The following is a 60,948-nucleotide window of genomic DNA, read 5'->3' on the forward strand; positions in this document are numbered from 1 at the left end:
AATCTCAAGCTCAATGCACACCAAACCCTTGCCTACGTTGTAGTTAGGCCGTGAAGGAGCTGTTCTGAGCAAGGATCGTGTAAGAGAAGGCCGGAAGATGATGCGCATGAATGGGTAACAATGGAGTTCAGATCTCTGCCACCAGGATCGTGGTTACATATGATCCGAGACCGACTCCATAATAAGCCGGCTTTACATTTACGAGTAACTCTTATACGAGTAGGCTACTCGGACTGACTCGGATAAGAAATCGTAAATGTAAACGATGACTCGTACGTACTCGTAGCTCGTATACGAATAGCAATCAAAGTAGAGAGGCTTCCGACTTGCATCCGAGTTAGACTGTTTCAAAAATGGCGGAGACTAAATACTGCAGGATGTCTCGTGAAAATCTGGAGGAGTTCATTAATTTATACTACAGAGCGGAGTGCCTGTGGAATGTTAAGTGTTCTCAATATCGGGACATCAATGCGAGAAATAAGGCCTATGAAGTTAAACATAACTACGGATCTAGTTAAAAAGAAAATCAACAACTTTTGGAATGAACAAGGAAAACGTTGAGGCTGATACACGCGTCAAGAATTCTAATGATTTGAAGCTATCTCCAGTAGCTAAAAATCTGAGTCACTGCCAGTTCAGCTAAGAATTGATACAACTTCTCATCTGAGTGTTTTCTTTGGGGATATGAGGGTCAACCTATAAAAAATTAATTACTAATAATATGCCAGTATTTAGCATATCGGTACCGGTATTATAAAAGTCATTTCGTCCACTTACCAAAAGGTACAACATTTCAAATGTACTAAAATCCATCCTTAAGAAGTCTCTATAACCATCTCCTCCCTCGTTTAATAAATCAGCTAATAAATGTTCCTGTATTCCAAAAACGGGTCTTTTCTTCAAGGATTCTTAAACCCAAAAGCTCCTGACTTTTTTCGCTTCATTCTGTTGTCTTGTTTTAAAACACAACAGCAAGATACCAGCCATTGTAAGACGTTTTCATCTGCTTGGAGCCATATTGGAAACTGTACTCTTATACGAGTAAGCACCATAAATGTAAACGCGTTTCCTACTCGTATACGAGCGCTCGTATACGAGTTACTCGTAAATGTAAAGCCGGCTATAGGGTTGGGCACATGTCCCTGTTTCGGCACACTGTGCCGGTGCACAGTTATGTTCCGCTGTTCCAGAACACCGAGTGTCAATTGTTCCGAAACATTCTCAAGCGAGCCGGAGACACTGACTCGCTGCCCCGTCAGAAGCGCCACTATGCACTGCCCTTCGCCTACTAGCTGAACTGTGCAGCGGGCGCACGGGACGCGGGACTGTAACTGCGCAGTGTAGAGAGAACTTCGAGAGGCAACATTACATGCTCCGCGCCAGTGCGAACTGGGAATGTGCCTGTACGGAACGTGCTGTGTGGTGTGTGCCTGTGTGTAGTTATGGCCATGGTCCAGCATAAAGCTGCAGGGAAAGTGAACGAACAGTCGGAACACTGAAATTCGCGCCCAATAATCACGTTTAAAAGCTGTTTTTAGGTTAAGATTTTTCCGGTCAATATAAAATACACATAACACGGTTACAATGGCAGTGCAGGTGTTTAAAAGTAACCAATTCAAGAATATTTTCACCAGTTGAATGTATTGGCCTGTATTGTGAGTAATAATACTAATTTCATGTGGCTATTTCTAGCCGGGTGCAGCCCATGTAAGGCAGACCCTCCGATAAGGGTGGGCGGGATCTGCCATGTGTAGGTAACTACGTGTTATTGTGGTGGATGATAGTGTTATGTGTGGTGTGTGAGTTGCAGGAATGTTGGGGACTGCACAAACACCCAGCCCCCGAGCACAAGACAGATCATACAACACACAAATAATAAATGATACGACCACGATTTTTAACCAAATAAAGTCTGTACATAAGTATGTAATTATTATTAATAATAATGCATAAAATCGATCTCGATGTTTCATTATTTATCCATGGGTTTAAGAGAATTGCTTCCAAGTTATACTAGTCCATTACACTTGCATCAGGATAACAAATATTTACAGATTCTTTCAAGTAGCAGTCTGAAGAGGTGAGCGTAAAATGTTATCTTCTTTTCCGGATTACGCTTGATAATAATAAAACTACTTACAAATGGTTGATGTCTCCTTCCACAATTTATGACAATGATGTGCTCGCTTGCTCGCTAACCTTGGAGGATAACCACACGCAAAGTGTGTTGTTGAGCTGGGTACGCCTAGTATTATTTTTTCGATCTTGCTGAGCGTTCTCTAAGCCTCAGCTCCCCACCCTCGTATGACCTTATCCAAAAGATGAGGAAACTTATAGCTGTTTCTCTTTTTTTTTCATTCTCCTGCTGAATCTTATTACTGGTGATGAAACTGGACAGAACACGTACTTCACAATGGCTGGTATACAGATCTTTCCCCTTCCAAACATGCAGAACATGACACTGCCCGTGCTTTTGGTGGTGTTGTCGGCCAACCTCAAAGGACTTCGAATTGAACTGGATCAAGGCACGTTTTTGAGTGAAGGTAAGAAAATTATTTGTTTACCTAGTTAAGAACCATGCCTATACTAGTGCTTGAACTGGAACGGGGTACAATTCCGTTACTTATGACTGAAATTTTGGTGCTTTCTCTCCAAAAGTCAGACAGTAAGAGGAAAAATCCTGTCACTTTTAATTACTAGAGTGAAAGTACCTGTCAGGGGCGGTTTTTGGGTGGAGGCATGGGAGGCCGGGCCTACTTTACATATACAGCGTGGACAAAAGATAACTGGCCCTAAAAATATTTACGATAGGATTGACCCTTGTTAAGGAGCATCACAGTAGATGCTAGAAATGGCCTCATCTGAAGAAATGAACAACTGAGGATCCAAAAGTCCTGACTCCACTTCACTCCGAAATTGCTGGCAGAACTCAACACGTGAAGGTTCGTCTGAACGCTTTAACGAATGCACAACAGTACATTTGTAATGATACAGATGCAGGTACTTAGTGGAAATACGCACAAAATGTCGTTCGGCGCAGCCAACCTGCTCGTACAGCAAGTAGTAGAGACTCGCTCAGCAGCGTGTAGAAGCACGAATACTATCTGTCGGCGCAGTAAATGACTTTTGTTTTCGGACGAGCGTGAGTGAGAGTGGACGAACGTTCACTTCGCTGGTTGCTACGAAAGAGTTTACGTCGGCTCTGGCGACTACGTTTATGGGACAAGACTTCATTTCGCTCCCAAGAGTTCAGCAGTTGTTACTCCCTCCACTACCTCCCTTCCCCTACTTTCCCCTCCAAACTCGTGGTTTTGAGCAGGTTTGTACCATCAGAGAGTAATCGCTACGGCTCGAATCGATATGCTCGATAAAATCTCCAGATATGCTCGAAACCCATGTGTTATATGCTCGATATATATGCTCGAAAAACCCATTATATGCTCGAAAAACATTATATGCTGTTAAATATGCAGAATATGCTCGAAAAGCACCGTTAAAAACTATAGAAAGGAAAGTGAAACTAAAAAAAATAGCATATCTTTATATACAAGCTTTATTTTCCAATTGTATGTATGATGCACTGCGATATACTCGCATTCAAGTTTCAAATATATATATATATATATATATATATATATATATGAGAAGTTTTCTTATAAAAGTTACAGTTTAAAAGTTAATTTACAAGATGTTCAGAATTAGGCGAGTCATTGAAGTAGATCTGCATTGCTCTGTACAACAAGAATACAGTATTTTCTATGTTTTCAGTTTTGAATGACTTTCTTAAATCAGTCAATAAAAGTTTCAATGATGAGAACGATCTTTCGACGTCAACTGACACGAGAGGTAAATACTTGAATGATGCTGCTTCTTGTGCAGAGTAGTTCGAAAAATCCTCTGACGGTGCAGATTCGCCACGCAGCATCCTCTCCAAGTCCAACGCTGCACTCCAACCGGGATTTTGAGCCAGCACGAACACCAATTTTTGTTTCACGGCTTTCCCAGTCTCTCCAGGCCACGAGTCGGCTTCTTGTGTGACTCCTTGTATTGTAGCGACCACTTCAACCAACTCCCTCCCTCACGATTCCAACTTTAGGATGGCCTCAGGAATGACGCTCATGTAGGCTTTTATGAAAGTCAAGGATGGCATCAAGCCCTTCATTTTAAAAGCAGCCTTAGCTTTCGCGATGTACTTGCCGTCCGCCTCATCAAACGTATTGATCACCTGGAAAAAATATAAATAAAAAACATTAGCCGAGGAGAATAACTGAGAAAATTACAAAATTAGGCACCGTATGATGGAGTAAAGATAAAAGATATGAAAAGAATGATAGAGAAAACCTCGAAAATGAGAAGATTTTAAACATTTCAACTAGTCTTACCTCTTCAAGTGCCCTATGATTTTCAGCGTAATACAAGGAAGCCAATATCCAAGTTCCCCATCCCGTCAATATGGGCTTGGGAGTTAAAGGGAGCTCTGGATGCATCGTCTTGAAGGCACGGACGCGAGAAGGAGCCTTGACGAACATTTTCTTCATTGAGGAAATGACGCTGTTCACGCTGGGCGATTTTTCGCGCAGCTCTGTGCATTGCATGGGCAAGACAAGTAACATGTAACATCTTCGGGTAGAGAAGTTTGAAGCTCTTCCCAGCCTTAATCATGTAGGGAGCAGCGTCAGTCACCAATGCGAGTACTTTGTTTACCTCCTCATCTGAAAAGGTTGGCCACAGCAAGCCTGAAACAGGAATGCATAACATGAAGGGTGAACCTTTCAGTTAATGGGATTCTGACATGTCGCACGACTGTAAGAGATATTTAACTATCAGAACTATCAGAGTCTTCACTGAGCATACGTAGAATGCACTGAAATTATAGCCAGACTGTACTTATTCTTCTTTGGCAAAACGCTCAAAAAGTAAATTAACAAAAATATACTTACGCAGAGCTGCTTGCGCTGTTCGCACAATGGTACCATGGTTTGTCACATCTAGCTCCCTGCACAGAATTAGGTGGCCCTTCCGCGGTTCACTGGGACTGAGTTTTCCAACAATAACGTTGGCCATGTATCTTCCACAACTGTCTGTGGTCTCGTCGATAGATAACCAAATTGGGTGGCTCCCGATATCGTCCCCGATTGCGTGTAGAACCTGGTGAAGAAAGTACCTGAATGAATATTTTTCGTGGAATGAAGGTATTATCAAGAGATTACCTTCATTACGACAGAGCCAGATCCATGTTAAAATTACTTCTAAATTGTTTATTGAATTCATACCTTTTCATACTCTGAAGAAACGTAATTTTTACGTAGGGTCGACTCATGGGGCAACTCTCTTCCTGCTAAGTCCTTGAAGAGAGCTCTAATCTCAGCATATTCGACCTTGCAGAGGTCACTTAAAAACGCCCTACAAACTCTGGAAGAGAACTCGTCCGAGTACTGTTGCTGATTGAACAAAGGTTGTATCAGCACTTGTTTCTTCGGTTTCCTTTTTTTAAATTCTTCAACTTTTGCTGAGTGCCCACTTGTGGTTTTATGTTGAGAAAATTGAAAACCCTTCGAAATCTTGATCTGAAAATAAATAGGGAGGTACGCATAAGTGAGAAAAAATACATTGAATGAACAAAAATAAAGCATTGTGGACTATGAAATTATTTTCAAATAGTGCAGTAGAAATACGAGCACCCTCTCAACGATCCCATGAAAAACCAGCAAATCCAAACGTCAATTTCCGTCTCGGAAATGTAAAATCTGAGGATCTAACGGGTCTACACTCGGAATTCTTAGACTTCTCTCTACTTACCTAGTAGGTAGGCACCGTATGCTGCACATACGACTTACTTGAAATTTCAACCGTTTGACCAGTAATATCTTTAAGAACGTAGATGTGAAAATGTCAATAAGAACTTACCTCTTTTCCGCACATTTTGCAGAAAGGAATTTTGCCGTCAGTAGAAAACGAGTCAGGGTCTTCCTTTGCACATCGTCGGAGTAAAACATTCAGAGATACCTTAACTTTAGGCATCGCGTACTTGGAAATCACAAGAACTCGATAGGTACGTACGGATACGATTACGAACTGAGAACTGAGAGTAGAATGCAGAAACTTCACTTGACCGGGTCGGATCTTCCACCACTTCATGGGAAAAGCCACCTAAACAATACTGGTTCCCAAAATAGGCACACCACTAAAATACCTCACATTTCAAAGTGAAATGATGCTTGGGGCTTCCAGAGCTTATCTGACGAGTCGCACTCTAATCCGGCAGAGGCCAATTAGGACGTGTGAATGACCTCACTAAAGGTTAAAAACCTGCGGTTCTATTATTAGCACCAGATAGGCTTTTCAATAATTATTTCTGTTTTAGAACCTTAAGGATGGTCAGGGCCCGAATTCGGGAGGGGGGGGGAATTCGAAGAAAAACAAACTATTTAGACGAAAACTATAAGAATATGCATTTATATGCTTCTATTCTGAAAACAACGTTTTTATGCATTTATATGCTCGATAAATTTAAATTATTTTGGTCCCAGAGAGATGAAAATACTACCGAAAGGCTTCTTTCAATGTGTACTATTCAGGAAAAAATATGCTAATATGCTCGAATCCGAGCCCTAGTAATCGCAATTCTAGCATATGCTGTGAGGAAGGGAAACAGGTTTTTTTTTTTTTTTTTTTTTTTTTTTTTTTTTTTTTTTTTTTTTTGCCAATGTCATAGACAATTTGATATGATTCACCCCCGACAATTTGGCAGTCTCGATCAATCAAGTTGTCTGTATAGTTCTATCTGGGTCTGTTTTTTTAGTGTGTAGGCAAATACTAAACAGCTTTTTTTAATAATCTGCTTAGCGTCGCACCAATACAAATATAGATCTTATGGCGACCGTCAATCAATCACTACTGATCTGCATTTAGAGCAGTCGTCCAGGTGGCAGATTCCCTATCTGTTGTTTTCCTAGCCTTTTCTTAAATGACTGCAAATAAATTGGAAATTAATTGAACATCTCCCTTGGTAAGTTATTCCTATCCCTAACTCCTCTTCCTATAAACGAATATTTGCCTCAATTTCTCCTCTTGAATTCCAACTTCATCTTCATATTGTGATATTTCGTACTTTTAAAAACACCACTCAAACTTATTCGTCAACTAATATCATTCCATGCCATCTCTCTACTGACAGTTCGGAACATACCACTTAGTCGAGCTGCTCGTCCCCTTTCTCCCAAGTCTTCCCAGCCCAAACTTTGCAACATTTTTCTAACGCTACTCTTTTGTCGGAAATCTCCCAGAACAAATCGAGCTGCTTTTCTTTGGATTTTTTCTAGTTCTTGAATCAAGTAATCTTGATGAGGGTCCCATACATTGGAACTATACTCTAGTTGGGGTCTTGCCAGAGAATGATATGCTCTCTCCTTTACATCCTTACAACAACCCCTAAATACCGTCATAACCATGTGTAGAGATCTGTACACTTTATTTACAATCCCATTTATATGATTAGCCCAATGGAGATATTTCCTTATATTGACACCTAGATACTTACAATGATTCCCAAAAGGAACTTTCATCCCACCAATGCAGTAATTAAAACTGAGAGGACTTTTCCTATTTGTGAAACTCACAACCTGACTTTTAACCCCGTTTATCATCAATCATCATACTATTGCCTACTGTCCATCTCACAACATTATCGAGATCATTTTGAAGTTGCTAACAAGCTTGTAACTTATTTATTACTCTGTACAGAACAACATCATCCACAAAAAGCCTTATCTCTGATCCCATTTCTTTACTCATATGATTTATATGTATAAGAAAACATACAGGTCCAATAATACTGCCTTGAGGAATTCCCCTCTTAATTATTACAGGGTCAGATAAAGCTTCGCCTACTCTAATTCTCTGATATCTATGAAATAAGAAATGGCTAGCAGGTGGACGGAAGCGACCGTGGCCTTAATTAAGGTATAGTCCCAGTATGTGACTGGTGTGAATGTGGAAATGGGAAACCACGGAAAACCATATTCAGGGCTGCCGACAGTGGGGTTCGAACCCACTATTTTCCGAATGCAAGCTGACAGCTACGTGTCCCAAATCGCACAGACACTTGCTGTACAATTTTATTGTGCAATTATGCCGTACGTCTATTTAACTGTAATACATGTCTAATTGATTGGGGTTTTTTTTTGTGAAAGTTTATTGTTTAATATTGAATCAAAATCTGAAAAGAAGAAAAAGCTATTATTACCACAGTTAATTTAGTAAACTGGAAACATTTACTTCTCTGTTGAAATTCGCTTAAGAGGGTATCAAAATCAAAATTTTGTAGCTTTTTTTTTTAAAAAAACATTTCGTTCTCTCCCCTCTCCCCCTCTACATGCCCCAGAACCCTGGTACTTTTTGCTGGTTATAAACGTTCCCAATCACCAATACTGTTTTGTTACACCGGTACATCTGTATCTTCTATAAAATGAATATACCCCCAGCGAGAGATGAAATATGTTCTTTTAATATAGAATAGTTACAAGTGTATTGTTTTTTTAAAAAAAAGATAAGTTAATACAATATTCTAGTGAGTTTCAAAAGGGTGGACTGTTCTCAATTTGACTTATTTAGCACCACCCGGGCCACACATGAGCAGGGCACTTTAAGGTTATACCTATGGATGTAAAGTAACCATGACCCCCTTTTATACACAGAGGAATGTCCATACCAGGGCCTCTCAGGGTGCACGCACTGTGCACGGTGCAAAAGACGACTTCGCTTGGTTGACCAGAGTGCAGACCCCCACTCCTTGATTTGGAGCAATAGTGCTGTCTCTCTCTTTCCCCACGCCTGTCTCACATGCTCCGTAGCGTTCCAAATCCGAGACGGGTTTAACCGAGCTTAGCCGAGTAGCCCAGAGACGAAGCGTTGGTCCGAGCCGAGCCGAGTGGAACCGATGCACTGTGCACAGGAACTCTGCGCCGCTGTTTGCACGCGTGAGATTTTGGGCGTTTGAGAGGCCCTGGTCTACACTATTGTACGTCAAAATAAAATAGGATTTTTCATCTATTTTCTCCAAAATTCTTTCGGGGGAACTTTTAAGGAAACATGCAGGTTTCTGTTCTGATTACTCTGTGTTAGATAATACTGATAACTGAAACTTGTGTGTGTTTCTGTTCTAGGAGACCGCTGCAATCTCGCAGACAATAGTTCAGGGATTTGCACAAGGATCCTCAACTGTCCTGAGGTGGCTAAGAGAATACTGTTAAATGAAGAGCCTGTCATATGTTCCTTCAACCAGTTTGTGCCCTTCGTGTGTTGCCCAAGGGAAAGAGGATCTTTCCAACAGGTCTTGGCCACGTCCACTGAGGCGTCACCCCTCACTCCTCCGACAGGTATAGGTCCTAAGGTGACAGGGCTGACCAAGAGTGAACAAGGTAAAACCATCACTTTCCTAAGGTACCGCAAATACAGTCACTGATGGCAAGAGTACAAGAAAAAGTAACTGGGCTCGATTACAGTTACTTGAGAAATATTTTACTAAATTACGATTACAAATTACTTTTATAAATTTTAATAACTAAAGTTACTATTCTTCTTATTTTCCTTCTTCTTAATCTGTTTACCGTGCAGGGTGGGTTTTTCTCTCGGACTGTGAGCGAGGGATCTCACCTCTACCGGTGTTATCCTGATTGCGAACAAGTGGGTACCTGAAGGGGATGATTTGGGTTTGGCACACATTAATGAGTCCAGATTGCGAACAAGTGGGTACCTGAAGGGGATGATTTGGGTTTGACACACATTAATGAGTCAAGATGAGTCGAGATAGCGGCCTGGCATAAAGTAGAGGCACTTAAGCGAGAGTATAATGATCAAGAAAATATCATTGTATATGCTTCGCATACTGAGGTGTCAGCACGACGAATCCTCTCGGCCATTATTCTTGGCTTTCAAGGCCGAGGCCGCTATCTCATCGTCAGATAACTCCTCAATTCTAATCACATAGGCTGAGTGGACCTCAAACCGGCCCGCAGGTCCAGGTAAAAATCCCTGACCTGGCCGGGAATCGAATCCGGGGCCTCCGGGTAAGAGGGAGGTCCGCTACCACTACACCACGGGAGGTAATCCACCTAATCAATGCAATGTAAAATTAGTATCAAATCAAATCAACTCAATCACTACTGATGTGCATTCCACTTTTTTTTTTTTTACACATATTGATATATACGAGAAAACATAAAGGTCCAATAATACTGCCTCGAGGAATTCCCATATTAACTATTACAGGGACAGATAAAGAATCGCCTATTCTAATTCTCTGAGTTCTATTTTCTAGAAACATAGCCACCCATTCAGTCACTTTTTAATAAAAAGTCCAATTGCACTTATTTTCGCCAGTAGTCTCCCATGATCTACCCTATCAAATGCTTTAGATAGGTCAATGACGATACAGTCCATTTGACCTCCTGAATCCAGGATATCTGCTATATCTTGCTGGAATCCTACAAGTTGAGGTTCGGTGGAATAACCTTTCCCAAACCCAAACTGTCTTCTACCAAACCAGCTATTAATTTTGCAAACATGTCCAAAACGCTTTCCCAAAGCTTACATGCAATGCATGTCAAACTGACTGGCCTGTAATTTTCAGCTTTATGTCTATCACCCTTTCCTTTATACACAGGGGCTACTATAGAAACTCTCCATTCATTTGGTATAGCTCATTCATGCTCTTTAGTATATCCCCCCGAAACCTTATCAATTCCAGCTGCTTTTCTAGTTTTCAACTTTTGAATCTTCGCTAGCGCATCCAACAAGTAGTTCAGTTTATTTTAGTCTTAGTACTAGTTTCGGTCTATCAATGGCCATTATCAGCCATAAGGTCTTAAAAATCTTTTAAAAAAAAATCAATTGGCCATGCATATAACAAAAATAGGTAGCATAATATTTGAAAACAGTTCTGATCTAATAATCAATATCCACTCAAATACGTCACTGTCGTGAGGATATAACACAACACTTGAGTATTGGTCATTACATTTAATGTTGAATAAATGAAAAGTAAAAAAAAATGATCTTGAAACATATTTTTCTCAACATATAAAAACACCAAATATAACAAAAAAATCATATATTCAAACTTTTCTACAGCATAATTATTTTGATGCTATTAATACTTTTCATGAAGACTTCAAGTATAAGTGTTCTTATACATTCTTCTATATAATTTACTAGCTGTAGTTGCCCGGTTATTTTTTTAATTTTTACCTTAAAGATTTGTGTTACCAGTTATGTGTGAAGTGAAATGTTGATTGATATTTTATGATCCATGATGTAGTTTTAGAGTTATTGAAATGTGTTTGATTTAAAGCTTTAGATTATTTCATTTTATCGTTATGGAAGCTCGAATTGACTTTAAAGTATTTCACCGTGTCAGAAATATAATAAGTGATAACTATATGTATTTACCCGTCGCACTATAGATACGATGTATACGATTTCAGCTGTCATTGGAACTACCACCAATCATCCTTACGACCCCAAAAGCAGTGGATTCAACACTAATCTCGGTTATTTTAGACTATTTACTTTTAAGCTCATCTCAGAACCCCGTTTCAATGGAGGCTGAACGTGGACTTTTAACGATATCCAGAGCGTAACAATAATTCATCTCAGAGACACATAAACAATGGATTCCACAGTAACATATGTTCTTCTACCAATTTTCCCACACCTGTGGGTTTGGGGAAACGAACTGCATCGTACTTGAGGATTTGGCCTTGTTTTATGACCGAATGCCCTTCGTGACACCAATTCTATATGGAGGAATATAATCACTATTGCGTGTTCCTGTCGTGGTTAGTAGTGTAGTATGTTGCCTGATTATGAAGAAGTATTGGGACAAACACAAACCCCTAGTCCCCGAGCCAGAATAATTAATTACAAGCGATTTACAGTACCGGTCAAAAGTTTAGGACCACATTAAAAAGTCATGAAGTTCCATCTAGGACCTACAATTTTGCTACTAGACCTCTGTATTTTTTCCTTGAGCTCTTGCATCTAATATGATATACGTCGCCTGATTTCAATGGTTTACGCCCAGTTTTGTAAAGTTATACAATTTAACTGTTGGAAGGTCACATCAGAAAGTCATCATTTTTGGAAATATTATATACTATATACTCTAATTGGTTTCAAGTATCACCACCAAGATTCTTGTAGAGACTTAGCAATAGTTAGGGGCCATTTTAGTATAAATATAAAAATTCAGAAAAAATGCGGCACCCATTTTTGTGCGTTTATTTTTTTCAAACCAGCGCTAAAATAGACAATTTTTCCTTGTACTTGTCATAGGTCTCAGTGTGAGCTATGATCATCAGAAATGTGTTCTTGGATGCCATCCGCTGAGTGAAAATGAAACTATCAGAGCAGATTAGTCTGACGCCGATAGCTCGTCCTGAGACCTTGGGCCATACATGACAAAGGCAAAGAAAAATCAACAATTTTGGCCCTGGTTCAAAAAAAGTAAAACACGCAAAAAACCAGTGCCGCATATTTTCGGAATTTTTATATTTATTCTAAAATGGCCCCTACCTATTCCTAAGTCTACAGAAAAATCTTGGTGGTAATACTTGCAACCAATTAGAGTTTTCAGTACATTATATTACCAAAATTTTCGATTTTTTGGTGTGACATTCCAAGAGTTAAAAATTCATAACTTCTACAGTATTCGGACGAACTCAATGAAATCAGGCAACATATATCCTATTAGATATGATAACTAAGAAAGAAAATTACAGAGGTCTAGTGGCACAATTTTAGGTTCTAAATGACATTTCGTGATTTCTTTATGTGGTCGTAAACTTTTGACCGGTACTGTAAATCCCCAACCCGGCCGGGGATCAAACACAGGACCCAATGAACTGAAGGCCGCTAGACTAACCATTCAGCCAAGGAGTCGGACGACATTAATATAGGTTATTATTCATTATTTTTATATGCCATCTCCTCACATTCCTCAACCTTAGCGGGGCTTGGGATGTTCCATCTGCACAGGTTTTTTCTCTCTTGATGGTCATATGTATACCAAGTTTCGCTGAGAGCTATACTGTAACACACTCACATACATCCATAATCTCGGCCATTTTTACAGTCTTTTCACCCCCTTCTCAACCTCCAATCTGATTGCGGCTGAAGTAGGACTTAACGAGTATCCAGAGTGTCGTACATCAACTCAGCGACATCGTAAAAATGGATTCGACATTAATATCATTCATTTTCGTTTATTTTTATATTTCCCCACCCCCACCCCCCACCCCCATTCCCTAGGAGTGTTGGGACTATTTCCCCCAACAGTATATTTTTCAGATAGTAAGTGTACGCACTTTCGTTGAGAGCTATTCTGGAACACACTCACGTACATCCATAAGATCGGTTATTTGTACATTAATTTTCACCCCTCCTCAACCTCCACTCTAATTGAGGCTGAAGTAGGACTTAACCAGCATCCAGAGTGTCACAGTTCTATAGTAATCGCCACGTAAGGTAATACCCCAGAAAGTAAATATCGCCGCCCGATGCTCTTCTTTTCTCTTTTTTGTAATGGCTGATCACTGCTGCCAACCTGCCTGGTTACATATTAAAATCACCAGACATAACCATAACAAACTAACCTCAATGTAAACACCGATAATGAATGTTTCCCTACCCTAGTAAATGATAAAAGTTAAGATAAAATAAATCAAGATATTCATAATTAAGTCGATTTCCACGCTCAATGAGCTCAATTAAGGAAATAAACACACTTGCACACTCAAATTAATGTCACATATATCTGTCTTTATTTTGATATACAGTAGGCGAACTTTAACCATATTCTTGAAAAGAGGGGCGTGTTAAACGATGTAATTTATTTAATAAGTCTTTGCAGTGTGATTTTCGAAAGTTCCAGACATCCAATGACTTACCTTTCTTTTGCGCGAACATTTCCTTCTCTCTTCAATACGGTACCGGTAACCAGTAAGGAGAGAGATTATTGGGCATATTTTCAGCCTGCAGGCTGGTTATATCTTCAAGCTTATCAGGAAACATATAGGCCTAGGTATACTAATGTGCCAAGCTCCGTAAACGGAAATTAGGTCAGCTTTCAAGTTCACTGCGGATTTGAAAATAATAATGTTATAAGTTCTACTGCCAAAATTTCGTCCCGCAAGAGTTACTCGTATTTCATGTACCGGTAGATCTAGACATGAGACTGGCGTATTTGAACACTTTCATCATTTCACACAAACTATGTTATTAAATGCATTATCCGAACATGCCACAATTTTACTTACCTGGTATTAGCCAAATAGATTTACAATCACACAGAAAAAGAAAATATGCTTTAAATATTCTCGCAAATGTATCACTAGTGACTTTAACGGCAATGCGGTGGCAACACGCAATTCACGCTAGAACAGTGATTGAACGTTGCCAACGTGCCAGATTAACGGTAAATGTAAGACGTCGTATCGGCAAGTAGGGTCCCTAAACTGTTTGGTTACCGACACTGAAAAAGACCCAACAGCAAGAAAAGTAACTATAAATCGATACCTTAATATTACAGGGGAGAAAGGGTAAGGTTGCACCCTTAGGGTACGTCCTTATACGGAGAGGACTAGTAATCGCCACGTAAGGTAATACCCCAGAAAGTAAATATCGCCGCTCGATGCTCTTCTTTTCTCTTTTTTGTAATGGCTGATCACTGCTGCCAACCTGCCTGGTTACATATTAAAATCACCAGACATAACCATAACAAACTAACCTCAATGTAAACACCGATAATGAATGTTTCCCTACCCTAGTAAATGATAAAAGTTAAGATAAAATAAATCAAGATATTCATAATTAAGTCGATTTCCACGCTCAATGAGCTCAATTAAGGAAATAAACACACTTGCACACTCAAATTAATGTCACATATATCTGTCTTTATTTTGATATACAGTAGGCGACTCAGCGACCTCGTAAACAATGGATTCAACTTCGGTATCATTCGTTTTCGTTTATTTTTATATTTCACCTCCTCCCCTAGGAGTGCTAGGGGTGTTTTTCTCCAACAGTATTTATTTCAGATAGTGAGTCATATCTGTACCAACACTGTATGAGGGCTATGCTGGAAGAATCATACTACATGCGTAATTTTCGTAAGTTTGGATATTTTCCTTCTCTCCCCTTCTCGAACATGGACTTCAGAGACATCCGGAGTATCATTATTTACCTCATGCACCCCGAAAACTATGGACTGCACATTAATATTTTTCGTTGTTTATTATTTTAATATTTCACCCCTATTTCGGTTTTTTATCATTCAACTCCGCCGCTAGTGGTGCTAACTGAATCGTACTTTTTTTTTTGGTTTACGTCGCACCGACACAGATATGTCTTATGGCGACGGTGGGATAGGAAAGGCCTAGGAAGTGGAAGGAAGCGGCCGTGGCCTTAATTAAGGTACAGCCCCGGCATTTGCCTGGTGTGAAAATGGGAAACCACGGAAAACCATCTTGAGGGCTGTCGACAGTGGGACTCGAGCCCACTATCTCCCGATTACTGGATACTGGCCGCACTTAAGCGACTGCAGCTATCGAGCTCGGTAACTGAATCGTACCCCTCTAGTAATTTCTTCCAGGTAATTCATATATGTACCATGTTTGGTTGAGAGGTATGCTACAACATAAACACTTACGTCCGTAAACTCGTTCATTTTGGACATTTTTTTTTCACCCGTTCTCACCCTCTCTGCCGATCGGGACTGAACTTGTCTTAAACGGCATCCAGAGTGTCCAAATTCATTTCAGCGACCCCCCACGGGGGCTGGGAGTATGTGTTGTCTTCATCATCATTTCATCCTCATCACGACGCGCAGGTCACCTACGGGTGTCAAATAGAAAGACCTGCACCTGGCGAGCCGAACCCTTCCTGGGATATCCCGGCACTAAAAGCCATACGACATTTCATTTCAGCGACCCCGAAAACTATGCATTCGACTCAAACATCGGTCGTTTTCGATTAGTTTTACATTTCACCTCTGCCCTAGGGGGCTAGAGGTCTTTTACCCCCACAGTATTTTTTTCCAGATAGTAAGTCATACTTGTATCAGTACTGACAAAGAGCTATGCTGGAATGTACACACATACGTTCATTATCTCGGTCATTTTGGAAATATTCTTTTTTTCACTTTTACTCACTCATGATGCCAAAGGGGGTTCAGCTGGGATTTTAAAACATCCGGAGTGTCACTATCATCTCAGCGAGCCCGACAACTATGGATTCGACACGATTTTCGATTACTCCTTTTTCTCACCCCTCACTGCCAACCAATAAGGGTGCCAGCGGTGTTTTATTCCCACGTGGTTAGTCTTCTGATAGTAAGTCATATGTGTGCAGCAAGTTTGGATTAAATCCGTCCAGTAGTCCTCAAAATTACGAATTCGGCACTAACATCGGTCGTTTTTAGCTGTATTTATATTTCAGCTCCTCCCTTGGAGGTTTCAGGGGTGTCTTGCCCCAACAACATTTTTTACAGATAGTAAGAAATATTTGTACCAAATTTAGTTGACAGCTATGATGGAAAATACACACATACATCCATACTCTCCAGCAATTGGCTCATTTTATATTTTCACTCCACACTATGCAAAAGGGGCTGGAAATTGTATATCTCACTTGGACTTGGACTTAAAAAATCCGGAGTGGTACTATTCTCCTCAGCGACCACAGAAGCTATGGATTCCAAACTATTTTCGACTATTTTTTAAATTTTTATATCTCACTCCCCCTCCCCCCCACAAAGGGGTCTGAAATTGGATTTTTTAAAATTTCGAAGTGTTACTATTCACCTCAGCGACCTCAAAAGCTATGGATTCAACACTATTTTCGATTATTTTTATATCTCACTGACCCTTGCCCCCCCCCCTCGCAAAGGGGCTGAACTTTGACTTTTTTTAAAATTCTGAGTGTTACTATTCATTAAACGTGAGGAACTTCATATTATTTGTCCGTATTGAACTGAGATTACAATTGAATTAAAAATCTAGCAGGTTCCACCTTTTTCAATACAAAATACAATGTTGTTGGATGGTTTTTACAACATATATTTTATTACAGAACTAGTTTCGGTGTTCATTTAGACACCATCATCAGCTGTATAGTAAGTGAGAAAAAACTTGGCGATATAAACAATGAACAACAACATATCGCTGTACTTAACTCCTTAATATCTATATTATGCTAGGTTTAAAAACTATAGTTTATAACAAGAAAATCCTGGTAAGTCATAAATATAAAATATCATCTCTTAGTGATGAGTTGTCTTCAAATTCCCTAATGGCTATTATTCTATACACTCGTAAATGTCGGGTTCGTATACGATCTTAAAATTGAGGAATTAAAGTTGAATGCAGTCCTTTATTGTTAAAATGTTCATTTCATATGAGGCGTTCAGAAGCCAAGCCGACTACCTCCATCAAATACAAATGTTCAGTACAAACAGTTGGAAGTTATTGGTCTGTAAAAAACTCAATTTATTTTTCAGCATATTTACAATACACTCATTTATATTCTTACAATTAAGGTTATGTATTTAGCACTTTATAAATATATAAAAACATTTCAATGTCTCTGTCCCCCCTAAAGGAGCCACTTTCTATGGAGTTAGTCACACTGCCAACTGAAAGTTTTGACACAGTATTCTGAGTGGTTTGTATACAACTAATTTTATTAAACAAATATGCACAAACAAAACCTTTTTACATGAACAATGCACTAATATTATTGTAAGTCATTTAGTAGTACTTAAAATACACATAAAATGTGTCTAAAATACAAATACGTTATTCTTTGTCTCTATTCTGCATACGTGATGCAGTCATCATCACTGACGGGTTCATCTCTTGCAGTCTTCAAGTTTTTATACTTCAAGAGGTCCATTACATCCTTCTTTTTTGCCATGGAGATTAGTCTGGATGTGCTATAAAGGAGATCTTGTGGAACATTTGCTAGGCTTTCTAAAGGACGTCCATTTCCATTTTTCTTCTGGATATTCGTTTTTCCAAAAGGCATTTCTGTGAAGATAGTAGTTTTAAATTTGATAGTGAATGGTTCAGCCTTCTCAATCCTGATCCATCTCATTGTCAGCCAATTAACTGGTTCACCTTTGACACTTTGTTTCCTGTTGGTTATACACTTTTCTAAGTTTTCCATTGAATACAAGTTTTCATGGTTCAGTTCTGTGAGGATATATTTGTTTGTTTTCCTGCAGCCAAGAATTATATCATACCAATCCCTTGGATAATAGATGTGGCTACTAGCTTTTGCTCTTTTCTCAATAAAAGAAAAAGCTGTGGAGTTAATCACTTTGGCCACTGAAACCACTGGTAAAATGTTCTGTTGCCAGAGCAGATAGCGCATTCTGGCGGCCAAACATTTAACTGTGGAGTGAGTTGTTTTGGCTACTGACAAATATTCAGTGATGCTACCCAATCATGTTATTACTTGCACTTGCCAAAATTTTGGATTTAGTCGGCTTGGCTTCTGAACGCCTCATATATACGTTGTTAGCCATTTGTTGGATAAAAACTCGTTGTATACAATAAAACTGTTAAACTGCGCCGTCTTCTTTACTTTGTTGGTGTGTAGAAACGTAGTTTTTATGCTGTATATATAATGGTTGGAACTGTGATCTGATTTACCCTAAAGTTGTTAGGCGGGCATTGACTCTCAGTTCAATGCAACCCTGTACCCTAATGATGAAAGCCCAACGTTAATAGAAAAGCAAGAAAAATGATTCAATTAGGTCTTCATCAATTTTATATCAATGTTATATATATACAGATAGATATATTTCTATCTCTCACTCTTCCCCCCCTCCTCGCCGCAAAGAGGGCTGATATTTTACTTTTATAAATCCGGAGTGTTACTGTTCATCTCAGCGACCCCGAAAACTATGGATTCAACACTATTTTCGATTATTTTAAAATCCCACTACAAAAGGGGCTGAACTTACATTTAAGAAACATTCGAAGTGTCACTATTTACCTCAGCGACCCCGAAAACTATGGATTGGACACTATTTTCGATTATTTTTATACCTGACCCCCGTAACCCCCCACCCCAAAGAGGGCTAGAAATGGCTTACCTCCACAGTGCTCGTCTCCGGGTAGCAAATAATAAGTGTTCAAAATTTGGTTGAAATTACTCCAGTGGTTTAGGAGGAGATGTGTCATTTACACACACACACACACACACACACACACACACACACACACACACACACACACACACACACACATCCATATGTATATAGATTTTGTTATGTGTGTTTTTACGTTACGTTATGTTACGTTACGTTACGACAAGTTACATACATTTTAAGATGGACTTTGAGTGTAATGTTTTTCTACAGTATTTCTATAAACTTTATATTTCTTTGTCAAGGCTGAAGAAGGCTCAGTAGGACCGAAACATGTATCCTGAATGTGTTTTTATTCAAGAGTATGGTTCTAACAGTGGCGTGCGGTGAACATATTCATTACACCTGCTGCAAAAATATTTAAATATAAACAATCGAAGCCCCACCACACTCTCTAAAGTCAACATTACTATTTTATAAGGCTGGGATTTTCGTGGAAAAGTCTACTTGAGAAAGATCTTTCAAGAATATGTTCAATCACACACTCGCACGTACTTCCAAATTGATATCCAGGGCAGTGACGGCATCATCATAACTTAATCAGATTTTAAACAAAGTACTTACAGTTTCATCCGGTGACGCTTCGTGATAGATAGTACAGTCATGGTTTTCACAAAAATACACTGGGACTAACTGTTTGTTTTTAACTTAAAAAGCCTAATCTAAACTAATCAGCAAAATTTGACTGGTATTAAAAATCGAATCAAAAAGTTATTTCAACTCCTAACCCAAAAGGGCTAGGCGGGCCATCAGCTGAACGAGCGGCTCTTAGGCCATAGAAGTAGAAAAGAAAAATTAGCGAATATATATTTTTTATGTGTGGGAGTATGCGTTGTGCATACCTGTAAGGAGAGGAAGGAATAATGTATAGTCCGCGCACCTTTTAGCGATATTTCTCTGTACGGGGGGTGGAGGAAGGAGGGAGCTCTCACGGTTCCGGTTATACTGCCAACTGAATGAAAATTAAATCTGAATTGAATCGATAATATGATCGATCGATATGAATTTTCTAAACCTTTATTATCTTAAGCCAACAACTGTGTCATACACACTTTATATAACATTATATAACATTTCTCGATGCGAATCTTGTTCCCAGCATGAATTCTATAGTTTGGCTTTGCTGTGTAAACAACAACAGTACTAGTACGTAAAGTGTACGCCAGATGTCACACAGCGATGCTTAAGCGATTCATAGTTTGTGTTTCAAAAGTTGCCATTACGAATCTCGAAGATACCCGAAGTCGACCTATTCAGCACTAGGGTGTCCATGTATCGCTAAAAGGTGCGCGTACGGTAAGCTGGCGCAAAGCCCACCGCGACCCCCAAGTGAACCCCCAGAGCGCGCCCGCATACTACCCGCCATAGTTTTCCCCTGAAAAGCACGCCGTTTATTGAGCAAAAAAAGGAAACAATACATTATGTACAAGATATACAGAGCCATAGAAAATGAATTAATTGCCTCTTCTGTAACAATATTTTAAGAGTCTTTGTGTATGTTGTATTATAATCAAACACAGAAAACGAACACTGAGAGTCTCTTGCGCCTAGACTTGGCACGCAATATAACACAGATAAATATAAAGAAACAAGATAAACAACAAATAACACTGATCGGCGAAGAACATTAAAAGAGAGACTTACGGCTTAAATATAGTTTATATAGTCTGTTTCTTGAGGCGCAGAATATTGCTAAGACAGTAGCCTGAGACTGTCTTCACTGTTATATTTACAAAAAAAAATAAAAAAAAATAAAAAAACATTTGCAGCCAAAGAAAGAACATACATGGAACCTTGGATTGCGAGCATAATTCGTTCCGTCAACATGCTCGTAATCCAAATCGCTCGTATATCAAAGCAAATTTTCCCATAAGAAACTATTGAAACTCGGATGATTCGTCCACAACACAAGCCCACAAAAACATTTATTCGTATAACATTTCTAAAACAAAATATAACGTAAAACAATTAAACTGCACTTTACCTTACAATAGAATCATTGTTGGTGTGAGGGAATCTCAGTTGAAGTGAGAGATTCCATTGACTTTCCTCCTCCTCATCCTCGGACGAGATTTCCATAACCTCCTCCTGCTGTAGACGTAGACTTGTTATAAAATCTCGCGATATCAGCCACTCGCATACCTCGTTCGTGTTTTTCGATCATTTCCTTCTTAAATTCCATTGTAATCATCTCCTTCGTCCGACCGAATTCCATTTTAGCCTTCTTTTCGTTCACAAGGCCCATCGTTGCGGAACAGTTATATCACTAATGACAGAAACAAAACATGTACACTCGTACGGTGTTGGCTATGCGAGCGAGGCACGCCAACTGAAGTCCAGCGCGGGAAATGATTAAACACACTTTCCCAGGAAAGAGAGTGGTAGGGGGAGGGGAAAACAAAGGCACAGGGGAGGTGGAAACGTACGTACACGTGACGCTCGTATTGCGAAACCTCACTCGCTTCAAGTTACAATTTATTTAAAATGTCTGCTCGTCTTGCAAAACACTCGTAGACCAAGTTACTCGCAATCCGAGGTTCCACTGTATATAGAATTCACGAAAATACAACTAGTATGAGTAATAAGTCAGTACACGGACAAAGTAAACGTGTTGATAAATGAAAAGTGAAAACACGCATGAGAAAATAAGCACCATTAAAGAAACTTATCAGAACAGAAGTAAACAAGGGAAGAACGAATGGAGGAACAACATTGCGAAAAAGAGCTTGAACACTAACACTGCACTTGGAGCACACGAGGCACAGATGGCACTTGCGGTGCCGTAGATATATGTCGGTGGAAGGTAATGTACCACCGCAGCCAGGACCATACAGAAATGACAACAAGAGCAGAAAAAAAGTATTAAACTATATAGGGCGGTGGGGAAAGGGGTTGTTTGAAATTAATAAGGTGTGGGGAAAATATGAGCATGGGGAGGGGTTCGAGTGTCATTGAGAATAACATTAGCAAGAGAGGATAGGGGGAGTGCTTCTGTAATAAGTGGATTATTATAACGAATGCCTTTTGTAAGATAATTGAAACGGAGAGAATGGAGATGTGTAATGTGCCATATCATATATGCCCCAAATATCAATTATATAATATGTTGTAATATTTTTCAGTTCATATTCGAAGGGAGTCATGATGCGACCTAGAAGTTGCGTAATGCAGTATTCCGTCATCGGGTGACATCAGTAATAGCTTCTTATCTAAGCATAGCAACAGTGAATATGTCGCGTACTCCGTATGAGTCACTCGGGGATGCACGAGAGTGTTTGAGAGCGGCCGATTATAAAAGAACCAATCACAGCCCTGGAAGCGATATGGCAGAATGAAGGGATTTACAAAACAAATTAAGTCAGTCTTACCAACTTCTAAATTTACAGTGCTGTACTACTCTTTATTTTATCAGGCAATTTGTTATAAAGCTAGACTCCACGGTTTTAATATAAAATAGAAGCCAGTTAAACATTAAAAGAACTACCTGTAGACAGTTGCAATACTTAATTTGAATTAATAAAGTAATCAACATATTTTTATTGAATCAGCGCTTTGCAGAGTAGTGGGTGAGCAGTAACGTCATCGCGTCAGTGGAATCCCCTAAGACATGACTAATACCGGGATCTTGGTGTATTTAGCAGCCTCTGGTAATGGAAAGTCACTCTGCTTTTGAAGTGTGAACCGCGCGGGTCGGTGTTTTTGATATTAAGCCAGTGGATTAGGAAAGTAATTTTTTTTAAGTGACCAGTTTGAACATACGAGTAGTAGATTTGTGAAGCTGAAACGTTTTTCTTTCTGAAAATATGCATTACATGAATGCAAGTGTTAGATTGCAGTTACGAGTGTGCATAGTATATTAACAGAGCAATTACCTTTGCTATATAAATAATATTAGGTATCACGTATGTCAAAGTGCGGTGGTGACACGGGATTATATCAATAAAACGATAGTTACTGTCGAAATTTCCGTACCCGTGTATGCGTAATTTGCATACGATTTGTGCAAATACCGTGTCCGGTACGCGTTCGGTTTCGCGAAGAACTGGTACGAACCGTCGTCATCGTATCGGTACAATTAAATGGTGTGTGCGAAGCACTATTACATAATGATGAAGAGAGAAGAAGAGACTTGCAGAGTATTTGATAACGCCATGCAGTTTGGTGCAATAATGGCGTAACTTGCTGGACGCTGTGGCCTGGAATCATGAAGAAACTGAGACGCTACCAGTTAAGTTCATTTTTAATTATAGGCATGCTTAGATAGAAGGAATTAGGCTAATTCGATCCCAGTGTAATGTAATGTAAATGTAAATGTCAGTCTTGTTGTGACTGAGCTATGTTGTATTTTTATAGATTAGTGTCATGTTTCAGGGAAATGCATGTTTGGAACCCTGATTTTTATATTTTACTTTATTACCTTTTTATTAGATGGGAAAGAGGGAAATGATTAGGTGTAGATGAGGATATATATGTCTAAAGGTAACCGTGTATTCCATTTTGGTACAAGATGTAGACTCTTTTAGTATGAAGGCTACACAGCCTAAAGTTTGGTCTGGGAATAAAATTTAGCAAGGTATTTTTTTTCCTGCATGTAGCACGTTTATAGGAATACATGGCAGTGATGACCAACGTATACGTGCACCGTCGAACTAATATCTTCTAGATCCGCAGAGAGAACTAGCTAATTGGTATTGAGTTATGTTTTTACGAGAAAAAGGCGCCTGTAACTGAGATTACTATGTGTGAATATCGGAAAGATATAATGGTGTCAGCTGCATGGAAAGAGAGAGGTTTGATTTGCCTCAAGTGTTCATTATGATTGTGAGAATCGAACTCACGGACCCCAAAGTGTTAGGCCAGATGTGTTGAGTATCATATCTGCAAGCCGTGTTATATTGGAATATGTAGTTAAGGCCATAGGAATGTGTATGGGTCCCATTGTTTGAGTTTGAGGCCTTGTATTAATTAAATGAACAGAGAAGTGAATGGCAGCGTAATTTATGTTTTCAAACATATTAGAATTTCTCAGGCAAGATTTACCAAACCAATTAGTTAGAGTCTTTTCTGGCGAAGTAAGATGTTTCATAGCAGGCGCATAGAAGTGTTCTGTGATTTATATTACAGCGTGCTAGTGAAAGATCAACAGACGGAAAGCTGAGCCTGGAGTTCGGCGTTCTTTTTATATGAAGGAGTCTAGTATCTTATTGTTTATATTTCAGATATTGAATACACAGATGATATTATTTTTTTTATTGCATGTCATTACAGGTTTCTCCGAGAGTGTTTTTTTTGTATTAATTGGTGTTACTTGGATTGTTGTTGATTATGTCATGGCCAGCGTTGAAAAGATTTGTTCATAAATATGAGTCCGAAACTCATTCTATTGGGAAGTAGGCTTCTAAGCCATCCAATTTATAACAGAACGGTCTGTTAAGTAAATTCAGTGTAGATGTAAGCTAAGGTCCCTGAAATATTGATTTGATGATAAGTGATGTATATATATAGTTTTATTATGGATCGGATTTAGCATAATTTTATTCTGTCGCGGTATGTCCTGTAATTATAATTTAAATGATATCCGTCAGGATGCGTTAAAATGAATTTAACTGCGTAGGTCGAAGCGAAGTGTGAATTTCTTCCCCAGGTCGTTGCGTTTATTTTGTAAATGTTTTCATTTTGAAACGGGACATTGCCCGTCCTTTGTAAATTGTTGTAAATTTATGTTAATTATGTGCTCGGCACATATTAATTTTTTTGGCATTTATTTGAGCCATATTTTAATTATTTTTGTTTATCTCGAATTTCAATAATGTTTTATTAGTTAATAAATCCATCTTACCCCTTTATTTTGTATTTTATTTCGGAAATATGATACTGTTTCCCGTTCATATACCCATGGTATTATTTTATCCTGAGATTTTAAATTTATTTTAGCCCGATCAATTTTTTTAGAACCGAACACGCAGCTCTCCGATTGGCGCCGGTGGACTGTATTTCAGACGGGAACGGTACAGTAAGGATAGTAAGAAAAGTATATAGAGGTTGAAAGTTGGCAGAAGGAGTGTCAAATTTCTAACTGGTATTACTACTACTACTACTAATAAACGTTTTCATTCCTCCCCTGAAGGGGGAGGCGGGCCTCTTAGATGGTGACGCCGTCTCTCAGGCCGGGAGATTTGTTGCGGTTGAAGGAGATGTGCGGAGAAGGTGATGGGGTGGGCGACAGTGGCCTAAACTACGTACTGTCCCGGCATTCGCCTTAGTGCAGGAGAATGGAAAACCACGGAAAACCATTCTCAGGACAGCCGACGGGTGGGGCCAGGCGAGAAGTGCAGCACTGTGCCCCAGGCCCGTCTCCCGAATGCAGAGGCGTAGAGCCACGGTAGAGCCGTGGCCACCTTTCCTCTGCTCGATTGGCCGGTCAGAGTACAGAGCTTATGGGACAACACCCCACTCTGCCTCTACCGACGAACTGGTATTTTACCGTCGCTGGGGTTTTATAGTTTCACTCGCTTACTGAGTGTACGTGCATCAACGACAAACGAGGGAACATATTTTTCACGACGTATAACACACGTTATATTCATGAGGAATGCCACAGAATCGCGAAACTTTCACCTATAATACAATAGAATAGGAACACTACAAAAGTTCTCTATATACCACCATCACAGACATTTAAAGTAAAAAAACTTCATCATTAATCCGTATTGAACTAATACTTACAATGCTAAAAAGAGAAAAAATGTTCCACCTTTTCAATACAATAACACTGTTGCACGAATCAATGTAGCAACATATTTAATTTATTAAGGGACCGGTTTCGACATCTATCCATGTCATCATCAGCCTACACAAAAATGGCAAGAAGTCAACACAATTGTAACACTTATGACACTTTTCTTGAATTAAAAATAGAAGTTCATGTAGAGGTTCTTTTTTTTAACCTCAAGATCAGTAAGAGTGCTCAAGAACCTCTACATGAACTTCTATTTTTAATTCAAGAAAAGTGTCATAAGTGTTACAATTGTGTTGACTTCTTGCCATTTTTGTGTAGGCTGATGATGACATGGATAGATGTCGAAACCGGTCCCTTAATACATTAAGTATGTTGCTACATTGATTCGTGCAACAGTGTTATTGTATTGAAAAGGTGGAACATTTTTCTCTTTTTAGCATTGTAACCATCACAGACATCCAAATACCAAATTCTTTTACTTCGCGCTCAGCTGTGTGTTCATGCTGGACAACCTAAATATGTTTCTGCGGCTATCGGAACACATACTCTACTCGTGCCATCAATGAATTGCTCGTAAAAACTGTATGCATACCGAAACCCAAAACTAAAATATATTCTTCTATATTACAATTCATTTCATATACTGGTTCTATATTTATTAGCAAGACGATGTGCAAGTGGCTATACTGTTAAGATGTTATTTTTCTTGCAGTCTCTAGTGTGTGGTGCTAAAGACTTCGGGTGTCAAGTATTAAAACTAACATTACCTTACCTAAGCTAGCTGGCCTGTCGCCGCTGCCAGGTCCCAAGCGACCTTCAATTTCGCTGGGGTAGCTCTCTTTCGCGCCGGGAAGGAAACCCAGCTCGCTGGAGAAGCTGAACTGCGATAGTGCGAGAGGATTGTCGAAACAGCTGTACTTGGGTTGGCTTAGATGTTCGCAGTTTTTTCATTTTATAAAAAGCGCTCTAAGGAATATTTAGAACATCTTAATACAAAGTTCTTTACCCCAGGAGTGCTGGGGTAGATGGGGTTCAGTGCTCACCACTGGGTACTAATGGGCCCACACCAGGATTAGGCTACTTGATTCCAGAACTGGGAAAGATCCAAATAAAAACTGCACGATGTGTTCTGGGTGATTTCTGACAAAAGAGCTTTAAGAAATGTTGAAAACTTCGGCTAGGAATACTTGGGAGCAAGGAGATGAGCAGCTCGACTAAGTAGTATTTTCCAAGCTGTCAGAGGAGAGATGGTGTGGAATGACGTTAGTAGACTAATAAGTTTGAGTGGTGCTTTTAAAAGTAGGAAATATTATAATATGAAGATGAAGTTGGAATTCAAGAGGACATATTCAGGCAAATATTCATTTATAGGAAGGAGAGTTAGGGAGTGGAATAATTTATCAACAGAAATGCTTGAAAAATCTCGAAGTTCTTTGAAATCGTTTAAGAAAAACTAGGTAAGCAATTGACAGAGAATTCGTCAACTGGGTGATAGTCCTAGATGGGTCTACGCTGGACGGGGAAGAAACATTGTCACGGTAGTTGCTCGAAGAGACTTCCGTTGGTACGCTAGAGGCAATGCATCATGATACGTATTCTCCTCGTGAATTAACAAACCATAGTGGATTATACTGCTTCCTTTAGTATCTATCCTCCTTATCTTCGCCCTAGTCACCTGCCTATGTTTTGCCATAAAGAAGTTTTATTTTAGTAATTTTTTTATTATTATTATTATTATTATTATTATTATTATTATTATTATTATTATTATTATCGTTTCAGCCTCTATGGGCTGCGATTACGCAACTTCATTGCTTTCTCAAGTTCTTTCTCCTTCCTCTTTCGCCAGTATTCCTTCATCCGTTGGCTTGCTCGTGCTCGTTCTTCTGCCGAGAATACTCTATTCTTCCTCGTCTTCTCTTCAGCTAGGTCCTTCACTTCCGCAACTCTCTGCCTGAAGATTTTTCTGTTTGTTATTTCTTCTGCCGTGATCCCACATTTTTCTAAACCTCGGTGGACTTCTTTTACCCATGGGACTTGTGTCTTCCTGTTCTCCTGGAAGGTGAGGATCCTGTTGGGGAGTCTCTCCGATCCATCCTTTTAATATGTTCGTAGAACGTCAATCTCCTCTTTTTCATTGTGGTGGTGATGTTTTCAAATTGTTGGTATATTATTATTATTATTATTATTATTATTATTATTATTATTATTATTATTATTAATTCCTAAGTAACTGGAGATCAAAATCATCGATTTAATCACTATCTAACAACTCTTCTGTTCAGCTTGTAACGAGAACTACAAGATCATGTTACAAGTGAGGAACACATCCCTACCAGAAGAATGTGAGGAGTTCTATTACGACGGCCCTGGTGTTGTGGGTGGAGAGGATGCCAGGCCGAGGGAGTTCCCACACATGGTAAGAGTATCAGGCCTAGGTACACGGTTTTAAAACTTTTTGTTACGACTGCTGTCGTCCCACAGTGGCTATTCGGACACACATCCAATGGAGGTAAGTTGCATGAGCGTTTTTAATCACATATCAGCCCTCCTACCAAACTTAAATGTCTGCCAGTACCAGGAATCGAAGCTGGGCCTCCAAGGAGAGCAGGTAATAGCACTGACGCTATAGCAGTGGATACTCCTTTAAGACGTGGAACACCAATTCTACATCTAAATAAGTACGGTCAGTTTGTCTTTGAGGCTGTTTTTGGAGGATAGGGCCAAAAAGATAAAAAGTGAAAACATAGGAAATCATCTTGTTCTAAAATATTCTTCTCCCACAAAGAAATTTCCCACTGTATTGAAATAAAGAAAAAATGTGCTAACTGGATTAAAGCCACTTTTATATAGACTTAAGAAAATGGAAATTGCAACACCACGAAGGCATTGGTCGTTTGTGTTGATTTTCAAGATATGGAACGATGCGATGTAGGTATATAAACGATCAAAGTTTCAGACCCATTGGATTGTTGCCACAGGTCTCCCCACGTGATTGGTCGTGGAGGAATCAACTCCAGTATACGGACTCTGGTGTAGCGTAGTTGACTTGCAGTCTGTGCAGTGAAGTGTTTCCCGTCAAACATGCCTCGACGACAGAGAAGAGCACGCTATCAACAACTGTCGCCGTTTTAGAGGGCTCGGATAATTGGGCTGTGTGAGGCTGGATTATCACTAAGGACTGTCGCTGCACGTGTTGGCCGACAGGCATCTACGGTACAACGTGTATGGCAGCAGTGGTCAAATGAAGGTACCCACACTCGTAGACCTGGCACAGGCCCAGCGCGACAGACAACTGTAAGAGAGGATCGCCGCATCATTCGGATGGCCCGGGTGGAAGCCCATGCAACAGCAGCGCAAATTCGAGCAGCTGTGGCACCCCATGTTACACAACAAACAGTTGGTAATCGCTTGCGTGCAGCTGGCTTACGAGCCCGTGTCCCTGCAAAACGTATTCCATTGACCCCACAACAGCGACGTGTAAGGCTGGCCTGGTGTCGAGAAAGATCGACGTGGGTCGACGAATGGCATAGGGTCGTCTTTAGTGATGAATCGCACTTCTGTCTTGCCCGCAGTGATCGCCGGAATCGTGTGCGCCGACGTGAGGGTCCGCCCAGATCTTATTGTTGAGAGGCACACAGGGCCAACACCAAGCATTATGGTCTGGGGAGCTATTGGATTTAATGTGAAATCGCAATTAGTGCTTTTTGAGGGAACTATGACTGCTCGACAGTACGTTGATAGGCTACTAAATCCAGTGGTTGTCCCTAAGATGGCGAACATTGCTAATGGGATGTTTCAGCAGGACAATGCCCGGGTTCACACTGCACGCATCTCCAGAGAAGCTCTCCACGACATCACAACCTTAGAATGGCCCGCCAGATCCCCGGACCTCAGTCCTATTGAACATGTGTGGGACATGATGGGTCGACAACTGGCCAATCGTCCTCAGCCACCTACATCTCTGGAACAACTGACGCATGCAGTGCAGCAAGCATGGGCCACAATTCCTCAGAAAGCGATCCAGGGCCTTATTGACTCCATGCCTCGACGAATTCAATGTAATGCAGCTCGTGGTGGGCACATCCTGTATTGACTGTTGTCCAAACTTGCGGTCAGAGGGACCTGGACGTGTAATCATCGAAGCACAACCGAATACTCGTTCTGCATGTTCAATTGCAGCAATGTAGCACTACTCCTTCTGGGCGTTGCAATTTCCATTTTTTTTTTTTCTTTCAGTGTATATTTGACAAGGCCGAGCTTTCCACCAAATTGCATTGGCCTTCATCAGGGCGTGTGAAGGTCTGCTCCGACAGTGAGCAAAGAAATTATTCGAAGGAATATGGAAGTCACGACCGTACTATCCACACGGCCTCCCCACTAACTGGATTCGGGGATTGTCGCGCTGTGCTGTGGTGGTGGAGAGGAGTGTTTACTGATTCACCGCCCTCTGTCGACAGTTTGTAGAGTGCGTCGCGCTGTGCCATGATGGTGTTATCAAATACAGTAGAGACATTACGCGACACTCAGCGAGATATCGAGGGACAGCTATTAGAGCTCTCTCTAGCGTATTGACCTGAGAACTACTGATTCTGTCATAAGAGCACGTGTATTTGTGTGTGAAGTTTTTGCTGTTATTTATGCGTTTTCAGTGAGTTGACATAATTAAATAGCGTGTGTCATTCCTTGATATCTACTCTCAACATGAGGGGAAAGGTATGTACTGTGTTTGGTTGCAGTAACTATGAAGCAGAGAAGAATGCGCGGTCTTTCTTCCGTTCCCTCGTGACAAGAAAATGTAAGTAATATTGTGTTTGCGTATATATTCTTCCAGTGACAAAGAGATTTTTATAGTACTTCATAATCTTCTAACCTGCTCGACCCATATTTTAACTAGCTTAAAATATAATACGCATATTTTATTGTATAGTGCAGCAGTTAACCTTCAATACCGATGTGTTGTTGTAGGTGTGATCTGTGGGTTTTATTTAGTTCAAGAAAATACATATGCATATGAGTGTGGCTGGTTGTGTTCCAAGTTACCCCATTTGGAATGCCGTAATGCGTTGTCAAGCACTGAAGAAAATATGGGTGATTTAAGAAATGTACATATTTTGTTGAAACAATATGATGATGCAAACTTGCTTTACCCTAATGTAATGGCGTTATGGCAAGTATTGCTTATAGGGAAAGTTTGAATGTTTTTGAGGAAAAATGTATAGATTTTCTTTCTGTTAGTAGACTTCAAGTTAAAAGGAATATTGTCCAGCTCTTAAATGTAAATTCATTGAATCATGTGTGAAGGAATGTGCCGATATTTTTGTTGACAAGTGTTTTAATATGTTGATACAATGTTTTTAAATGAGAAAAAAGAAAAATCTAGCCGCGAACGTTCAGGCAGGAATTCTAAAGCTAAAAAAGTAATGCATAAATGAAATATCAAGCCCTTTCACAGCAGTCCATTTCACATCTTGATTATATGTCTAATTTCAGTTTTTAAATAATAACTTGTTAAATAATTCTCATTCATTCATCCATCCATCCAGAATTGCTTTAGCAACTTTGAAGTTAATATCTTAGTAGTAACACTTTCTTTCTAGACGTAATTTATTTATCCATTTCCGTATATACATTTCCATTGATATTTGAATTTAGCGCGAATTTTCAGGTCAAGCCACTTGCGACTTGTCTCCCATTTTAACAAGGCTAAATCCGGAAGTGTCGCGTATTGTCTCTACTGTATTTGGTGTTATGCATGTATTACTGGCGTACAGGTCTCCATGTATTTGATAACTTGAAGCCGTCTTCCCTGTTGATGGTATTTATGGCTTCCCTTACAAGACGAGCACATAAGTCTTTCACAGGTCATCGCCATAGAGATAGAGCTGCACTCAAATAAGCTTATCATTCAATAAATTCAGTAAATTCGCCACAATACACATTAAAAATCTACTGCCCTAACAATCAGTTGTGTCGAGATTTCGCGTACCAACTCTTCCATTTCTCAAAAACCATTAATCAGTGGCGGCGCGTGACTTTCATCACTGGGGGTTCAACAAAAGAAAAATAGTTGCTCCTCCCCCAACCTCTCCTTTCTCCCTCACCCACACCACCTCTTCCGTGGAGGGCCGTAACCTTCTAAAATAAGCTGACAGGAGTTTTAAAAATGTGATCAAATACGAGGGAAGCGGACAATACATGCCGAAATTTACCACATCCAAAATAAGAAATGTTTCACAATCAACTTATCCTATGCAAACAGCTTATACAAAAAAAATCCATCCTGCGCTCCTTGGAGGACGCAAACTTATCTATAACTGCTTCATTGAAGTCCGCAGAGTCTCGAACCAAGTCCCTTTCAACTAACAACATAGCAAGAGCATTAAGTCTATCCTCGGTCATTGTGCTGCGCAAGAAAGTCTTTATTCTCTTCAGGGTTGAGCACCTTTCTGCTTCCGATGTCGTCACGGGAATAGTAATAACTATATTTAAAAGTTTTTTTTGGTATTACCTTGCCGCTATTCTTTGCCTCGATGATTTTTAAGTTTTTCTCCACAAAGTAATTATTCCAAAGAAGGCAAAATTAATAGATGTTTAATAGGTATTAATATATTTGGGACAAGATATACCGGAATTTGGCAGTTTAATGTGACTTTCGGTAGTAATGATGCTTTTTAACACTAGCGCTAGTTACGTGCACTACTCTGCTGCCTAGTTAAATTCCCGTAAGGGCAGCAGATGGCAGGCACATACCCCAACAACACGACTTGTGAGAGACTTGAGAGAGTGGCATATTGCGCATGCGTAAAGCACAGATATCCCTTTCCGCGATATCCTGGTCTTGCTTTAGTGCTGGCCGACGTCCCCCGGCACCTCGCCAGTCCCTTCGCCTAGGTACGGACGGAGAGATCGCCTTGCAAGGGGGTTCATTCCAGACGAGTATCCAGGCACGGACCTTGCGCAGCTCACATGAATTGAAAGCCAGCACGGGTATATTACGGATAGATGACTTAGCAAGAACTTCGAGATTGACAAGGGAGTTATGAAAATTACGTAGTTTAGTACAATTTGATATAAACTGGAGGTTCACTGCTCCATTGCGCTATACCAGAAACCGCCACTGCCATTAATCCACTATACAAAATATCATCTCTATCAATTACAAGGTTTACATAATATTATCACTTCCTTCGACCTCTTAAATTTTACAGACAGTCGCCTAATAACGGGCTCGCAGTATTCTAAAATTATCTCACCCTTCCACCTAACGGTTTATCAGTCATCCCGTAACACCTGTCAATTTTCTACCTGCGGTGAATCTGCAAGGAACAAGCCAGATTATAATATACTAATTTCAATTGAATTTATTTTTCATAACATCTACCCTTCTGAGATCACGATTCCTAAAACCAAACAATTCTCGAACCCTGGACATTGCACGTGCTTCCCACGGCATTCCAACACATTATTTACTCAGGGCATTTCATCTTACCGGCATCAACACTCTGAGTTCGATTCTCCCTCGGGGCATTTCCATTCTGGAATCCAACTGAACTCATTTATTTTAACATTGTCTCTTCTGATTCGTCCTTTCTCATCATGGCTATTGGATGTCTATACGATCTCAGATTAGTTTCTTATAGAATATTATATGGCCTATTTTAATCTAATTTTTATATATTTTTCATTTTAATATCGTGTCTTATTTCATGGATCCATCATCGTACTGAAATTGCGTAACTCTTGAAACAAACTTCTAGCAAACATCAAACTTTAAATGACAAGGAAAATCATACCGATCTTGACTTAATTTAGACAGTATGATATCTCTGCCCGATACTCACAAAACTTATCTTTACCCAATACCTTCTTTAATCCGATTTAACATAATTGTCTGAAATTTTTGGATTTCAGCATAAAACGTGCGTAGACTTCTCATAACATCTCTGTGCAACACAGCATTGAATATTTAAACCCAAAGCAAAGAAAGAAAAAAACAAACTATCGGCCTGAAACTTCGGCCCTTATTTACACAGAACCTAACAATTCAGAATACACTTCAAAGAATACAAATCATGTCACCCAACTGGATTTCTGCTTAACAATGGCACGTTCTCAGACATTGCCTTCGCCGACCGCCCAATTAAGGCTTAACACACCATGTTGATACAAACTATGCACACTTTAGAGGAGATTCTTAATTAACAATATTTTAACATTTTATTTTCTTACATTCTACACATATACCAAATATATGTGAATAATCAAGTTTATCTCACATGTTTCCTCTTGAATACTCATAACTTTACATAATATTTACATGCAATACTGTACATTTACCACACAAAAATTATTATCAATTTCTCTTCTTATTCATATTTCAATATTTACACCACCTGACACATTTAACAGGCAAAGAACTGTATTAATATCACCGTGCCGTTTGTCGTTTCATTACCAAACGCGGGCAAATTTAATATTTACACGAATATGACTATTTATTTTATATCACACACCGACAGTCCTTACCATAGACTGGTGTTTCACTCTTACCAATAACCAGTCTTCAATGTTCAATTTATCAACCGCACATAAATAATTGGCTCAGAGCGACACAGTCCTGGACTCGCGTATCACCGAAGAATCTTGCTCTCTCGTCACCCTGAGTATATCTAGGCTTTTAGCACGTGAAAAGTGGTAGGAAGATTGCATCACATTACACAATATCATTATTCCACGGGTCTCATCTCTGGTGTTGGTGTCCCTAATGTTCAGAAAAAATCGAGGAATATGAATCTCATCTTTTTTCATTTTAATTTGCCTCTAATTGGTCTAAAACACTGAAGCGGGGGTTGAAAAAATGCTTTTCCCTCTCTATGACGACATACAAGTGTAGCTTCGAATCTTCCCACGGTCTAGCACAATCTTTTCATTTTTAACCAGAAGAGATTTGATTATATCACAATTGCTTTCAATTTACTAGGCGTTTCACTCTACCAATCCAAGTTTAATTTACACATGGATAATTGTCGTATTTTAGAAATTAGCCGCGAGTATGCTCGAATCCATCCAAAACTCTCCCCTAGGATCTTATAAATCTGGATTCCTTTCCTGCCCAAAGAGATTGCAATTCGACTTCGATGCTCTTGTCTCGTGGGTACGAAACATGAAGAAGACACAGGGTGTTCATCAAGTAACGATGCAAAAATGGATGCTCCTTTCACAACAACGTATCCCGCGGCTAAGTTCAAAGAAAATTCAAACTACCAACTTTCACGTCGGTAACAGCTTCAGTTTTTGAGACATAAATTTCTCCATAAAAAGTTCACACTCTCTCCTAAAGTGAATTTTCCGAAAACAAAAAATACGAGTTTCTTTATTCATAAAGGAGCTTCCAAATACCAGTTATCATGACTAACATTTTCAGTTTTTGAGATATATGTATCCACATAAAAAGAATCAAACTCCTTTTACACCGCTCCCTCCCCCAAGTTGATTTACCTCCCCCCCCCCTAAAAATGCGTGTTTCTTTACTTCTAAAGGAGATTCCAAATACCAACATTCACGTCTTTAACATCATAAGCTTTTGAGATATAAGTATCCTCATGCAAAGAACTCAAAATAATTTTTCAATTCATTCACCCCCCTTAAGTGGATTGTCCGAAGACGAAAGAATTCGTGTTTCTTTACTTTGAAAGGAGATTCCAAATAAAAATGTTCATGCCTGTAACGTCTTCAATTTTTGATATACTGTATGTGTCCTCATAAAAAGAATTCAACTCGTTTTACACACACCCCCATCCGTTAGGTTGATTCCACCTCCAAAAATTATAATTTCTTTATATTTAAAGGAGATTCCAAATACAAATTTTCACGTCTGTAACATCAGTTTTTGAGATATAACTTTCTCCATGAAAAGAATTCAATTTTTCCACTTCATTTCACCCCTTAAGTAAATTTTCCGAAAACAAATAATACGTGTTTCTTTATTTCTAAAGAAGCCTCCACATACCAATTATCACGACTTTAACATCTTCATTTTTTTAAATATATGTATCCTCATAAAAAGAATTCAACTCCATTTTCAACCCACCCCAACAAGACCATCTCCCCCCTCAAAAATGTGTGTTTCCTTATTTTCAAAGGAGATTCCAAACACCAATTTTCATGTTTGTAACATGTTTAGTTTTTTGAGATATAAGTATTCTCATACAATTAATTCAACTTTTTCAATTCTTACACCCCCTCCCCCGTAAAGTGGATTCTCCGAAAACTAAAGAATACGTGTTTTTTTCCAAATACCAATTTTCACTTCTGCAACGTCTTTAGTTTTTGGCATATACTCATACAAAAAAATTCAAATAATTTTTCTATTCTTTCACACCCCCCCTTAAGTGGATTTTACGAAAACAAAAGAAACTTATATCTTTATTTTTAAAAGAGATTAAAAATACCGGTTTTCACGTCTGTAACATGTTATGATTTTGAGATGTACTGTAGATATGCTCATTTTAAAAATTCACCCTCTTTTTCAGTTCACCTTGAGTGGATTTTCCGAAAACAAATTATGTATGTTTCTTTACACTCACAAATACCAATTGTCAGGTCTGTAACATGTTATGTGTCTGAAATAATTTGCAAATATATTCTTTTTAAAAATTCACACATTTTTCACTCCTGTTTACCCCTATTTGTTCGACTTTCCAAAAACACAAAAATACGTGTTTCTTTATTTTCAAAGGAGATTCCAAATACCTATTTGTACGTCTGTAAAATTTCAAGTTTTAAGATATAGATATCCCCATTTGAAAAATTCACCCCCCTTTTCACCCCTTAGCAATGGAAATTCCAAATTTCCTCCCTTAGTGAGCACCTACACCCTAATATAAATATATCCCCAAAATTTAATGTCTTTGTGTCCAGTAGTATTGGTTCCGCGATGAGTGAGTGAGTGAGTGAGTGAGTGAGTGAGTGACCCTCTGAGTCAAAAGCCTCAACGCTGACCATTCAGCCAAGGATTCGGACAAAACGAAAATCATTATTGAGTTTCATTATTTCTATCAATATTAACATTCAACTTTCGTAGTAGAAATCTGCAAAAAATCGTTATTTAGTTTCGTTATTAATCAATTCAAACATGCAAATTTTGTAGTTTCAAATTTGCCGCCTGATATTTAACGTCGGGTCGTCAAGCACGCCACTGTCAATTTGTCTCTCAGTTTGGTACAGGAGAATATTATGGAAGTGTCCAGTATTGTCTATAGTGTATTTGATAACACCGCCATGGCACAGCGCGACGAACTCAACAAACTGTCGACAGAGGGCGGTGAATCAGTAACTTCCCTCCCAACCATCACAGCACAGCGCGGGGGCGTGGATAGTACGGTCGTGACTTCCACATTCCTTCGAAAAATTTCTTTGCTCAGTGTCGAGGCAGACCTTCACATGACCCGGATGAAGGCCAATGCAATTTAGCAGAAAGCTGAGCTTTCTTAAATATATATAAGTGGCTTTAATCCAGTTTATTTATTTATTTATTTATTTATTTATTTATTTATTTATTTATTTATTTAAATAAAATGAGTCACGAAAACCTACGTTCATTAATTAAATTTCCCACTGTATTTAAAGTAGCGTACTTATGTTGCAGGCTGCTCTGGGTTATGGAGAAGAGAACTCCATAAAATATCTGTGCGGAGGAGCTCTCATCAGCAGCAGATTCGTGCTCACTGCCGGCCACTGCCTTGCAGCAGCGTAAGTTCATACCCAACAGTTCTTGAAGTCTATATTGTACCAGTCAAAGATAGATCGTACTAATTTGTTCTTTGAAAAGAGCATGAATTAATGTTCTCAAGGCGCTTCCTAGGCAAAAATAGCTAGGGCTTGGTACAGGAGGATAGGTTCTATCTTCAATAAGTGAATATGTACCTTGAACTCTTGGTTTATTCAAAATTTTGGCAAGTTTGAAATTCACATCACCTTGGTACAGTGAACCGCCATCTCACGAATCGTCTTCCAGAATGGTTTTCCAGGCAACTCGTGCTTCAGGGTCCTTTCGTCACCATGGAATTGGACTCGAGCACCCAAGTCCACTCGCCACCTTGGAATCGAAGGTACCTCATACCTAAAGATCTCGAATTTCTTGAAGGTCTACGGCGATCTTGATGCGGGGTAATCACTCGTGGTTTAGCTTCATACGAGTGTCCACAGTTGTACAGTCCTTCGACACGTTCACAATCACTTGTCATCAAAATCTGCACAGTATTGCCTTTCATTTACGTATATAGGCAGGCAACACGTTGTTTGGAATATGCCAGTAAACTTCACTTGACACTTGCAGATATAAATGAATGAATGCCATTTCAAAATGTTAACGCTGAAAATGCGGATAACATTGATTTAAGAAACAAAAATGTTACCAAAAAATGAAATAATGATGGAACACAGTTTATGGTTATTTGCCACTGAAAAACAATGAAACTAAACATAGTTCATTTGCTATACACTGTCTGTGGTTACTTGCTACAACGTAAAAATAATACTGTCCCACTTGACACACAAAAAGGAGCTATTAAAGAGTTTATCTGTACGACAAATTGCTAATAGCGATGAAATAATTAGTCACTCTTAGCACAGTGAGATTCATAAAATAACAAGACCACTGACGAATATTTAGAAGCAACTATATCAGTGGCGGCGCGTGGATAAAGCGTCTGGGGGTTCACTGCTGTCGAAAATAACGTGTTGAGATTTATTGTTACTTGATGTTTACGTAGATGTAAAATAGTGACATTGCTTGATTAGAAACGCGACTTTCCTTTGAAGGGACACGGCTACAGCTCGAAGAAGTTACCAAAACAATTAAGATGAAAGACGGAGAATATGAGGTGCAATTACTTAAAGTTGATCCAATTTCTTCTGATTTTGGAGACGTTGCTTGCGTACAAATAACTTCTTCAAGAACATGTTAGGCAGACTACTGTTATTTATGTATTGACGTATTTTGCTGCTTACTTTTCGTAAAACACGCATTACTAATAAAAAGCTCCAGGGGCTCTCAACTTGGGAGCGTGGGTTGGCAACCACGGTGCCCTTAGCTGAGTCCTGGCATTGCTTCCATTTACTTGCACCAGGCTCCTCACTTTCATCTATCCTATCCGATCTCCCTTGATCAAGTCTTGTTCTTTTACTACCCCGACGGGATAGGGCACTCGAGACCCAGGGAGTGTTTAATTTTCACGCCCTTCGTGGCCTTTGTCTTCATTTGGCCGACACCTTCATTTTCGAAGTGTAGGATCCCTTCCATTTCTTCTCTATGTTTAGTGTTATGTAGAGGATGGTTGTACTTCCTCTTAAAACAATCGCCACTTACTAATGAAACGTTTCATTAATTACATAAACTTAGGCTACGTACGCCTATTGATGCTATACAAAACGTAGTTTCCGAAATATTCTGGCTCATTGCGGTTAATTACATCAGAATTGCAAAATCGTCAAATTAAAACCCCTCCAAAACCTACCACATACGGCAAACTTTTAACCGCGCGCTCTGACCCTGCTTCGGCTAATTTCGGAACTGCTCGATATAACTCGTGTGTATCGCTGATCCAGTCGCCAGCGATTCCTGGGCTATGTTTTCCCTGCTCCTCACAGCCCCTCGCCTTGTGCACCCTCCTTACGTCTCACGCCCCGCTCGCGCAGTCGTGAAATTGAACCTCTTCGCTGGTTCCGAAGAGCAACAGAGTGTTGATGTCAAAAATACCGCTACGCGCGTGGATATACAGAGTTTATTAAAGGAATAGGCTGTAATAAACCATTTTACATAGACTTATCTATTTCTAGGGGGTTCACTGAACCACTGAACATATAGAACGCACCGCCACTGAACTATATACAATTCTGTGCAGAAATCGGTTCGAATCCAGTTAAGATTAACACCGTATTGGATTATCAGTTTAAGTCACAGTACGGTTGGCACAGAACTTAGCAGGAGTACAAGTACTCACTCAATTATTCGGATTTGCGTCGTATATTTTTATATACGTACTTAACTTCCCGCAACCGTGACAAATTCTAGACCTTCAAAACATTCTCCACTCCACTTTGGCGTTCGACCGCAGCGCATGACCTTGAATGTGCCGCGCTGATCACCAGGAGCTAGCGGCTTTCTACTACAAATCTATTCGTCTGCGACTTCTAGTTATTTTTGATCTTCGTATATTAGTTGATAGTGTTGTGACTTTGTGCATACAGAATGTGGTGTCGTGTCTTTGTGCCTATCAAAGTGTGAAACTGACCTCCAATATTCATAAACATTGTACATCTTTTTACGGCTGATGATGACCTGGACTAAGGTCGAAACCGGTCCCATTTAAATAGGAATGTGATTACTGCATTTCCTTCTTTTAAGTATTGAATAGGTTGAACCTCCTTTTCAATTATTTAATTTTTAACATCAATAATTTCAATACGGAACAATGAAGTTTTTATCTTTAAATAAACAGTCTATCGTACTCAAAGTTTTCACTAGTTAAGGAGCACTAACGTATCCACATAAACGCACACGAGATGCTGTCAGTTGGTACAATTATGTTTATTTACATATATTCACAAATTAACACACACATAACCTTAATTACAGTATCACAACAAAACACTTCACTTCGAGAATGTCAACAAAGCCGCCATTATTAAGAAACAACTGAATAACACAGCACATGGTTACAACCTTGGAACACAAATAAAACTGTTGACTGCTTACCATCATAACTCTACTTCCAGACACTAACTGACTTTTACCGTCAAGATCGTCTCCTTATATACGTGCCTGGCCAGTTTCTAGAGTTACTTTACAAATATATCTTCTTGAAAATTCTAGAGTGAGTAATATACAGTCTACAATGGATGGAATATTCTCAATCGTTCTTGTCACCTATTACCATTCTGGAAGTTGCAGCATGTTTCACAATTATGGATTATTTTATATTTTCAGATAAGAATAAATTATAATATTAATTTACAGGTATTTACATTAACTGAACTGATATAAATGTCTATAGACAGTGCCTGTTTCATGACATAACCTCAAAAACAACACGATCATCTCGTATGTACACATGATGTAATAATAATATTATTAATAATAATAATAATAATTATTATTATTATTATTATTATTTGAGCTCGATATCTGCATTAGTTAACCATGAGTGAAAGAATATTGTTTTCAAGTTATATCTGTTATCGCACTTGCGTCAGCACTTAACTGCTGAATGGCAAGGAATATGCAAATAACGATGAGATATCTCAAAACGTTCAAATATCACAGTTACGGAAACATTAAGTAATGTTTTAGCACTTACACAGCAACGAAATAAGTTAAACACTTCATTTGGTTTTTGATCGAAGAAACATTAAGTTCCACAGTTCAAGACTTACACTAAGTTCAATTCTCGGCGTGATAATTTATACAAGTAGCATTTTACAATCACCACGCCACTTCACTTTACTTTCCGATGGACAGAATAACACAGGGTCTGACCAGGCAGAGCCCTTGCTGAAGAATGTTTGTCTATAGCTTTTTTTTTTATTCGGGGGACCCCCGAAGCCCGCTCACCCCGCGTGACCATCGACTCAATCTACATGGCCTCCGACATGCTATTAGTTCTAAGAAGAGAAAGATAGCAGGGAGGAGTGGAAGTGTGATACTACAGGAGTATCTGCCTGTCCCCATGCTCAGCATGCTACCAGGCCAGATGTGATGGTGGGTATCAATAGTGGTGTAATCAGGTAGTAAGGGTCAGGACAAAACCACATACGCAGAAATAGAAAGGTGCCTACATGTAAAACCTGACATTTTGTAGATAGCACATGCAAGGATGTGGTTCTGGAGAGGTCCAGGTAATTGTGTTAGTTGGGAATAGGTATCATGCACAGTCATAAGCCTATTCCTCGCCATTCCAGTTATTCAGGGGATCAGTCCTTCTGGGCACTGCTGTGACTAGCGCGGGCCGTGCCGGTTGCCGAGCCATGCGGCAATAGCCACTAGTGCCTGCCGCACCGCCCGACCCCCTTGAGGTCCCTCGTACCCAGTCTCCAATCCCGGAGAATGAGGCCAAGCCCGCCGAGGCTGATTGTGGGACATGGCGTCGGGCCTCCTTCCTCTCTGCCCGCGCCATGGCCCGGTAGACAGGGCAATTGCGATGGGAGGCCGGGTGGCCCCCCACGCAATTGGCGCACACCGGCGCCTCCCTAAGTGTAGCGCAGGCCGTGTAATGGTGATCACCACCACAACGGTTGCATCTTACTTGGAGCCCACAGCTGACCTGACGGTGGCCCCACCTCAAACAGCGGAAACACTGCAAGAGCTGTTGAGGGGGTGTTCTGTTCTCACCTGAGTGCCGCTACCTGCTGAGGTCCTCTCCTGATTGGTTCCTCGGTCGGCTGCTGTCCCGGGAGTAGTCCTGGGTTGCAGCTGGGCGGTCCTCTCCTGATTGGCCGGCGTCGCCTTTCGCTTCCTGGTCCGGCGTCGTCTTCTTCTTCTTCCCGGGGGTTTCTTCTCGGCAGGGGAAGAGGCCTCGTCCTGGTGGCCCTCCTTCCGGCCTGGTGACCCCGGGGTAGCTGGTGGCTCCGCTGCGTTGCCGTCTTCTTCCTTCTCTTGGCTGGCGGCGGCGGCGTCGGTCGGTGCTAGCACTCGACTGCGTTCCCTGTCCTGTGGGGCGCACATTGAGGTCTAGAGCTCGACAGACATGCAGGCAGGCTGGGCCTGGGCAGCAGCATCCGAACGCCAAGGGGCGTCCTTCTCCACTGCTGTGCTGCTTTCCACCATCACGGGCGCTTTCCTGGTTTGCGCCCGGGTAACAGGCCCTTCCTGGTAGGCCTGCGTCTGCGTCCACTTCATCTTGGTTGGAGGTCGGCGATCCTGGTTGGCGGCCTTGTTGTTCTGCGTATACTTCGTAAAGTACAGCTTTCCAACTGGGGTCGCGCCGCCGTCGTCCTCGTTCCTCGGCTCCGTCTGTGTGGCTGTCTCCTGGCTGCTGATGTCGGTAGTGTAGTTTCTCTTGCCTGGTATTCGGGTGACCTGAAAGTAAGCAGAGAAGCTCCTCTCGTAGCGGCTGATCTGGCCTGGGTCCGTGGGGCGTATAATTATCGCCCACTTCTCTATGTTCTCGACGGCGTCGGGGGAGAGCTCCTTCCCTGTGGCCCCCTCGAGCCTCGTGAGGAGCTCGATGATGAGGTAGGCCTCCCTGTAGATGTCCTCCTCAGGTCGGTACTGCACCAGCAGCGCAGGGGCGGCGTGGTTCAGTGGGACGGTCCTGTGGTCGACCCAGAGAACAATCTCCCCTACGGCTTCCTTGAAGTTCTCTGGTAGGTCGTCTCAAAGTTCCATCATCCCTGTCGCTTCCTGAAATAAAAATCTGAAAGAGAATAGCACTAAAAAGTGCTTCCTGACAATGCTCGTACTGCGTACTTAAAAGTACAGACAGTAGACAATGCTCTTTCGGAGATGTACTAACAAGTACAGCTGCCGTACTAGTACTGCGAAAGTACAGAGCGCTTGGCGAGGAGAGAGAGCGAGTGAGAGGAACACGTCCTTCCACTACGGCTGTCGAACTCGTCCTCGGTGTTTGTCTATCGCTGAGTAGGCTCGTCTTTTATACTGACAAGGCCTAAACGTCATATGATAACGTAATCATTTCAAACTGGATTTACTTGAAAATCTCTCGATGGATTTTCTTGAGATTCGACAACGGAGACGTTCTTATGATTGGCTACAGAATGGCGCACCTCCCAAGGCGATACGATCATTATTTAAGAAATGTTTTGTAAATTTCTGAATCAAAATTTCTCAAATGCGTGACTCATGGATTCCAGATGCATCCAGTTCTCGCCATGAGGTAGGTTGACGAGTTGGGCGGGGTAGTCTGCCTTGCTCCTGCACCTATGTCACGCACAGCTGTTCGCTCACGTCCTGGCAGATGAAAACACCGCGAGCTTGGAGTTCTCGGCGCGCGTGATAATTATATGACATTGCTCTTAATGAATACGGCATGTACCGTGCGTTCCTGATAAAAAATTGACAAGGAAGAAGATGAATACAAATTTGATGATGATCAGACTCGGTTTTTCATGATTTAGTGATAAGACATACAAAACTAAATGAGGCCACAGAGCTAGTTGCAAATGGAGGATTGTTGAGGCGCTCAGATAATTCACAAATGCTTGCAAACTGAACGCTGAAAGGCATTAACAGTCTATAATGATGACGTATGATACATTTTGAGTGTTGGACTTATAAAATGTAGGTATTTTCAATCAATCAATCAATCAATCAATCAATCAATCAATCAATCAATCAAACCTGATCTGCATTTAGGGCAGTCGCCCAGGTGGCAGATTCCCTATCTGTTGTTTTCCTAGACTTTTCTTAAATGATTGAAAGAAATTGGAAATGTATTGAACATCTCCCTTGGTAAGTTATTCCAATCCCCAGCTCCCCTTCCTGTAAATGAATATTTGCCCCAATTTGTCCTCTTGAATTCCAACTTTATCTTCATATTGTGATCTTTCGTACTTTTAAAGACGCCAAACAAACTTATTCGTCTACTAATGTCATTCCACGCCATCTCTCCGCTGACAGCTCGGAACATACCAATTATATAATGAAATGTATAAAAGGCATACACAAATGTGAACACCTGGTCTTTAAGGGGTAAGCACCAACAATTTACCAATTTCAGCTGGGCGCTTAACAACTTGACAAATGTCCTCTTTCGGTGGGGTTTAAAGAATTGATTTAAACTTCACGCGGTGTTTAGTTATCAACTTCACCACCAAGTTTAAAAAGACAGCTTCTTTCCAGCTCACCGTTGTTTAGAGGTTGTGTCTGTGTATGAATTGTGTATAAATTGAGTTCTGCAAGTTTTATGAAGTATTAGTTTGCCGTAAATACGAATTATTCTTTTGTATTCCAAGTCATAATGCAAACACAGAGCGAATATTTCCATTGCTCAAATCACAGTGCACCAAGGACAGAAACAGGTTCACAATTTATTGAGACTGAAATGTGTAGTGTGTTTGCAGTATAACTTCAAACATTTTAGTTGCAACCAGTTTCACCACTATTTGTTGCAGAACAAAATACATTTACAGAAGATTTCATCTATATATATATAAAATAAGAGTTTTGTCTGTACATTGCTCAGAATTTGAAAAGAATGGTATTTCTGTATCAGTCATGCCCACTGTAATCAGGAAATGCACTTTTTACTTTTCCGTAATTTCTGTCTGTCTGTCTGTCTGTATGTCTGTCTGTCTGTATGTCTGTCTGTCTGTCTGTCTGTCTGTCTGTCTGTCTGTCTGTCTGTCTGTCTGTCTGTCTGTCTGTCTGTCTGTCTGTCTGTCTGTCTGTCTGTATGTATGTATGTACACGCATCACGAGAAAACGGCTGAAGAGAATTTAATGAAAATCGGTACCGGTATATAAAGTCGGGGTATGAACCACTACAATCTAGGCTATAAATCATTTTATTAACTCTGAGCGAAATGGTAGTTTAGGGGAAGGCCTAACATTAATTCTCAAATATTTATATTATTAGTGGTCCTATCGATAAATAATACATAACTAAAGTTATATAGAATTAAATTTCCGACCATTTATGTCTTATACTTTTTTACCGTACCGGCTATGATAACACAGATATTCATTAATTTGTATTTTTGTTACTAAGTCCATATCAACGCCGAGCCCCGAGAGAATGGGTTAACAGAATTTAATGAAAATCGGTATAGGCCCATAGAGTCGGGGAATAAGAAACTACAGTCTAGGCTATAAACAATTTTATTCATTCTGGATAAAATTGTAGTTTAGGGGAAGGCGCCTAAAATTTAATTTTTAAATACCTATGTTATCGGCCCTATCCAAAATTACTACATAACAAAAGTTATAGAGAATACAATTTCGAATCATTTGTGTTTTATTCTGTGTTACCGTACTGACTATGATAAGAGTGGTATTTCAGAGTCGGAAGAAAACTAAATATGAAGGCCTACAATATCGAAAGCTCATAAAATTTATCAACAATAACATTACATTGACCATTGTTTGTTGTGATGTTCTTTGTCTCTGATACTTCCATTCAACTCCGATAGATGGGATTATTGCTGTGTACGAAGTATAACAGTCTGAGTGAATATTGGCAGGAAATGGCTGGGGAGTAAAAACCTTTCTTCTTTAGCATGCCATTCCTCTGGTTCACACATTTTTTGATACTGTTGGTACGTAACATACTGGTTCATCATAGTATTCCAGCTGTTCGATCCCTACTCTGACGCGCTGTTTTGAATCAGCAGTGTGCCCACTTAAGGCAGAGGCTCACTTAGTAGCAGTTGTAGTAGTGGTAGTATGTCCTGGTCTAGAATTACAATTTAGACCTATTCCAAATTATAGCACCACAATTCACTAAATAACTCAAAATTCAACCCGGAAAAGAGCCGTTTCTTAATAAAAGCTTCTTCCTCTTCACTTTTATTAAATTCTATATTCATTTTATCCCAAATTAGCAGTGAAGAGGGGGTTTGTGCTCTGGCTTGGAGGAAAAATTTGCCTCCAAGTCAGATAGATTTTTTCGCCGCCATTGTATTGAATTGAGATTTTCCGACTCATCGGGTACTCCTAGGAAACAGATTAGTAAAAAGACATAGTTTTTGCCCTGGGACTCTGCACTATTCGACTCCCCCCCCCCCCCGGCAAGAAAAACGAAAAGTGTTCACGGATCACGGCTGTCTGCGGCTTGGTCAATCCAGCTCTGGGAGTTTCTACTGTCGGATTGGTAGCGTTCGTTAAAAGTCAAAAAAATGTGTGGTTTTTCATTTGATCTACCGTTTCATATGAAAGCATTGCTTTTAATCACGCCATTCCTACTGACATCATTGTAATGACCTATGTTCATTTCAGCTGGGAAAACCAATGAGACAGTCTTTCTGAGGATATAAAAAGGCAGATGGAATGTGAGTGTCTGACATTATAATGAAAACTCCCCAGCCTGATTGTGACTGGTGGTAGGCAAGTGGGCCTACATTTGCAATGAAAATGCCCTAACACAGTTTTCATATGAGAAAAGATGTTTGGTGAATTCCCCGTCGCGTTTCTAGGGTAACTGTAAGAGTTGTGCAATTTAATACAATCTTGCTCACAACGTGTACACTACCTAACCTACAATTCTGTATACAAGATAGAATTCCGTAGCGAAGCACGGGTACATCAGCTAGTCTTCAGATAAGTACGAATGGGACAGAAAGAAAAAAACATTAATGAGAAATGGTCTGTGATGAAAGTGAAGCCGATAACAGTGATTAAGGTGGAGAGATTCCGTCAGACTGTGTCCTCTTTTTCAGGTTTGTGATATGGCATTCCTAACCTTGATATTTAAATTTGTTTACATTTTTTATTATTCCATGTTCAGTGTTCTAATCCATTGTTGGTTGTTTCTTATTTGAAACGTTTCACGAGATTTTTTTCAGGCTTTTCTTGTGTAGAATATTTCCGTAGCTTCCGCAGCAGCATTTTGCCCTGGTCTTCTGTTCTGTTTGTCTGTTTAGTCTTCAGCTTGTACGGATCATCAAATGCCGCAAGGGATGATGGTGGAAATGTACCAGGCTTTATGAAGAGTGAGGTAGTGGGCCGGAAATTGCTATTGCAGCACTATTGTTGCTCTAAATGTCAGTAATCAGCACCACTCCATACCCATAAATGAGACTGAGACCTCGGTGGAAACAATTTTGTTCTGGCCTGTACCAAGAGGTAGATAAAAAAATACTGCGTCCACCGAGAAACGGAAACAGGCGGACAGTTTTGCTTATAATAGCTATATCATCGGCGAAGTCTAAGCACTCTATTTTGTGGCCATTCTCCTTGTAACCCAGCCTGTCGCACCTTCTTTCTACCATTCTGCTCTACATTCTGTTGTTGCTTTTTTTTTTAAATGAGATTAAATAATATTGTTATTTATTCTTTCAGTGAAGGAGTGAGATGGGTCCGCCTGGGGGACTTGGATTACAATAGCACACTCGACGACGCGCGTCCTCAACAGTTCTCTGTCGTTGAGAAGATCCCTCATCCTGAATATAAGGCTCCTTCTAGGTACAATGATATAGCTCTTCTGAGGCTGGATCGGGATGTAATATTCAACAACTACGTCCGACCCGCCTGTCTCAATATTGAAGAGGACTTGATTGGCAACGTGGGGGAAGCAACTGGATGGGGAGTGAAGAATTTTCGTTAGTACAGTACTTGTTCATGAAAATAAAGTTTTCTTAACTTTTTGACAGGTTAAAATAAATCTGGTATAATACAAGGTCAGCCAATTAACACAGAATTACAGCTGAGGTGATGCAAAGGGTTCTATTGCTTCCTGTTAGCTGGGCAATATGAGAGCATGTTAGAGTGACTGCCTGAAGATAAATTCTAGTGGGCTTTAAAAGTACTCCAAACCAAACCCCATGGCACTACAGCCCTTGAAGGGACTTGGCCTACCAAGCGACCGCTGCTCAGCCCGAAGGCCTGCAGATTACGAGGTGCCGTGTGGTCAGCACGACGGATCCTCTCGGCCGTTATTCTCGGCTTTCTAGACCGGGGCCGCTATCTCATCGTCAGACAGCTCCTCAATTCTAATCACGTAGGCTGAGTGGACCTCGAACCAGCCTTCAGGTCCAGGTAAAAATCCCTGACCTGGCCGGGAATCGAACTCGGGGCCTCCGGGTAAGAGGCAGGCACGCTACCCCTACACCACGGGGCCGGCTTAAAAGTACTCACCCATGCCATTAAAAGAGATGCTAAAACTGCCTACCTTCGATTTTGACATTCTGATATTAAACTACGGTACTCATTATTCTTCTAAGTTCATTTTGAGGAATCGAATCGATCTCTTGGGGAATGGCATCCTTCAGTTCGTCGAAAGTTTTAAACACTTTATTTTTAATGAAATGGCGTATGACTTCTAGTGCTGGGAGTGTCCGAGGATAAGTTCGGCTCGTCAGGTGCAGGTGTGCGCGTCATGATGAGGTTGAAATGATGGTGAAGACGACACATACACCCAGCCCCCGTGCCAGCAAAATTAACCAATGATGGTTAAAATTCACGACCCTGCCGGGAATCGAACCCGGGAAACCTGTGACCAAAGGCCAGCACGCTAACCATTTAGCTGTGGAGCCGGACTATCTTTTAATAATCACCAGAGATAATAAACACAGTCTGTTAAATCAGGGGATCGTACACCGTTATGGTGTTACTGATAACTCTATCACCAAAAACTCCTGAATTTCCTGCAATGAAACATAGGTGTCTCGCCGAATCCTGCTGAAAAATGCAAAAATACATTCTACAGTATATATTTTACAATTTGTTTTTCGTCGCACCGACACATACAGGTGTTAAGGCGACGATGGGACAGGAATGGGAAGAAAGCGGCCCTGGCCTTAATTAAGGTATAGGCCCGGCATTTGCCTAGTGTGAAAATGGGAATGTGTCGGTTTGTACCTCTCATTGACTGGGTATGTACAAATCTTACTTATATTGCATTGCTCTTTTTTATTATTACTTTTGTTTTGTTTAAAAATCCTCCCATTCACTTCAGTTTTCTCACTAGCTGTATATACAGTACAATAGTAACTGTTACATTAATAATAATTATACAGTACTCGTGCGTATACACTGACGTAGCAAATGTCATGGGATAGTCAACTAATAGCGTGTGGGGCCTCCTCTGGCCCTGCGAAATGCAGTGAGACGCCGTGGAAGTGAGTCAACAAGTCCCGGGTAGTCCTCCGGACGTAGCTGACACCAAATCGTTTGCAGAGCGGCCTCCAATGTTGGTCTGTTCGTGAGTGCAGGATCCATGGCACGGAGCCTGCGTTCCAGGACATCCCAGATATGCTCGATAGGGTTCATATCGGGGCTCCTGGGTGGCCATGGCAGTCGTTGGACCTCTTCTGCATGTTCCTGGAAACATTCCCGGTTGACGTGGGAGCGATGTGGAGGCGCGTTATCATCTTGAAACACCGCAGAACCGTCTGGGCGCTGGCAGGCCAAAAATGGGTGGAGATGGTCTCCGAGCAGTTCAGCATACCGCGTACCATTCAAAGTCTCTTCCAGAACAACTAGGGGGCCCATTCCATACCACGAAAATGCACCCCAGACTATAACAGAGACACCAGCGCCCTGGACCACACCTTCGAGGCAGGCGGGATCCATCGCTTCATGTGGTCTGCGCCATACACGGTGCCTTCCATCGGCATGATGCAGTTGAAATCGTGATTCGTCCGACCATATCACGTCACGCCATTGTTCCAGTGTCCATCCCTGGTGACTGGCAATAAATGCGCCCGATGACTTTGGGTTAATAGTGGCACCCGTGTGCGGCGCCGGCTCCCATACCCCATAGAACACATGTTCCTACGGATTTTCCACTAGGAGACGTGTCTAGCACGGCCTGTGTTGAATTGAGCCGTGATTTGTTGCACGGTTGCCCGTCTGTCACTATTGACAATCCATCTCATGTCGCCGGTCACGGTCATAGAGGGTGGCTGGACGGTCGGTCGTTCGTCTGTTATGGACGGTGACATCCGCATTCAACCATTCACGATACACCCTGGACACGGTTGATCGTGTGAAGCCGAATTCCCGCACCACTTCCGAAATCGCACTTCCCAACCATCGGGCACCGACCACCATACCCCGTTCGAACGATGTCACCTCACGACGACGTTCCATGTTAGACCTGTCACATGCACAGCCACTGCTCACAAGGTCTCCTATACAACTGCTGCTGGCACAGGGGACGTGTGGTGCGCAGACAACATACCTGCGCATCAGTGCTCCGCTATCCCATGACACTTGCTCAGTCAGTGTATATCGGTGCTAGGCAATGGAAACCTCGTCATTCCAATCATGAGAAAACTGAATTTCTCCATCTTTCTTGTGAAGGCTTGCCGCAATGCCTGAGATGGAAACAGAAGACTCCAATAGTCAAATAACTGGGCTATCATTATGCAATGAAAATGCTAGGAACAGTTCTGCGGCCATTACTGACCACTCAGTTTTTGGCCTCTGCCGTAAACTTTACTCCGAAAGAATTACGAGATTTCATTTGCCCAGCGGCGATATATACAGGGTTATTCACCTAACATGTTACACAAAAATAACTTCTAAACCATTAAAGATATCGGCATTCTGTTTTCATATTCGTACATGGTACACTGAGCCTTGTAAAATAACGCGCTACTTAGTCTCGTGGGGTGATTAATAACCGAGATATTGATACTAACTCCATATTTTTAAATAGAACGGCACAAATTCATACAGTTGGGTTGGCCTAAAAGATCAACTGCGTACAAGTTCAATTATGTAAGTATTTTCAAAATCGGACAATTACTCTTTGAGATATAAATAAGAACAGCATGCGCGGTTTTGCTGCCGCATCAGACGGCGTGAAGTCGGGCAAGGACATATTGAGGCGGAAGTTGCTTCCTTGCCTTTATTCCAGCCACAGAACGGATACCAGGCATGTACTGTAAACATAATGTGATGTACCGTAACATACCCTGGGTGTGCAACGTTATTTTATGACTGGCGAACACACAACGGGGAAGGGAGATTGAAGTTGTATTGTTTTGTTTTGACATGTAATAGGTTGCGCTCAGTTTAGCGTTTGTTTTTCTCACGGATGGGAATGGGAATGATTTGGAAAGGAAGTCGGGCGTGGCCTATCACAAAGGTACCTATCCGGTACTTGCCTGGTGTTAAACATGGGACACCATGAAAATCACTTTCAGGTTGGGCGAGGGAGGACTCGAACCTACGCTCTCCCGAATGCACGCTACTACAGTTACGCTGGAGCTCTGCGGAGATTAATGCATGTAAAACAAAACATAAATAATAGTGTTGCTGCCATCTCACCACGATCAGCTCTGACCATTTGCTTTTCTAGAAGGAGCTCTTCCGGTGTTTTGTGTTATGTTTATTTCTCAACTCATAGAGTAGTATGAACTGTACACTAAAAACCAGTGACAATTATAGCTTTCGTTATGTTCTTTTAAAGGCAAAGTACTTATTTTATTCCTTTTAAACACATCAACCGTTTCTGTCCTTTCATGTGTTCGTCTGTTATACACACTTTGCAAACCCATCACATATGTACGAGGTGCTTACATGCCTGGTATCCATTCTGTGACTGAACTCACTCCCAGGAAACTGCTTGCGCCTCAATATGTCCTTGCCCGACTTCACGCCGTTTGATGCGGCATACAAAACAATACATGCTGTTCTTACTTATATCTCAAAAAGTAATTGTCCAATTTTGAAAATACTTACATATTTGAATTTGTACGCAGATGCACTTTTAAACCAGCTGTATGAATTTGTGCCGTTCTATTTAAAAATATGGAGTTAGTATCAATATCTCGGTTGTTAATCACCCCAGGAGACTAAGTAGCACGTTATTTTACAAGACCCTGCGTGCCATTTACGAATATGAAAACAGACTGCTGATATCTTTAATGGTTTAGAAGTTATTTCCGTGTAACATGTTAGGTGAATAACCCTGTATACAGTACATTATTGAAAGGGCACTAGGAGAGTTTTGCAATGTGAGTGAACGCTTTAGATGTTTTCAAAATCATTTCCACCACACTGAATACACTTCTCCATACGTCGAAACCAGTCACTGAACCAACTCTGCCACTTTTCTTCGGTTACATTTTCACATTCTTGGTCCCATGCTGCCAGAAGCTCCTCGTCGGATGCAATACGTCGCCCTTTCAGCTTCATCTTCACTTCTGGGAAGAGTGCGAAGTCACATGGGGCAAGATCAGGACTGTATGGAGGGTGATCAAGCATAGTCAACTCTGATCTAGCAAGAAAATCCATTGTTACATTAGCACGATGTGCTGGAGCAATGTCGTGATGCAAGAGTCAAGTGCTGAGCCGTGACCTTGGACGGAGCTGCTTGAGAGCATGGATGACCTGAGGCAGACAAGTCTCACTGCACCACTTCGCAGTAACTGTCCCTTGTGTTTCTAGCACAACCCAAGTCAGGATGCCCCGTTTAGTGAAGAATACTTCACTGACCTTGACTTTCGCACAGTCACAGGAGTATCCTTATCTTCAAACAGCCACACCTTGTTCTGGGATTTTGTTGGGACACCGTAATAATAAAGCCAAGTTTAGTCACCTGTAACGATGCTATTGACGTTACACGAAGTCCCATTTTCAAACTGTTTCAGCATTTCTCGGAACCATTTCACTCGTTGTGCCCTTTGTTCATCTGAAAGTGAATGGGACACCCAAAGGGAACAAACCTTTCTAACACGGAGATGGTCGTGTAGAACTGAATGAATAGCTGGTTCAGGGATGTGGAGGGTCTCTTCTACCTGCGGATATGTCAACCGCTTCTCTTGCTGCAACATTTTCCTCACAGCTTCAATGTTTTCCTCAGTCACTGATTCAGCCGGTCGCCCAGAACGAGGATCGTCTTCAACCCCAAAATTTCCCCTCTGGAACTCTTTGTACCAGCGGAAAATTGTTGTCCGATATGGACAGTCTTTCCCCAGCACAGGAGTCATTTCCTACAGGCACTGGTCAACAGTTAATCCACGAGCAAAGTTGTAGCGGATAATTGAGCGTTATTCACCTATAGACCACACTGACATCTTAACATGCTTTCAATCCCACTGCTTGGTAACAACTGGTGTGAAGGTCGCGCCTTGCTGTCTTCTAGACCGGTTTTCACCCCTCTTTTCATCCCTTGCCATAACAGGGGTGTCCAGCGAACCGTTTTTGCTGATGCAAAACTTTCCTAGTGCCCTTGGTACAAGTTGCTTTATGTCACATTGACACAGATGTGTCTAGGGCTAGAAATGGGAAGGGAGCGGCAGTGGGCTTAATTAACGTACGGCCCCAGCATTTGCCTGGTGTGAAAATGGGAAACCAAGGAAAAACATCTTCAGAGCTGCCGATAGTGGGGTTCGAACACCCTATTTCCCGAATACTGGCCAGACGTAAGTGACTGCAGCTATCGAGCTCGGTATTTATTATTATTATTATTATTATTATTATTATTATTATTATTATTATTATTATTATTATTATTATTATTATTATTATTGGGCAACAGGGTGTGTAGCGACTTAGCTGCTTCCTCTTAAAACAACAATCACCACCACCACCACTTGCCTGTTATCCCGGCGTCCGTGATATGATTTCTAGTATTGCTGGGAGTTGAAAATCCCGTGGTGTCAGCAAGAGCATGCGACCTTAAATCCTCGACCACAACTCTTTCATTCCTCAGTGCGTGCGGGGACTCTGAGCAAGAAGGACAAGCTGAGGAAGATGATGATGATGATAGTTAAAAGAGAACACTTGGTACACAGTAGTCAGGACTTACAAACAACCTACAGTGACTGATATAACTGCCATGATCCAGTGCGGACGTCTGAGATGGTTTGGACATATTCTGCAAGATGATGGTCTACTACTGCAGGCCTTCATTGGACAACCAGGTGGGAAGAGACTTCATAGGAAACCGAAACTCCACACGAGAGACCAAGCTGTACAGGATCTTCTGGATGTCATTGGGAAAGAGAACAAATTTGGGACAGGAAAAAATGGCAGACACTTGTAGGCGAGGCTAAAAATAGCTATGTTTTAAATGGACACGGTTGTAACTGTAATCTTTTTCTAACTCTAATTTCACTTCCATGTAGAAAGTAAATATTTCTTCTTACACTTTCTCTATGAATGGATTTCCTTTTCATGCATCAAAACATTATTTTATTTATCTACTTGGTTAGAATTTCACAGCTGCAGTCGCTTAAGTGCGGCCAATATCCGGCCCTTTTCTGTCCCATCATCGCCATAAGACCTATCTGTGCCAGTGCAACGTAAAATAACTTTAACAAATTTAAAAAATCATGTCTTGTATCTTGTTTACAGCTGGTCCACTCAGCAGTGTCTTACAGAGGGCAACACTTCCTGTGCAGCCCAAAGAGGCATGTGAGAAGAACTTTAAATCCTTAAAGGGCAATAAAGACCTAGTGAATGGCTTCGATGATGCCACAATGTTGTGTGTAGGAGATACCCAAGGAGAGATGGATACCTGTGATGTACGTAAATCTCATCCTATATATAAATGAATTCATATGTATATTGATGACTTTTTGTTGGCTGCGCCATCCGTACGTAGTACAGTCATTAAGTTCTGAGACTTGACGCCTGGAGGATAGGCACCCACACGACTCTTTATGTTGCACACGATGCCGCATTACACGGCCTACACCTACACAGAACCACATCCACCCTCAAAATAGTCGCCGTTGGCCGTTATTCACGTCTGCTAACGTTGATATAGCTGCTGGAAGCACCGCTGAAAGGAAACACCATGTTTCGTCTCCAGTTATTATTCGGTTAAGAAACGCCGGATCAGCGTCAGCACTATTGATGAGGTCACCATAAATCGTCATGCGATCATCAAGTTGGTCTTGCGACAGGATTCATGGTACACTGTGCTGGGTAACGCGAGACATGTTGAGGTCATCCGTCAGAATTTTGTGGCAAGTACCATGGCTGACCCCTATTGCTGCTGCGAGATCGTCTACCGATTGGGAGCGGTTAGCACGCGCCAACGTTTCAACTTCTTGGATCTTGCGCTCCGTTCGAACTGTTTGTTGCAGACCAGTACGGATATCAACTTCTAGACTGTCTTGTCCTTTCACAATACGTCGGTGCCAGCTAAACACAAACACAGCGTCTCAATGCGTCCTCACCGTAAACCTGCTGCATCATTTTAAACGTTTCGACAGCGATTTTGACTAAATTCTGGCAGAACTTGGTGTTTGCCCATTGTTCAAACTGTGAATTGTCAAAATCCGACGGGCACATTCAAATCACCGTCACAACAACGACCGTACGTCTGCTTCCAGTGCATGCAGGGACCATACCACGGTGCCATAGTTCACCACAGCGCCATCATGCGGCCCGTCTCAGAATTTAATGACTGTACTACATACATTTAAATTCTAACAGTTTTATTACCCTGTTGTTGTCTGTACTGTCAACATTATATTTCATGTGGAATGCCACACACTAAATAAATAATAAATACAGTTTTGACTCTACATCCCAATTTTTTGGCTCGCACTTCGTTTTAATCTCGAATTAATTGTCCAAAGTCAGTTATGTATTTGTGGGTTGATACATAACACAAACTGATTAGAGAATCCATGTATTTAGACGTTAAAACTACAGTCAAGTACGGAGAAGAACAAAACCCATGGTTAGTAGTTGCAAGTCTCTCTGTTTCCACAATACTGCCAACTGTCGGGTGTGTAATCGCATTTGTTACACGGAGTTTGAATACACAATATTTCCTCCCTCTTTTAAATTATACTATCTATGTTTATGGTGAGAATATTACTGGTCTGCGACGTGTGCGTGTAGATCTGCGCGGTATGACTTGGGTAGCCGGTGTTTGTGATCACCTATGGCATCCTCTCGGCTGGTACTGCAGTAGCTGGTGCTTGGAAGAACCGAACACGTCGTGGCCTAGGTGGAATTTCGACAGGTCCGTCACAGGTTAGTTCCGTGTTTCCTCTGTTTGCCTGTGTTCCTGGAAATTGCCTAATTTGGTCGATGTGACGCTATATTTGCTTTTCCTGCTGGTAGATCTCATAATGTAGATCTCCAATGATACTGGGAAGCCACTTGTTCAGGTTCGGGTTGCCAGATATAAAGTAAACAGACTGCCCCGCTTTGAGTGCGTGACACGTCGAGCACATTTCTGCTTTCTGTTTTTCACAGACTCTAATGCGAACATCTTCGGGTTTCGCCAGGTTGAGACGTGTCCGAATTTCTTGTCCCAGAAATAGTTCAGATGGAGATTGTCCCGTGGTAGAGTGCGGTGCTTTCCGGAATTGCCGAAGGAAGTCGTTCATGTTGGTCTGCAGAGTTCCCTTAGATGTCTTCATCGCATGGAGGGCGTCCTTCACTGTTTGGACATACCGTTCTGCTTGGCCATTAGTTGATGGATGGTATGGCGCTGTAAGCTTGTAGTACTTCACACCAGTGTTCTGGAGGAAGGCCTTGAATTCTCCTGCAATTAACTGCCTACCGTTGTCCGAGTCGACGGTGATCGGAGTGCCATACGCTGTAAACAAGTCGTGCATCAGGGCGAGTGTTGCTGTTGCTGTCGTGGAGGTCGTCGACTTGACCTCGAACTACTTGCTGTAGGCGTCTACAACAATCAGAAGCATGGTGTCGGATACTGGGCCTGCATAGTCGTTGCGGATGCGTTCCCACGGTGCCTTCGGGTACTCCCAGTGATGCTCGCGGAACTTGGGTGGAGCATGTGCATGGTTTGCGCATCTCGTGCAGGATTTTGCGATCTTCTCAATGTCGGAGTCGATGCCTGGCCAAAACACGAAGGAACGTGCCATTCCCTACATTTTGACGATTCCGAGGTGTGCTGTGTGCAGGTCGTTGAAGATGGCATCTCGTGGTGCAGGCGGGACTACTAATCTGTGCTCAAACATCAAGCAGTTAGCGGCGAGTGTGTATTTCGCCTCGGGTGCCTTGAAGTCATGGACAGTGAGATCTTGGCTTCCTTCCAGAAGTTTGACAATTTTGCCAAGATGAGGGCCCTTCCTCGTCTCTCGTGTGATGGCTTCGGCTTTGAAGGGTAACTGCTGCATCTGGTGAGCAGTAAATAAATCAAAATCATCGTAATCCTCTGTCTCTTCTCTCTGGTGGGGAATTGAGTTCTGAATCTTGTTGACAGTCAATGGTAACGACGCTCTGGAGCAGTAGTCAGCGTTAGCGTTTTGCGCCGACGTTTTAAAGGACACAGTGTAATTAAAGTGTGCGAGGTAGTCGGCATAATTGGCCATGCGACTAATGCACATGACTGGCAGTGACTGCACAATATATGTGTCAGGGGTTTGTGATATGTGATCAGCGTGAAGTGGCGAGCATACAGATAGTTGAAAAAAAATCTGTACTGCCCAGACGATGGCGAGCGCCTCCTTATCAATCTGGGGGTACCTCTGTTCCATTGCCGACATTGTCCAACTAGCGTATGCAATAGGCCATTCGTGTCCATTGCTCAGCCAGTGTGACAGCACTGCGCCAAGACCGGTTTTGCTGGCGTCTGTTGCCAGCAAAAGTGGGAATGCTGGATCATATTGCAAAAGGACCTGCGTCGAGGTTAGAGCATCCTTGATATCCTGGTGAGCCCTGTCGCACTCTGGCGTTCATACGAGAGGATCCTTCAGGAGCATGTCCCGGGGTGGTCGATCTCTTGTTGACAGGTTGTAGATGAAGGCGCTGTAATATGTCACTTTAACCAGAAACAACTGGAGTTCTTCTGGAGTCGTAGGTTTCAGCGCATGTCGTACAGCTGGGATGTGCGCGTCAGACTTATGGATGCCTGATGCATCGATGTTGTGGCCAAGATCTTCCAGGACAGGTTCAGCAAAGCTGCACCCTATCTGTAGGAATGTAATTACTATTGCGTGTTCCTGTTGTGGATTGTTAAGTGGTGTGTTGAGTAAGTGTGAAGAGGAAAGTGTTGGGGCAAACACAAACAACCTTTCCCCGAGCCAGAAGAATTAAGAATTAATTATTGTTCGGGCTTACCTTGTACCTTAAATGGTGAGTGGATGCAGTGGCGTACCCAAAAAATAATATTTCAGTGGGTCCAGGCCAGTAGCGTGGATACAACTTTTCCCTGGAAGGAGTTGTGAAAAGATTTTTAAATTTGTATTTAGAACTTGCTTGACGTCGCACCGTAGGTCTTATGGCGACGATGGGAAAGGAAAGGGCTAAGAGTGGGAAGGAAGCGGCCGCGGCCATAATTAAGGTACAACCCCAGCATTTGCCTGGTGTGAAAATGGGAAATCACGGAAAACCATGTTCAGGGCTGCCGACGGTGGGTTTGAACCCACTATCTCCGGGATGCAGGCACACAGCTGTGCGTCCCTAACCGCACGGCCAACTCGCCCGGTGGATATGAAAAGAAAGCCGGTCCTACCGAGTGCGGTGACGGATCTTCAGTAGATATTGATGGTTTTGATTGTTACCTTGTACAATCATAGCTTCTGTACTCTTAACATAAACCGGCTGCATTATTGAAACTGTTCGTAAAATTGGTAATATCGTTCTTCGTTTGTGAGGGAGTAGAAACTTCATTTAATTTGTCTTCTTATGAAAAGGAGCCACTTTGGTACTACACCCCGTGAATGTCACTACCTTCGAGGTCGTAGATATTTCGATTACGAGAGACTCAAGGCCAACTATAATGCACCCAAAAAACACGGCTGTATCTTTCCCATCCCTTGCCTTTCTTAACTCTGTCAGTGCCGAGAATCGAATGCAGGATGCCTTAAGTCAAATTCTAAAATGAGGAGACCTAAAAGTAACCAGCCGGCCCCGCGGTGTAGAAGTAGCGTGCCTGCCTCTTACCGGAGGCCCCGGGTTCGATTCAGGGCCAGATCAGGGATTTTTACCTGGATCTGAGGGCTGGTCGAGGTACACTCAGCCCACGTGTTTATAATTGAGGAGCTATCTAACGGTGAGATGGCGGCCCCTTCGGGGCTGTTACGCCATGGAGTTGGTTTGGAAAAATGAACAAAGACGGAAGCGACACCCCTGCAAGCCTCTTTAGCTTTCAGCTAGTTCTTCTGTCTGGCCTCGTGCATTTTGGGACAGATGGAAAACGTACGCCTTAATAAATGCTCCTCATAAAACCTTTGTAAAAATACTAACTGCATCTATTATAACAATAATCACAAACGCCTCCTTTTCATGTGGCTCAGTTGGTTGCGTCGCTGCCCTTCTGAGTCCGAGTTTGCAGGTTCAAATCTCGGCTTGGGTCGGAGGCCCTTAAAACGGTGTTGGGCAACAGCTCCATGTCGTTGGTTTCTGGCACGTTAATAAAACTTATAGATACGAATATTAGCATCACAAAACGGTAACTTTATACTACGGTGCTATATTCTGTATCCCAGGCTTGCGAGGGAAAGTAATTAACAATTTGCTTTACGTCGCACCGACACAGATAAGTCTTATGGCGACGGTGCAATAGTAAAGGCCTAGGAGTGGGAAGGAAGCGGCCGTGGCCTTAATAATTAAAATACAGCCCCAGCATTTGCTTGTTGTGAAAATGGGAAACCATCTTCAGGGCTGCCGACAGCGGGGTTTGAATCCAATATCTCCCGGATGCAAGCTCACAGCTGCGTAGCCCTAACTGCGAGGGAAACTAATAGGACAAGGTAAACCCTACCTAGCATATGTTGTGACGTGTATTTTTCTTTACCAACTAACAAAATACGTATCTATACCCATACGCTTTACATTCTATATTTATGTATTTATTTATTTATTTATTTATTTATTTATTTATTTATTTATTTATTTATTTATTTATTTATTTATTTATTTATTTATTTATTTATTTATTTATTTGTTTATTTATTAGTTCCTTCTGTACAGTGGCGAAGTTACGGCTCCAGGCCCCCTTGTACAGTTAACCACATACTAATCAGAATCTTAATTAAAATACTGAGATACTTAAAGCAGTTAATACTACATAAATTAATAGAAGTGAAAATAAATTTAAATAAATTACTAACTAAATTAATATTAAAACTAGTTAATATTAAAAACTCTTAAAAATGACTAATCCTCAGGCACGCACACATTCATACTTCAACCATTCAATCAGCTGTCCTCAGCAGGTAGTCTCGCAGGTGACCTTAAATCGTGACTTAAAAAATAGCTACTTTCTCCGATCTGAGCTGGCAGGATATTCCATAATTTGGCGACAGTCACCACAAATGATCTATTAATTTTATTTGTGCGGTGCAGTGACATAGAAAGAATAAGTCTAGAACGTGTATTTAAGTTGTGAAATGATGATAAAACGATAAATTTAGAAGAAATATGCAGTGGCTG

At 41.1% G+C, this 60,948-nt stretch overlaps 1 protein-coding gene across 1 annotated transcript; it reads left to right on the forward strand.

Annotated features, from left to right (window-relative positions):
- Nucleotides 1–8,938: 8,938 nt before the first annotated feature.
- On the forward strand, nucleotides 8,939–55,136 carry LOC137503376 (venom protease-like). The gene is made up of 6 exons (XM_068230957.1): nucleotides 8,939–8,978; nucleotides 9,165–9,419; nucleotides 28,235–28,368; nucleotides 37,600–37,703; nucleotides 47,968–48,227; nucleotides 54,937–55,136. Exons 1-6 carry the CDS (start codon nucleotides 8,939–8,941, stop codon nucleotides 55,134–55,136), a joined length of 993 nt encoding a protein of 330 aa, XP_068087058.1.
- The last annotated feature ends 5,812 nt before the right edge of the window (nucleotides 55,137–60,948 follow it).

The sequence above is a fragment of the Anabrus simplex genome, chromosome X, assembly GCF_040414725.1.
Source record: "Anabrus simplex isolate iqAnaSimp1 chromosome X, ASM4041472v1, whole genome shotgun sequence".
Taxonomy (NCBI): Eukaryota; Metazoa; Arthropoda; class Insecta; order Orthoptera; family Tettigoniidae; genus Anabrus; species Anabrus simplex.

Bases quoted from the DNA above. Each gene is read 5' to 3' on its own strand.
- LOC137503376 (XM_068230957.1), top strand. From the start codon at position 8,939: ATGCACTGTGCACAGGAACTCTGCGCCGCTGTTTGCACGC. The intron at 28,369-37,599 runs GTAAGAGTATCA...CTTATGTTGCAG, and splicing joins CGAGGGAGTTCCCACACATG to GCTGCTCTGGGTTATGGAGA. The intron at 48,228-54,936 runs GTTAGTACAGTA...TCTTGTTTACAG, and splicing joins ATGGGGAGTGAAGAATTTTC to CTGGTCCACTCAGCAGTGTC.